The 65,465-nt window shown below is 38.5% G+C and overlaps 9 protein-coding genes, 1 long non-coding RNA gene and 1 pseudogene across 18 annotated transcripts; 7 read left to right on the top strand and 4 right to left on the bottom strand.

Moving 5' to 3' along the window:
* Positions 1 to 4,858: 4,858 nt before the first annotated feature.
* LOC112169128 (triacylglycerol lipase OBL1) lies at positions 4,859 to 9,054 on the top strand. The gene is made up of 5 exons (XM_024306104.2): positions 4,859 to 5,272; positions 5,983 to 6,170; positions 6,267 to 6,300; positions 7,397 to 8,031; positions 8,186 to 9,054. The coding sequence occupies exons 1-5, from the start codon at positions 4,960 to 4,962 to the stop codon at positions 8,447 to 8,449; spliced, it is 1,434 nt and encodes a 477-aa protein (XP_024161872.1). The 5' UTR covers positions 4,859 to 4,959; the 3' UTR covers positions 8,450 to 9,054.
* Positions 9,055 to 10,076: 1,022 nt separating this feature from the next.
* LOC112169132 lies at positions 10,077 to 11,951 on the top strand (annotated as a pseudogene).
* Positions 11,952 to 12,021: 70 nt separating this feature from the next.
* On the bottom strand, positions 12,022 to 15,409 carry LOC112169127. 2 transcript variants are annotated; one of them, XM_024306102.2, is made up of 8 exons: positions 15,131 to 15,409; positions 14,909 to 15,047; positions 14,721 to 14,801; positions 13,962 to 14,639; positions 13,460 to 13,823; positions 13,239 to 13,320; positions 12,675 to 12,932; positions 12,022 to 12,292 (listed from the first exon to the last, which is right to left on the bottom strand). In XM_024306102.2, exons 1-7 carry the CDS (start codon positions 15,296 to 15,298, stop codon positions 12,720 to 12,722), a joined length of 1,725 nt encoding a protein of 574 aa, XP_024161870.1. In that variant the 5' UTR covers positions 15,299 to 15,409; the 3' UTR covers positions 12,022 to 12,292; positions 12,675 to 12,719. The 2 variants fall into 2 exon arrangements, with proteins under 2 accessions (XP_024161870.1, XP_024161871.1); XM_024306103.2 differs by having other exon boundaries at positions 14,721 to 14,792.
* Positions 15,410 to 16,156: 747 nt separating this feature from the next.
* On the bottom strand, positions 16,157 to 21,566 carry LOC112169126 (trimethylguanosine synthase). Of its 4 annotated transcripts, none has more exons than XR_002924569.2 (12): positions 21,468 to 21,566; positions 21,317 to 21,362; positions 21,169 to 21,217; positions 20,932 to 21,017; positions 19,745 to 20,808; positions 19,430 to 19,621; positions 19,187 to 19,365; positions 18,863 to 19,094; positions 18,221 to 18,356; positions 17,802 to 17,896; positions 17,547 to 17,686; positions 16,157 to 17,372 (listed from the first exon to the last, which is right to left on the bottom strand). XR_002924569.2 is itself a non-coding variant. In XM_024306098.2 (12 exons), exons 1-12 carry the CDS (start codon positions 21,545 to 21,547, stop codon positions 17,298 to 17,300), a joined length of 2,358 nt encoding a protein of 785 aa, XP_024161866.1. In that variant the 5' UTR covers positions 21,548 to 21,566; the 3' UTR covers positions 16,160 to 17,297. The 4 variants fall into 4 exon arrangements, 3 of the variants coding, with proteins under 3 accessions (XP_024161869.1, XP_024161866.1, XP_024161867.1); XM_024306098.2 differs by having other exon boundaries at positions 16,160 to 17,372; positions 17,547 to 17,670; XM_024306099.2 differs by having other exon boundaries at positions 16,161 to 17,372; positions 17,547 to 17,670; positions 19,187 to 19,353.
* A 155-nt stretch (positions 21,567 to 21,721) lies between these two features.
* On the top strand, positions 21,722 to 25,508 carry LOC112169125 (THO complex subunit 5A). Its single transcript, XM_024306097.2, has 7 exons — positions 21,722 to 21,970; positions 22,056 to 22,683; positions 22,870 to 23,207; positions 23,351 to 23,610; positions 23,950 to 24,535; positions 24,626 to 24,757; positions 24,930 to 25,508. Exons 1-7 carry the CDS (start codon positions 21,755 to 21,757, stop codon positions 25,194 to 25,196), a joined length of 2,427 nt encoding a protein of 808 aa, XP_024161865.1. The 5' UTR covers positions 21,722 to 21,754; the 3' UTR covers positions 25,197 to 25,508.
* Positions 25,509 to 26,093: 585 nt separating this feature from the next.
* On the bottom strand, positions 26,094 to 29,969 carry LOC112169129 (bZIP transcription factor 46). Of its 5 annotated transcripts, none has more exons than XM_024306106.2 (5): positions 29,830 to 29,969; positions 28,320 to 29,473; positions 27,415 to 27,486; positions 27,278 to 27,307; positions 26,094 to 26,537 (listed from the first exon to the last, which is right to left on the bottom strand). In XM_024306106.2, the coding sequence occupies exons 2-5, from the start codon at positions 29,463 to 29,465 to the stop codon at positions 26,463 to 26,465; spliced, it is 1,323 nt and encodes a 440-aa protein (XP_024161874.1). In that variant the 5' UTR covers positions 29,466 to 29,473; positions 29,830 to 29,969; the 3' UTR covers positions 26,094 to 26,462. The 5 variants fall into 5 exon arrangements, 3 of the variants coding, with proteins under 3 accessions (XP_024161874.1, XP_024161873.1, XP_040364614.1); XM_024306105.2 differs by having other exon boundaries at positions 29,805 to 29,958; XM_040508680.1 differs by having other exon boundaries at positions 28,320 to 29,498; positions 29,830 to 29,952.
* Positions 29,970 to 39,040: 9,071 nt separating this feature from the next.
* On the bottom strand, positions 39,041 to 40,887 carry LOC112174150 (protein DCL, chloroplastic). The gene is made up of 2 exons (XM_024311868.2): positions 40,303 to 40,887; positions 39,041 to 39,462 (listed from the first exon to the last, which is right to left on the bottom strand). The coding sequence occupies exons 1-2, from the start codon at positions 40,756 to 40,758 to the stop codon at positions 39,286 to 39,288; spliced, it is 633 nt and encodes a 210-aa protein (XP_024167636.1). The 5' UTR covers positions 40,759 to 40,887; the 3' UTR covers positions 39,041 to 39,285.
* Positions 40,888 to 42,065: 1,178 nt separating this feature from the next.
* Positions 42,066 to 45,117, top strand: LOC112174396 (glutamate receptor 2.9). The gene is made up of 5 exons (XM_024312163.2): positions 42,066 to 42,234; positions 42,342 to 43,639; positions 43,843 to 44,146; positions 44,224 to 44,621; positions 44,746 to 45,117. The coding sequence occupies exons 1-5, from the start codon at positions 42,081 to 42,083 to the stop codon at positions 45,115 to 45,117; spliced, it is 2,526 nt and encodes an 841-aa protein (XP_024167931.2). The 5' UTR covers positions 42,066 to 42,080.
* Positions 45,118 to 48,962: 3,845 nt separating this feature from the next.
* LOC112174112 (glutamate receptor 2.5) lies at positions 48,963 to 51,252 on the top strand. Its single transcript, XM_040508636.1, has 4 exons — positions 48,963 to 49,218; positions 49,325 to 50,616; positions 50,821 to 51,015; positions 51,202 to 51,252. Exons 1-4 carry the CDS (start codon positions 48,963 to 48,965, stop codon positions 51,250 to 51,252), a joined length of 1,794 nt encoding a protein of 597 aa, XP_040364570.1.
* Positions 51,232 to 52,254, top strand: LOC121048825 (glutamate receptor 3.2-like). Its single transcript, XM_024311814.2, has 2 exons — positions 51,232 to 51,599; positions 51,716 to 52,254. The coding sequence occupies exons 1-2, from the start codon at positions 51,300 to 51,302 to the stop codon at positions 52,139 to 52,141; spliced, it is 726 nt and encodes a 241-aa protein (XP_024167582.2). The 5' UTR covers positions 51,232 to 51,299; the 3' UTR covers positions 52,142 to 52,254.
* A 5,314-nt stretch (positions 52,255 to 57,568) lies between these two features.
* On the top strand, positions 57,569 to 57,890 carry LOC121049730. The gene is made up of 2 exons (XR_005801180.1): positions 57,569 to 57,664; positions 57,747 to 57,890. It is a non-coding gene; the product is annotated as an uncharacterized LOC121049730 (long non-coding RNA).
* The last annotated feature ends 7,575 nt before the right edge of the window (positions 57,891 to 65,465 follow it).

The raw sequence follows: 65,465 nt of genomic DNA, 5'->3' as shown, positions 1-65,465 counted from the left end.
CCCTAAACTCTAATAATTTGAAACTTACGTACTTAATTCTTGGTATATATCAATTAAGAGGGACTGTTTGTGAATTAATTAGCCGTTTAATTACGTTTAACAAAATCACGATCTCCTAAACCCTAACCCCAGCGAAATCAACTTTTAATTAATGATCGATCTGCTTCCCCATTTGATCACACATAACCTTAGCCTCTCTCTACCGACAAACTTTCTTCTCAGTGTAAATTAAGAAAAAGTGTATACAGCGACACAGGCAGCCCTGAGTTTTCGATTGATCCATCGATCACCTTGAAGCTAAGCTAAGCTTGCTTCCTTCACCTTCGGACCAAAAAAGAAGAGAAAAAGCTAGGCTTTCTCCATTATCTTGCACGACTAGCTAGTTGAATAGATACTTCCTTTTTATTTTTTTAGTTATTACGTACTGATCATGAACTCCATCTCAAATAATTCACAAAAGAAAGTATCCGACTCATCTCAATATTAAGTTTTGGTCCCCAGTAGCTAAGCTCTCTGTACCCTCAATTATAACATGATTGATAATGGTTTCATTAATCATTATCAACAGCGTACGCACAGTCCTCCTTCAACCCCTCAATTCAAAACATCTACTATGGATGCACTTGGACAGTGCTAACTCTACATATATATCTTTTCTTTTTTAATTAGCATCATTTTAATTAGGCCTATATACCACAAAAGTTAAGGAGCCAGGGGGATCGATAAGCATGATAGAGGTTAAATTAATATAAGAATATATATATATATATATATATATATATATTAATTTGACCTTTGTGGTGTTTATGGATCCCCTCCTGGATATGTACCCGATAAGTTAAAGTGGAGAATCGATAAGCATGAAAGAGGTTAAATTAAGAGTAGCTAGCTATGTTGCTTCAATTCCGAAAGAGACGGTGCATGCATGCAAATGCTGATGTGTCACGAATAGATCGATCAGGCATAGACAGATGAAAGCCGATATATGTTCCTTTAATCTACAGCATACATCATCCCAACAAAATCCAGTAGTACACAAATCTAGCAGAGAAAAAGATGGGCATGATGAGTACAAATAAAAAATACAAACGGTCAAACAAACAACTACTCAGAAAACCCATGCCATGTGAGAAAATCCGCAGCGAGACATCTGGCCGGCTAAGCCAGACATCTATGATCTATCTATCTATCTGCAACATATATATCTTCAACCTAAACCGGAAGGTCTTCTGCAATCTGCATGCAATGTTGGAGGAAGACGTGTCCCCTTGTCCTCTAAACATGCATGGAGCATGCAATGCAGATACAGACCCTTCCAAAATGCACAGTACTTTCTTTGCATTTGTCTCGATCTTCAAACACTCTCGATAATTACTAATATCATTATCAATCCTGTAGAATATCAATTAATATGAACTCCTCAGTTACATAATTTAATTGATATTCCATGTGATTATGTAACTGCCTTACAAGAGAGAAGTCCTTGATTGAGAATTGTTGTAAACTAGGGTTAGGTTGCGATTGAAGGCGCCCCAGATTGATTTAAAAGAAAAAAGAAAAAAGAAAAAAGAAAAAAAACTTAGTAAGAGGGTTAAGTAAATGAAATTGTCGAGCGTAATAGAGTAGAAAACAATTAATTCCAACTTCAAAAAAAGCAAAGGGTAGAAACCAAAAGTGGGATTGATTACGACATGTTGGTTGGTCGGATTGGATTTTGTAGGAGTAGGGCCTGATCACAATCCAAAATTATTCTTCAATTCATCAATTCCTCATTCTTATGATAGGAGGCATGTATCTGTATTTCTATTCCAACACAGCACAACAACTTCTAAAAAAAAATTGTCCCAATTCGATCCACTACTTCTAGAATCTCGGATAACAGAATCACCCTAACTTGATCATTATTATGTAAAAAAATTGTGCTTTTTTTCCCCCCGAAAAACCAAGGAAAATGTCCAGAACTATGAGAAAAAATTCAGAATTTTTCAAGTCCCGAAAGTAGTTTTCTTTATTTTCCAAAGACCAAAAATTAGTAAAAATGTAAAAGATAACATATTTTTGAGTCCCATCACATGCCCAATGGTGAGATTATAGACTAGGAAAATTTGAATAAAAAGTAGTCATACCATAGATTGACACATTTGAACGTATTGTGGCATGTCAAAAAAACCCTTATCAATACTATTTTTTATTGAAATTCTTCTCTCCATAATCTTACGGTCTTACCATAGGTAAAACATGATTTTATGAGCAAATCCAAGTAACGGATCACAAATTCTTTTCTATTTTTTTTGTTTACACTTTTCTTGATTTTTTAACTTTGAAAAATTGTAAAAAAAAATTTATAAAAATAAAAATAAAATTGAGTTTCTTTAGTTCTAGAATTACTTAAATATCATGACTTATGAATGAAAAGATTTTTGTGAGAAAATAAGAATATGTCTTTTTGGCCAAAACAGGGTGTGCTGTACCCATAGTTTGTTGTGAAAATCTTGGTCTCGGAAATCTTTTTCTTTTTATGGGATAAGGTTCCGGAGGTGATTCTAACGGAATTAGAAAAACATATAACGCACTTTGGTGTGCATAGCCTTATTAGCGTAGGCACTGAAGTGAAATGAAATTTGCTTGACTGAAGTAAATAATTGATTACAAGAGAGAACACAATTTTAAACTACTATAAGCATAGAGATGCCAAACAAGGCGTGGCAGACAAGATTTTTGTCTTTATGTATTTGCTCCTTATTTGTCTTGGCTCGTAGCATAAGGATGGACATTGGCATCCTTATGAGTAGAGTGCAAAATTGCTTTAGTCTGTTTTGGTGGTTTCATATATGGTAGAGTATCTTGTCTAATGGTCTATTGCATTGTTTGTATGTTCGCTAGGATTGCTGGTATGCTGGAATTTTTCTTCAGGTATTTAGTCCTGTATCAGAACTGATATCAGTTTTCAATCCTAAATTAGGATTGTGCTTAGTTTCCAATTTCACACACTTAACAGGCACTGTTAGCATACGTCCAAGCATTACAATTTGGCAAATCTAACAAGACGCTTAACAAAGTGGTGAGTTCCATTCCCAAATATTGGTGGGTACTTTTGGGCTTTTAAATAGATCACTGAAATCAAATTAGTCATATGACTACAGATACAAAAAATTTGAAGATCGACTTTCTACGCATAATGTTCTTATTGTTCGTTTAGAATTAAATTATATGAAATAACTTTTTATTATGGTTTCCCCTGGCTGCTAGATCAACCTGTTATCATATGTAATAGTAAGAAATATAAAAAAAATTCTACATATGTATCATCGAAGAAGCTGCAAGGGTTTTTCCAAGCCTACTCATATGTAATTTTTTTTTTTCAAAGCTAAAATAGAGAAGTTACAACAAGAAACCCTTAAGACAACCTACTCATGTGAGACTAGCTACTCATATGTTACTAATCTAAAGTCTACTCTCTACCTAAAAGTTTGACATGTACGATCTACACCATGTATATTCCTGGATAATCTAATCTAACCACACTACTATTGAACTAAACCCAAAATGACCTTGTCAAACAAAAGAAAACAAAAGAAACTTGACTATAAAATTTAGAAAAACAGCTATTTCTTAGTAAACAACTGAATATATATTGAATTCTGGAAATTATTGTCTTCTCGACTACCTAGGTTGCTTACACGACCTATAATTCCTTAGTTTTGAAATTTCAATCAAGGTTTTTGTTACGCAATGACTAATCATATTTGTATATTGAAGTAAAATAAAGAAGTTTTTTTGTGACATATATTTTACGTATTATCACGATTCATATGGCACAAGTTAATTGATTTAGGTGAGATTCTGAGAAAATGAGGGTACGACTCAATTTGTTGTTCCTATCAAGCCAAGCTTTAGACTAGTATACCAAAAACGTATATTTTACGTATTATCACGATTCATATGGTACAAGTTAATTGATTTAGGATGAGATTCTGAGAAAATGAGGGTACGACTCGATTTGCTATTTAAGATTAATTCAGTCAAACTAATTGAGCTGGAGACTAGTATACCAAAGGACGCTTGACTAATTACTCATTGATCTGCTCTATTCTATTCGAGTTTACTTTTACATTTTTTAATCTATACTTCTATAGACTATAGTACGTCAGCTAGTCCGTGTCATTTGAATTTCTAATCATGGTAAACTAATTCTCTGAAACTTTTGTGTACTAGTAATGATGATAATTAATTAAAACCCTAGTAAATGTGGCGATACTGGTAACAATAGAGTTAATTACTCTTTAACACTCGTTTTCTGGAAGCATCAGCTTTAGCACAACAAAAAGTACCGGAGCTAACTTTTTCGGTCTTGGTATATATAGCCTTCATCATATTTCAGATAAAAGTTCGACTCTTAACCTCTTTTTTTCTTATGATAAAGAAAACCGTGTGTTCATTCGTTTTACAGCGAGTATAGCTAGGCACAGGATCGATGATCAAGAGATGAGGATTCTGACTAAACATACTCTATATTCATATCACAAATGATTATCGACCATATTAGGGGAAGATGTAAGTTTTAAGTCATGAATTGGAGTTGCCATATAATTAGCAATTTGATATGACAACTCAGCTTTACGACGATCAAAACAGCAATTTGACAACTCTAAGTTATATATTGACTTTTTACGCAAAACTCCCAAGACTAGGAATCCTTCATTTCCTATTCGAAAAGCCACCATCGCACCATGTTAAGGAAGACCAACTAGTTAATTATGCAAATAAATTAAGCATCTAGCTAGTTGCACCCTCCAATATTCCTTTCAATATTTGTAAAATATATGTATATATATAATAGAGCACATACAGAATCAATTTCCTACATTTCTATGCTACTTCAATTCTTGTCAGACATTTGACATAGCTTGCTCATCGATCGATCCCCTTGCTTCCAAGCCATTCTAACTCAATATTAACATGGCTTCTAAGGAACATGTATGTGACAATTACGTGTTTTTGAAGCCAGAAGAAGTAACTCTCATCGAGCTTAGTCGCTTTCTGTTTTCCTCTGATTTAGAGAACAGAAGATTCATCAATTCCTCGGAAGAGGAAGGGAAGAAGGGAGGGAATTTAGAACGGAGGTGGATAATCTTCATCTCTGTTGTACTGCAATGGGTTTTCCTCTTTTGCAGTGTTCCTATGGCGAGAATAGGGGATGTGCTCCAGAAATGGCTCAACCTTGTCTCGACCAACGGCGGACCACTCATGCTCTTCTTAAACTGGCTAAGAGGTAAGTAATCAATTATCTAGGTTGGATACTTGGATTTGATTATCTTGAATTACATACATCAAGTCATTTCTAGTTCTCCTAATAACTAAGCAGGATGAAGGATTTCTCATGAGAACTCATGATGCATGCAGCATGTTTGTGTATGCAATCATTCTTTGATTCACGTACTTGTCAAACTAATGTTGTTCACATGTTATTTGAAAAACGGAGGTCAGTTATTAAGATGGGTTTTGATTTTGAAAAATGGAGAGGACTTCGGTTTTGAAAGAATTTTGGTTTTAAATTAAGAGAAAGTTAAGACTCTCTTAACATCATGCTTTTGTTTAGAAACTGAAATTTTGAACCAAGGTTTGCTCAAGAAAAAAAAAATGAATTGTGCATTACAAAACAACTTTAAAGATTAAGCATTTTTGATGCATTAGAATTTGGAATGTTAATTATTAATATTGTGTAATGAATGTGAAAACCATTCAATGCAGTTTTGGACATAAACACTATCAGTATTAAAAAGATAAAAGATACTGAGAGATAATCACGACAAATTCTTATTATTTTCTCCTAATTTTTGAATGAATTACTAACCAAAAGAGCCCAAGTCACCAAGATTTAGGTGATCGATGATTATTCCCTCCTCTGGATGGATGCACGACTCAAATTGAAGTTGAAACAGGGATAAATTAATATAGACCTACGATTAAAATGGTGTGCAGGAAAGGTGGTCAAGCCGGATTCATTATCATCGACATCAGTGTTGGGAAATCTTGACAGGAGAATTGAATTAGACAAGAGCATCAAACCTGAGGATACAATATACAAAGCGGCTCTCTCCATCATGGCTGCTAAGTTGTCATACGAGAACAAAGACCTCGTTCAATCCGTCGTTAATCATCACTGGAAGGTACCACATATAAACCAATATTGTGAACCTCATTGGCCTCTTGTTCCTTACGATGATAATGAGTACTAATTGACTTTCCTTTTTTTCGATATGCAGATGAAATTCGTGGGATTTTACAACTTTCGGAATGGTAAGGAGCAGACCTAGCTAGCATGCAAAGGTCATTGTCATTTTATCTTAGATGCGTGACTTCATTTTTAATATGGTATATTTTTTAGTATATATTTTAGAGCGATTCTATGTACACATCCCATTTTTATTAATACACACCCAATAATTTATTTTTGCCAATTTTTTTCCCATTTTTCCATTCCTACCCTTTCTTTTTCTCCCACATCTCTTTCCCCAACTGCACATGTTGCCTGTAACAACTCTCTCTCTCTCTCTCTCTCTCTCTCTCTCTCTCAATCATATTAATCAAGCATTGAGCACGCGGGGGCGGGGGGATGGTTGGGGGGTTAGAGAGAGAGAGATAGAGAAGCTTGAGACGGATGCTCTGTTTTACTCTAACTCTACTCCACAGTCGAGTTCGTTGCCGTTTACAGGTAAGACGTCTTTCTTATAAAACGATAAGACCTTTTCATCACTCGAAAAATTGCCAAGGCCTTTCCTTTTCCGTTCTTCTATGATGAAAGGTGCGACCTTTGATGTTTAAACTTTAAAGGTTCGACACCAGAGAGAGAGAGAGAGAGAAAGAGTTGTTATTGCTGACAACAAATGCAGTTGGGGAGAGAGACAAGGGAGAAAAAGGAAGGGTAGGAAAGGGAAAATGAGGAAAAAATTGTCATAAAAAATTATGAGGTGTGTAATAATAAAAAAGGGATGTGTATATAGAATTACTCTATATTTTATGTAAAGTAATAGACCAATGATACTCTAGTATACTTTTACTGAGAGTTCTACTATGACTAGATAAGACTGATATAGTAATTAAACATCATGTATATAAAAACTCCAATACACTAAATGACCAATTTGATAAAAATAGATTTGAATATAAATAATGGATCCTCTAACTCTTACATAATAATACGGGTCCAAAGATGTTGTTTCTTATTTATTGTATCTTAAGATTTTAATTACAAAACAAAACAAAAAAAGTATAAAAGGACTCGAAGATAAATCTACAGTAGATATTTACAATTTCTTCTTATTTTCCTTTGAAAAGTAAGTTTTGGGCCCAGTGATGGTCAGAAACCCAAACCTAAATACAGCCCATTTTACAGGTTACCAAGGGCGAGATTCAACACAGGCCTTCCTGTTCAAAGACACATTGTCTGACCCTAACTTGATTGTGGTGGCATTTAGAGGCACTGCTCCATTTGATGCGGATGCATGGAGGACAGATTTCGACATCTCATGGTGCGAGTTCAACAAAGTCGGTAAGACGCACGGCGGCTTCATGAAAGCTCTCGGCCTACAACCAAACAATCGTTGGCCACTTGAACTAGAAACTGATCAACTACAAGGCAGTCACCAACATCCTCAGTTTGCTTACTACACAATCAGACAAATGCTGAAAGATTTACTGCAAGAGGATGAGAATGCCAAGTTTATATTGACGGGGCACAGCTTGGGCGGGGCGTTGGCGATTTTGTTTGCCGGGGTGCTAGCAATGCATGACTGTGAGTATGCCTGGTTGCTGGAGAGGTTGGAGGGGGTTTACACGTTCGGACAGCCGAGGGTTGGAGATGGGAAGTTTGGGGTGTTTATGAAGGAAAAGTTTAGGAAATATGATGTGAGATATATGAGGTATGTTTACAGCTATGACCTGGTGCCTAGAATACCTTATGATGATAAAGCCCTCTTGTTCAAGCACTTTGGGCCAAGTCTTTACTACAACAGCTGCTATAGAGGAAAGGTCAGTCTTTCTCTTATCTCGCTCTCTGAACATGCATGTAGTAGTACTATGACAATTTTCTCTTCCCAGATGTATGACACATATTAATCAAGGGACAGGCATGAGAGAAATCTCGAGTATCACTAACATAAATATGTGCTCTGATTTTGAGCAGGTTTTGAAGGAGGAACCCAACAAGAACTACTTTAGTTTGCTATGGTTCATACCTAAGTGGCTGAATGCAGTGTGGGAGCTGTTAAGGAGCTTCATACTCCCTTTGGTAAGGGGTTCAGACTACAAAGAGGGGTGGTTTATGAGATTTTGGAGGCTGGTGGGATTAGTAATTCCAGGATTGGCAGCCCATGCTCCTCAAGATTACGTCAATCTTACAAGATTGGGAACCCTGCTTATTCCTAAAGAAAGTCCTAAAGTCGAGTAACATGCAAGACTTGGAACAGAATAGCATAACATACAGCATTTTCAAAAACTAATTATTCAATCTAGAGAGTACTAGAGAGTAGCCAAGGGTGGTTTCCCTTGTAATATGAAGACTTAAGCTCAACTAGAAGGATTGTATTTCAATTTGCACAAGAAGAATTCATAGTGGGAAAATGGCCGCTGGTGAGAGGACCCCTAATTCTGGTAGGGTGTCCAAATCTTTTGGGCGGCCCATTTCATGTGAGTGGCCTAAATCAAACAGGCCTGCTGTTCTCAAAGTGGGTGGATGCGATGTTTGGATTTGGACCCAATTGCTTATGAGCCTAGGTCCTTTAGGGTTTCGTATTTGGGACCCCGAAGGATTTTCCATTAACTAGCTTGTCTATTTACCAAACCTCCTAGCCCTTGTGAGAAGGACAAGGAGAAAATTTAAATTGTTTTTTCTGTTTGTGACTTAGCCTATATACTATGCTTCTGTGTAGTTTATAGGCTCACCTGAAATAAGTGAGCATTGATTTGTAATAGTGAGTCGTGCTAACATATCACTCGTCCCACTAGTCCATCTGTGGCAGTGGATGATATGTATTCGTGCCGTTTTGGCCTGAGCTAATGAATTCCTATTTTACTGATTCAAAAAAAAAAAAAATATATATATATATATATATATATAGAGAGAGAGAGAGAGAGAGAGAGAGAGAGAGAGAGAGAGAGAGAGAGAGAGAGAGAGAGAGATTGAATTCCTTGGCTTGTATAGACATTATCTATGCGAGGAATCTGGAATTATTTATTGCCTTCTGGACTAGCTAGGTTGCTTACACGACCTATAATTCCTTAGTTTTGAAATTTCAATCAAGGTACTTGTTACGCAATGACTAATCATATTTATATATTGATTTAGGGTGAGATTCTGAGAAAATGAGGGTACGACTTGATTTGCGGTTTAAGATTCAATCAAACTAATTGAGCTTGACCAAAGCACGCTTGTAATTACTTATTGATCTGCTCTATTCTATTCTATCCGTGTTTATGTTTACATTTTTTAATCTTTAATCAGATTTGAATTTTTAATCATGGTCAACCAATTCTCTCAAAACTTTCGTGTCTGAAATTTTCAATTAAGAATTTCATGACGGCTACTGTACATAAGTAAACCCTAAATATATAACGGTTTGTGGTTCTAACTCCACCAATCTTCTCATTTAAATTTAGAATAAAATGAGGAGGACTTCGGTTTCGAAAGAATTTCGGTTTTAAATTAAGACTCTTAACATCGTTTTTTTTTTAAAAAAAAAATTTTTTTTTTTAACAATTGAAAATTTGAACCAAGTTTTGATCAAGAAAAAAACAATTGAACTGTGCTAATGTCAAAACAACTTTTGAAGATTAAGCTTTTTTTTTTTTTTTTTTGAATAAGAAGATTAGGCATTTTTGATGCGTTGGAATTTGGAATGTTAATTATCAAGATTGTGTAATGAATGTCTAAACCATTCAACTTAGTTTTAAACATTGGTGTGCAGGAGAGGTGGTCGAGCCGGATTCATTATTATCGACATCAGTGTCGGGGAATCTTGACAGGAGATCGAATTGAATTAGACAAGAGCATCAAACCTGAGGATACAAGATACAAAGCGGCTCTCTCCATCATGGCTGCTAAAAGTTGTCATACGAGAACAAAGATCTCGTTCAATCCGTCGTTAATCACCACTGGAAGGTACTACATATAAACCAATACTGTGAAACTCATTGGCCTCTTGTTCCTTACGGTGATAACGATGAACTAATTGACTTTCCTTTTTTTCGATATGCAGATGAAATTCGTGGGATTTTACAACTTTTGGAATGGTAAGGAGCAAACCTAGCTAGCTTGTATGTAACTGACCTACATATCATTCTCATTATTTTATGTTATGCATGATTTCATTTCCGATATATATGGTATCTTTTTTAGTATATTGTATGTAAAAGTAATAGACCTACATTTCATTTCCGATATATATGGTATGTAACTGACAGTGCATGGAATACACTCCCTCTTTTTTAGTATATTGTATGTAAAGTAATAGACTGATGATACTCTAGTATATTTTTACAGAGAATTCTACTACAACTAAATAAGGTTGGTCTAGTAATTAAATGTCTCGTATATAGAAACTCCAATCACGCTAAATATCTTGGATCAACTTTAACTCTTATATATATTTCTCTATAATAAGAGTCCAAAGATGTTGTTTCTTATTTATTGTATCTTAAGATTTTCATTACAAAACAAAACTATTTTTAAATTTTTTTTTTATACGAGACTTGAAAATACAATTATTTACAGTTTTTTCTTATTTTTCTTTGAAAAGTAAGTTTTGGGCCCACTGATGGTCAGAAACCCAAACCTAAATTACAGCCCATTTTTCAGGTTACCAAGGACGAGATTCAACACAGGCCTTCCTGTTCAAAGACACATTGTCTGACCCTAACTTGATTGTGGTGGCATTTAGAGGCACTGCTCCATTTGATGCGGATGCATGGAGGACAGATTTCGACATCTCATGGTGCGAGTTCAACAAAGTCGGTAAGACGCACAGCGGCTTCATGAAAGCTCTCGGCCTACAACCAAACAATCGTTGGCCACTTGAACTAGAAACTGATCAACTACAAGGCAGTCACCAACATCCTCAGTTTGCTTACTACACAATCAGACAAATGCTGAAAGATTTACTGCAAGAGGATGAGAAAGCCAAGTTTATATTGACGGGGCACAGCTTGGGCGGGGCGTTGGCGATTTTGTTTGCCAGGGTGCTGGACTGCTGGCAATGCATGACTGTGAGTATGCCTGGTTGCTGGAGAGGTTGGAGGGGGTTTACACGTTCGGACAGCCCAGGTTGGAGATGGGAAGTTTGGGGTGTTTATGAAGGAAAAGTTTAGGAAATATGATGTGAGATATATGAGGTATGTTTACAGCAATGACCTGGTGCCTAGAATACCTTATGATGATAAAGCCTTCTTGTTCAAGCACTTTGGGCCAAGTCTTTACTACAACAGCTGCTATGGAGTAAAGGTCAGTCTTTCTCTTATCTCGCTCTCTGAACATGCATGTAGTAGTACTATGACAATGTTCTCTTCCCAGATGTATGACACATTAATCAAGGGACAGGCATGAGAGAAATCTCGAGTATCACTAACATAAACATGTGCTCTGATTTTGAGCAGGTTTTGAAGGAGGAACCCAACAAGAACTACCTTAGTTTGCTATGGTTCATACCTAAGAGGCTGAATGCAGTGTGGGAGCTGTTAAGGAGCTTCATACTCCCTTTGGTAAGGGGCTCAGACTACAAAGAGGGGTGGTTATGAAATTTTGGAGGCTGGTGGGATTAGTAATTCCAGGATTGGCAGCCCATGCTCCTCAAGATTACGTCAATCTTACAAGATTGGGAACCCTGCTTATTCCTAAAGAAAGTCCTATAGTCGAGTAACATGCAAGACTTGGAACAGAATAGCATGGCATACAGCATTTTCAAAAATTAATTATTCAATCTAGAGAATAACCAAGGGTGGTTTCCCTTGTAATATGAAAACTTAAGCTCAACCAGATGGATTGTATTTCAATTTGCACAACAAGCATTCATAGTGGGAAAATAAAAGTCTTTGATTTACATACACAGAAGCATTATTAGTCACTGAAATTCCCCAAGAATTACTTACTACCATCCTAGTCATCTAATACTGAACTTGAGGTATCCGAACTTCACGCCACCAGAAAAGTGTTGACAATGATTTGGTGTCAAAATAGTAGCTGCTAACTGATATACACCATCCATTCATGCTCTAATCCTCCATAACTCGTTTACTTGACCTGGAAACAGATGCAAATGACAGTTCATTAGCATCATATATAAGATCGCATCGCATAAGTCAGAAAAAGGTTCGTATCATTCATTAGAACAGACCAAGCGCGCGCGCGCACACACACACACACACATATATATATTAAATTAGACATTTTCAGTTAACTATATAAGCACAGAAAATTGTACTGCACCCAACAATAATATGTATGATACATGTTCCACAGTAGTGTGTAATTTCTAACTCTTTCAAAAACCTCATACGGTATATATTATGTTAATACGTCATCACAAGTTTCACAACCAAATTTGATCATAAAAAACAGCAGATACTAGATATTGAGGAGCGTCAGTTTCTAACAAGTTTACAATTGAGTAGAGACAAGGTACCTTGCTCTATAGCACAAGTGGAACAACAAATGGCTGTCTGAGGCATTAGAAAGCATGACACGTAAAGCAACCACTAAAAGAACCCGTATGACGAGTCCTACGAATTGATAAAGTTTTAATAGTTTTATGTGAGCTCCTTCCATCATGTGCCTGATTGTCTGACACTATGCTTCTCATGTCTTGAGCTTTTTTCTGAGCTGATCTCAACTTGTTCATAATTTTATCCATGGATGATGACCTCTTCTTTTCCAGCTTCATCTGAAACAGATTAAAGATATTGTCGGATTCGAACACAATACGGCATGTCTTATACAATTGGCACATATCTGGAAAGTACGATATAGATCTTGTACTATTATATTTAGTCGCATTTCCTCTATAATTCCATCACTTTAGTAATCACCATAAATCTATTTCCTGACTTGCCTATGAAAATCTGGTTACAAGGTAAAGGTGCCTAGCAGCTCATATACTAACCGAGGATAGAACGTTTGTTCAAGATAGGGCATTTGGGTTGTGACATTGTATAGAAAGTTAGAAACACATTGTGAGAGAGAGACAAACCTCTAGTTTCCGTATTGCTGCCTCAGCTTTTGCCTTCTGCAGATTCTCCCATGCAGCGATTTTAGCTTCCTCTCTTTTAACTCTGATGAAACACGAGAGATTAGCAATTCATATTGGTAGTGTCTGACTTTTTTATTATGGCTACAAATTGTCATTATCTATCTTTAACCAACCCCATAAAATAAATACACAAAATTATAAGATTTCTCTAGAAAACTTACTTTGAAACGTTTTTTGCTGAATCAGAGAGATCCCAAGCACAAGATCGAACATCAGCATCTTTCTTTTTCCATCTATCCACAATATCAGAGCCCTTCCCAGGTATTCGGGCTTTATGTTTCTTGGACCACCTTGTCACAGTGACCCGTTCATCTACCTGCACATCCCTGACTTCCAATTTCAAAGAAGGGGCACTGTGCATTTCCTCAATAGGGAAGAAAGAGGACGTAGAAGCAGAGTAATCATGTCCCTCCTTGGGAGATGAGTGAATGCTGTCATCAGGGCTCATTTGGGTTGCCATGTCCCTTCGTGAAACTGCACGAGATACATTGGTGGCTGCATCCTTAACCCCATCAAGCTTTTCATCTGTATTTACCAATGGACACAGACCAAAGATTAGCCATTCATGAGTATACAACAGTTGTAAATTACCTATAATTATGATACGATTCTGAATTCAACTAGTGAAAAGCACTGTCTGATGTAACCAAATCAAACCAGTACCTTGAGACTCAGGCAGGGATGACTGCTGGTCCACCACCTCAGAGCAACCATGCACGCTAACCGAACGAGCAATGAAAGGCTCAGCCCCATTAGAAAAGGCTCCATTATGAGCACCGGAGGAGTGGAATGCCATTCCATCCGCTGCCATAACCCCAGCTGAAAACGGAGAACCAGCCATGAAATTAGGAACGCTACCTCCATCAAACATCGGCATTGCTGGTGAATACAAAGAATAATATGCAACTCCAGGAGGGCCGAGTGGACCACTCTTCGCCTTGGGCCTCCTCTGGGCCTGCTGATTCGACTGCCTGGTCACACCATCCCCCTGAACCGGACTGAAAATCCACCTCTCTGCATCTTCCCATTTCGACGGCAACGTCCTCCCATTGTTGAATGGCAACATAGCAGCAGCAGTTGTATTCTTCCTGCCCCCCAAATTAGCGTTGGTCGGAACTCGCTCCGAGCTCCAACCCTTGTGCACTCCAAGACTAGTATGCCGGTAAGTAGGTGTTCCGGGACTTGGGAAGGTTCCAGACTTGCGAGACGCCATTGAGCTCTTCTTTAAGGTCCCCAATCTCGGAGACGAGGCGGTGACATTGTTCAAATCCAAAGAAGCGGGTCTCGGCCGGTCTAGCTTCTTGGACAGAGCTTCAGATCTAGATCGACGGTCCTGGCATTCTATAAAAACACAAGGGTCATTTGGTTTTTGGCTCCGAATGGAATGGATTGGATTGTAGTGGACAAAATTGGGGGGCTTACCTTTCAAGGCGAGAGAGAAAGAGCTTCGTGCCGAATCAAGAACCAAGTCGGCGTCGTTGTCTTGCTTTTGAACTGTGCAAGCTCCAAGCCAAAGAGTGAAAGTCAGGGAAAACAGAAAGTCACATCGTTTGGAAAAACCGAAAGGGAAAGGAAGAAAGCGACGTCTTCCAGAAGCTTAGCTGTAGTACCTTTGGCCTTTTCTCCTTTTCTGGATCGACGACCGTGGTGGTGGCTGGTGATGTGTAAAGCGGGCTTCGTCTTCGGATCTGGATCCCGATCCGGACCACTGGAGCTCTCTTCCACCTGGTGACGGTGCGCCGCCGAGTTCTGCATCCAAAATTTCAAATCAGATTGTTCCACATTTGCAACGAGCATGAAATTAAAGCATGCAGAGGGTGGGGGTTGGTCACCGGAGAGATCTCGGAGGCGGTGGAGTCGTGGTCAAGGGCTTCGGAGGCGAAGGAGCAGCGGTCAACGCTGGCGGAAGCGGAAGAGGAGAAGAGGCTGGACTCGAGTGTGTAAATAACCGAGTCCGGGCTGGCGTCTCGGATTCTTAACCCGGATCTCTGCTCCGACATTGTCAATTTTAGTAGGGATCGTTTCACATTAGAGAGAGTTGAACAAGGAGAAGAAGATTCGGTTATTCGTTGGGGGTTTTAGGTAGTGAGAGTGAAATGGCGGGTATTAGAAGGAAGGGGTTTGTTTATGGGGTTAAAATCACTGTCATTATGCTCTGCAAATCACGCTTTCGGTTTATTTTTTTATTTTATTTTTAATTATATTAACAACCGAAAATTATAACAACTAGTGTTGTTTTCTTTGCGCTAAATTCACCCACTAGTTTTGTTTTCTTTGCGTTAAATTCACGATCTTCCAGTTAACACTTATGAATGAGTGAGCTCGTAGTTCTAATATTGGATTAATAAATTCAAAAAGACACTTGGTTACGCAATTTATGCGGCTTTTTCTCTTTTTGATCAAATGGATTATGCTTTAGACTAATCAGGTGGGGATGACCCCGGATCAAAGGGTTTTGCTTCTTTTAATGTTTTTTCACCGGATCAAAGGGTTTTGCTTCTTTTAATGTTGAGGTGGTGATTAGGTAAAATGACAGTAGGACCCACTTGGTCATGTGTCAGCACTCAGCAGTATTTTTGGGTTAGTCTTCGGGTCCGGGTTTGAAGGTGGGCCGGAGTAACATGGACTTCTTTTTCGGATGTCTGGGGTAAATAGACTTCAGGTTAGTACCGTCAAAAGGCAATAATTTTGAATGTCAATGATGAAAGGAAATTCAAATGCACCGATGATGATTGTGCGACTCTGATGCCACCCTACAGTTCCGTTCAAAGGATTTTTGAAATGATAGTAATTCAAAATGCCGAAATTTTCGCTCATCTTAACATTCGAAATCATATATTTTTAGCAATGATTCAGTCAAACAAATGTAATTTACGTGTTTTAATCTCATACATTAATATAATTCTCTCGTCGCTAGTAGACTAGGAAAAGCCTACCAATCAAGACAAATATATCTGCATTTTTGCCGGATTTAATGGTGAAACTGGACAAACTATGCAATTGCATCAAATCCGGTGGTGGTCATCCTGATTGAATTGATGGGAGAGGTTGATTTAAACCAGCAATACAAACAACATGTTCATTCTTTGAGACTTGAGAAAAAAGCCAAAGGCAACCACGGGTTTGAATTTGGGCAATCTTTCTGTCCCTTCAGCAACAAAGCTCCATTGAGTTCACTCAATATTCTTCTCTACATGCCATTTGTCTGATTTCGCCTTCCTTTTTCATTTTGGTACAACATATTGTTGAGTACGTAACTCGCTTTACCCAACCTCACTTCGGTCTAGGATGATTTATTGGTGCGGCGGGTAACTTTAGCTATTGTTATGTTCAACTAATGGCAGCTACATTGCCTCAAATTGTGCCGCTCAAAAAGGGTTAATGAAGCTCCACAGCTCTAAGTATTCGCATAATCTCCACTTGTGTTGTTTAATTTAACCGAAAGTTCTATCTGACTGAAATTAATTATCAATTACAAAGTTCAAGCTCATTCCATTGGATCATACATCCGTTGAATAATAACAATAATGTATTTGGCAGGCATTACTCTCCACCTTCCTCACCAGTCACCCTATATTAGACCTCCCATTAGGACCATCCTTGGTCACCAAACACATTGATTCCGAGTTTATAAAATGGAATATGACTTTGTGCTACTATTCTTTAATCTCTAACAGGCCGCCAAGGACTAATGCTAACAGTAACCCCCTTTTCCCTAACTGCTTGGGGGAGGACATTAATTTTGTAGTTCTAGTCTCCTAGTTTGCAGGACTGTATGTTAACACAGTGCTGAAATCTCTGACTTCGATATCAATAAAAAAGATCAAGTGCAGGAGGAGAGTAAGATAGAAGCAACCGCACGCCTCTTCCAAGGAGGCTGTTTCTTTCTGCTAAGGCGTAGTCTCTCATGGCAGCTCATACACTACTGTTATGTGAAGGCAATACCCTCAATCCCTCATAGCTGTTCATTATCTGGCAAAGTAAGGATAAAACTGAATATCATTCTCTCCTTGCCGTGTCACTGAAGTAAGCAGTTATTCCCTTCAACTTGCCATTTACAAAGTTTTTCTCCACCTGAGAGTACAACAACACTCATTAATTAAGTGTAGAACAACCTATTCAAATTATGTCTTTAGTCTGAAAGATTGCTCCAAAATATATTTACTAGTTTGCCAGTGACAGAAGGAAGAGGAGAGGGGAGAGAAGAAAATTAAAGGCATGAACGTTAAAGAGAGATAAAGAAAATACCTCTAGCGACCATGGTGGAGTCCCTGAAAGAGACAACTCTGCTAATTGGTTGACATCAACATTTCTTGGGAGAAACATGACAATCTTGGAAGCAACTTGCTTAGCAGTGTTGAAGAGAAAATATCTGCACAAGTACATCACTGAGCTACAATGAAGTAATGAAAGAGGGGAAGGAGCAGAAAATTGATATGATTCCCCAAGCCACCGAGCTTGGAAACTTAAGAGTAAAGATTTAAAAAGTGAAGGAGAACATACCCATCATGTGGCTTAAGCATTGTCATAATGTCATATGTCTCTTCTCTTGCATAACCAGGTCCTCCCCATGGTGGTGACAAAAAGACTGTATCTGCCTGCAGTAAGAGGAATATTGATAATTGAAGAAATTAAAAGAATGACTTCAAATATATTTACATGGGGTGTTAGGATCTGTTGCATAATCTAGGAGAAATATGTCTAAAGTTCATTCAACAAAACCAGGATTATGTCAACAAAAATTAGAAATGCCAAATATATCTGTAGAACGTATTGTCATGGTACTCAGCAAATAGTCAAATAGAGGTGAAGCATAAGAAATCAAACTAGCACAAGGTCTGCCAAAGCATCACTGAAAGCATTTTGCAAACCCCATCTATACCAATCACAACATTGGAAAACACAGGAGTCAACTATAGTACCTTCAACCTTGATGCCAAATGGAAAAAGTCCCCCTTTATGAAATCTATCCTTTCGTCTACTCCGTAGATAGCAGCATTATGTTGAGCATAATCAATCTTTGTTGGATCAATATCAATGGCAGTTACATGTTTGCTTCTGCAATATAAGTGTATATAACAAGAAAAGTCAAGTCAGAGTACTATTCATCAAAGGAAAAAAAAGAAACTGTCCCAAGTATCCACTAAAAGCATAATGCCAAAAGTATGCAAGTGCCCTATCAAAGATGTTTGAAATAACAATATCAGTGAGAAACGATCAACTCTGTTAGACCTAAACCGATTAAGGGTAAACCACCATCTAGTTTAATCATTATTTGAGGGTGCATTGTTAACTTCAACTTCAGAAGCTTGGGTGAATGCTTGATCAGGTCAGAAGTTTACTACCATATGTACGCATGGACACAATGCATGCAAGCAAATACATACAGTTGTAGTTGCATGTGTGCATGTATTTACCTACCTGACCGTCGTTGGTAACTGAACTTCCATATTCGAAGTTATCAACCAAAATAAAGTATGCTTAGGTTGCCAAGATCAGATCCACAGTCTATGATACCAGGAGGAACTAGCAGAAAACTAAAAATCATAAAAACAATTACTTACATCTGAGCAAATTGGATGGCATTACCACCAACTCCAGTAAAACAGTCAATTATAATGCCACTACCACAACGTTGGGCATGATGCATAGCTAAAGCTTCTGGAGTAACTGAAAACCATCCTTCCTCATCCATTTTTATACCATCATCATATCTGGAGAATAATAGATATCTCTGAGACCAATATTTACCGATATCAGTGGAACACTTCTTCAGCAATCCTTCAAATAGAACTTCTGCAATATGAGAATGTTTATTGGAAAACAAAGTTACTGAAGAAAGAACTTGCAAATGCACTAAAAAGGCAGCAGCAAAATTAAGTTCATACCTTCATTCTCGTTGAAGAATTTTCTGTGACTTCGAATTCTTCTCACTTTCTTTTTCCGTTTTACTAAAGCAGGGTCAGATTTCATTTCCAACTCATTTGTTGCAGGAACTCCAGTTTCAGAATGCATATTCCAATCCTCAACTTCTTCAGTGCATGAATTGGACATGCTGGACAAAAGACTATAGAAACTTTATAGATATCAGATAAACAAGCAACAAACAAGAACAATATTCTAACTCCTACCTGCTTGTATCTAATGTTTGAATCGCCTCATCATGTTCACCATATTTAGGAATTTCCTCACAAAAGTAAACTTCATTAGGTTTATCATAGAGATCAGAAATATCTGGTTCAGCACTTTTTCCTGCAAAAATTGGTTGCAAATCACTGTTGCAGACCTCATCAGCAACCTGCTCCATGGTTTGGTTTCTGCAACTGCAAGCACAATGCCACAATCCAATGAAAAGAAAAGTCTCAATCTCATATACTCATATTACACCATAAATCAGAATAGTGAGTTCCAAGAGACAAAAACACATCGATTGAACATAGAAATACCTAGCAATGTGGTCCTGGACATTTGATGACAAGCATGATGCATTTCCATCATTGCACCTGTTATTGCTCTGATTAAGTTCATCTGGAAGCTCAGGACATATGCTTACACTGACAGTTGAAGTGGATGTATCCAATAAAGTATTGGCAGCAGTAATTTCAACATCCCTTGAAACCTCTTCATATCGTTGATATTGTAAAACATCAACATTGATTGGTTCTTCAAATGAGTCAAACTTACTCAAAACACATAAATCTGTTGCCTTTAAGTCTGTGGTAACATCCATCTGAGTTACTCCAGCAACACCTTCATTTGACTTATATGTGCTATCAACATTTTCTAAATGTTCCATGCCCACGGGTGGGTACCATGTTGAAGTATGTGTTCTAATATTATAGAAGTAATTTCTCATGTAGTAAGAATCCCAATATACCATCCAGTCTCCAAAATCACCACTTTGTTGGCTGTCAATTGCATCATTCTCAAGACCTTCTGGATATATGGAACATGAGACTGATTCAGAAACACATGGCTGCTCAGGGACATGCTCCTCACAACTTTCGGTTATTTCTGCTTCACTGGTAGCCATTATTGCACACTCTATGTGGTCATGCTCCATAAGTCTTTCACCTGGCTCTGTCTTATCATGGCCATTAGCAGCATCTGCAGAGCAGCTGCCTGGGTAAAGTACAGCATCTAACCCAGTTGAACTAGCTAAAATTGTTGTTGCATCAGTGAGCATGGCACCATTGTGTAAGGAATCACAATCCTGGCCTTCATTAGAAAAAATGCCGACTATTCCATCACGCGAATCACCAGTAATCTTAGCTGAACTTGCTGGATTATTGGCATCAGCTGCAACATCAGAGGAAGATGATTCACTTTGGCCCATCATTGACATACAACACAAAGAACTGCTTGGGTTATCATCAAATATAATAGGAGATACAATCTCCTCCACACTCACTTTGGAAGAGTCCAAGGCTCCGCCCACAACTTCTTGAGATTCGTTCGAATGCTTCTGGCGCATTCCTTTTCTTTTTCCTTGAGTTGTTCTCTTCTGCTTCTGCAAATCAGTCTCAGTCTCAGCATAACAAAACATCATTAATATTACTTGTGCTTGTAGTGCTAAATATGAAATCTGAAGAAGCACTACCTAATACTTCAATTGAATCTAAGCTTAATTTACCTCCTTATTTGTGCGAAATGAGACCGGAAGCCCCAACTCATTCATCTGTCTAGTAAGTTCCATATCCTCCGGCAAAGTTCCACATTCTGAAACCCAGAAATTCCAACTAAAACTTACTACTAGATACCTTAGTAGACAAAATTATACGATGAAAAAACTAAACACACGGCAAGCTCCTAGAAATTCAAAACAGACAGTTAAAAATAACAAAGAAAGCATGAAAGTGAATCCACTAGCCTGAGGAAAGAGCGTTTGAGCCATCGTCTCCTTCATCCTGAGCTGGTTTCTGTAATCATAGGCGAAATTCATAGCATTCATTCAGTAATAAGTCTCATGCTTTCAGCAGGAAAAATTGAAATTGAGCTCAAAGAAAGCAAACACTTACAGTCTGTCCCAGGGAAAACGACCTGTCGTTTCTTGTGCCATCGTCCCTGTCAAGCACACAAAAACTCGGTAAAACCGAACAATCAAAGAGCCTACTGCCTCATAAAACCCTAGTATCTTGGTGGAATAGAAACAGAGACGAAGAAGCGCACCAGAGAAAGACTTGGGTGAGCTTCAACAGAGATCCGAGAGCTCTCACAGCAGGCCCCTCGTCTTCAGCTTCAACAACCATCTCAGATTCTCAGGCTTGGAATTATTCGGCGTCCTCGTTTTATAGCTCCGCCGTAAAAGCCAAACGACGCCGTCCACTCTAGGAGGGAAACAAATAAAAGAAAAACTCAAAACGGTGCGTTTTGGTGGAAAGACCTTTATATTCTTTAAGAAAAGGAAGAGCGAAGACGCAGAAGAGAGAGAGAGAGAGTAAAATTGAGGGAGAAAAATGGAAGACGAGGAAATAGAGGAGGGGATGCTGGTGGAGGAAGAAGCTGCTCCGCCGCAGCCGGAGAAGTCGCCGTACGAAGTTTTGCGAGAGAGCAAATCGTCGGTGGAAAACGTGGTGGCCAAAATGCTCTCGATTAAAAAAGAAGCCAAACCTAAATCGGAGCTCCGTGAGCTCGTCACTCAGATGTTCCTGAACTTCGTCACCCTCCGCCAGGTTCGTATTCGAAATTAGGGCTTTTGTGAAGCTTTTGATCAGAATTAGGGCTTTTTGATCAGATTTGGTGGATTGCACTTTGCAGGCGAACCGTTCGATCTTGCTTGAGGAGGACCGCGTGAAATCGGAGACGGAGAGCGCAAAGACTCCGGTGGACTTGACGACGTTGCAGCTTCACAATTTGATGTACGAGAAGAGTCACTACGTGAAGGCCATCAAAGCTTGCAAAGACTTCAAGTCCAAGTACCCGGACATTGACCTTGTGCCGGAAGAAGAGTTCTTCCGAGATGCTCCTGCTAATATCAAAGAGCCTACATTGTCGAACGACGCTGCGCAGGACCTGATGCTCAAGAGGCTCAATTTCGAACTGTTTCAGCGCAAAGAGCTGTGTAAGCTTAATGAGAAGCTGGAGATACATAAGAAGGGTTTGCAGGAGACTATTGCGAATCGAAAGAAGTTCTTGAACAGTCTTCCCTCGCACCTCAAGTCTCTGAAGAAGGCGTCACTGCCGGTGCAGAACCAGTTTGGGAATATGCATACCAAGAAGCTCAAGCAGCACCACTCAGCCGAGTTGCTGCCACCGCCTCTGTATGTGGTTTACTCGCAGTTCTCGGCGCAGAAGGAAGCATTTGAAGAAAAGATTGATTTGGAGATAGTAGGAAGTGTGAAGGATGCTCAAGCTTTTGCCCGCCAACAAGCAAATAGAGACACAGGTAACTAATGCTGAACTCATGCTATGTAGCTGGTTTAGCATACAATGTAGTTGATTACTGCTGGGTATGGATTATTGAGTGCTTTGTTATAAGTTTTAGTTTTTGGGCTTCGATCCTGCTTATTAGTCTGAAACTAGAGGAAGAAGAAGAAATAAACTAGTTTTCTAATATTGTGTAATGGACCAGGTGTTTCTACAAAAGGAGAGACTAGTAGGTTAGAGGATGATGCACCAGATGAGGAAGATGATGGGCAGAGAAGGAGAAAGAGGCCCAAGAGAGCCCCAACCAAGCAGAACCCTGATCAATCAGGAGTATATCAAGTGCACCCATTGAAAGTTATCCTTAATGTTTATGACGATGAAGCTTCTGATCCCAAGTCTGCAAAACTTATAACCCTCAAGTTTGAGTATTTGTTGAAGATGAATGTTGTATGTGTTGGAGTTGAAGGATCTCATGAGGCAGCGGAGAATAACATCTTATGCAACCTATTCCCAGATGACACTGGCCTTGAGCTTCCCCATCAGGTCAGAATGCTTTCTATATTTGTTGCTGGTGGTCTTTGGTTATCCATTGTTGCTTCTCCTTCCCTCCCCACCATTCTTTCTCTCTCTTGTCTCTTATCTGCATTCGTATAACACTGATCGCTACCTTGCATTCATTGATACAGTCAGCCAAGCTCATTGTTGATGAGACTCCTGCATTTGATGAAAAGAGAACGTCCCGTCCATATAAGTGGGCCCAGCATTTGGCTGGAATTGATTTATTGCCTGAGGTGTCACCTTTGCTTGCTGTCCATGATGCTCCAACTAGTGACATAACTAAAACTGAGGCTATCATGTCTGGTCTGTCACTTTATCGCCAGCAAAGTCGAGTACAGACAGTTGTGCAAAGAATTCGCTCTCGGAAGAAAGCTCAGATGGCTCTCGTGTGAGTCATTCCTCTGTAATTTAGAGTCTTGCAAGGACAGTCTAGAAAATTTGTAGGATAAGGATACTGCATTGTTGATCAATTATGAATTTTAGCGTTAACATTTTTGTTTACTTGGTTGTTACTTGTATTGGCATCTTTTTCTGATATAAAGTAGCTAGTTTTGTGTTTTTTGTTCCCTGCTGCTTTCTTTGGAAACTTAATCTGCTTTATCTATCTATAACCTCTATACCTATATCAGGGCTTTCCTTTCTTTTGGAAGTCTCTTGATGTTTTGTGTGTGAGTGTGGTATGGTCTCCTCTATGTTGAGAAATTCCCATTCTTTGATTGGCTTACAGGGAACAGCTTGAATCACTCATGAAGCTTAAATGGCCGGCTTTGTCTTGGGAAAGTGTTCCATGGGCTTTGCATGCTCCTTTGTGCAGATTGCATGGTTGTTCACCTGTAGGACCTCCCCCTAATCTGGCATCATCTTTGCCGGTCATAGATAAGGAGCAGGTTCAGGAACCTATAGATGCTGATTCGGTTGGGCAATCTGGTTCTTCAAAAGAAGAGTTGGAGAGTATGAGGGAAGATGGGGAACTTCCATCTTTGGTTCAAGTTGCATCGGTCAGTGATGATAAACTTGTTCAGCACAAAGGAGACTCCAGGAGGGGGATATCATTACTTTCAAAAAGACCTCCTGTCAGTAAGGCAAAGCCACTAAGTTATAAAAGACATAATGAAGAATTAGATTTTTTGCTGGATACTGAGAGTGATGTGGATGAACCTGCACATATTGTGCCAGAAGAAGAAAGTGGGGTGCCTATTCAATGTTTTGAGGTAGCTGGAAAGTCATGGGTGGATTTTGGGGCAAGGGAATTTCGTCTTGTTTTAACCAGGAGTATAGACTTAGAGAAGAGGAATGTGAAATTAGAAGCCAAGGTAGCTAGTAATTCATTTTTGTCATATTTTTGTCTTGCTTCTGCATTATATTTTACTTCTGGCATTTTATTATCATTTCTATTCTGGCAGATTAAGATCAGCATGGAGTATCCTTTGAGGCCTCCCTTTTTTACATTGAGTATTTGCACTATGTCTGGAGAAAACCTTTACGAAAGTGATGATTCTGAGTTGTACAATGAACTTCGTGCAATGGAAGCAGAGGTAAATAATTCATGCACTTTCGTAGACAATCTCATCTGTGTCTTAATTTATGAGACCTGCATCGGTGTAGCATTTCATCTTTACCTTGTTTGTGGTGCAATTTAGGACTGATTTTACATTTCCCCTCCTGAATGGGTGCTGTAGCTTCACAATTTCCTGTTGCTTCTTGTAGGTCAATCTTCACATAGTGAAGATGTTACCTCAAAATGAAGATGTTAACATCTTAGGTCATCAAGTTTGTTGTCTAGCAATGTTGTTTGACTATTACATGGATGAGGCATCCCCATCTTCTGAGAAGAGACAGAGTACTTCGGTGGTTGATGTTGGATTGTGTAAGCCTGTTAGTGGTCAGCTTATTGCCAGATCATTTAGAGGAAGGGATCGCAGGAAGATGATATCCTGGAAGGACATGGAATGCACTCCTGGCTATCCATACTAAATGTATAGCTTCGGTAACTATAATCTGAATATGGCAAAACTGTTACCGCGGACTGCTGTGGCATTAAAGCAAGTGACAGAAGAAATCAGAGGATGATATTTATTCTATCTATTCCAATTGATTTTCTTGCTCCTTCAAAACATTATTTTGGTTCGTGTTCTACTGTAGTACTGTTGAACGTTATTATTATTTCCCAACTCACCATCCAAGATTGTGCGGAACATAAAATGACCATGGTTACACAGATCCTTGAAATGTATCACATTAGATTTGGATATTAATTCATGAAAATGGTCATAGTTTCAGCTTTCAGGGATCCTTGACACGACTGATTGACTCATTTTAGGTCTGGATATAAATAAATCAAATTGTCGAAGATTTGAGTTTGTGAAAGGGGCATCATGAAAACCCTTGGCTCTGTTTGCACAGCATCTTCAAAAGAGAATTAAGCAAGCTTGGTTTAAACTTACCTGTCTGCTTTCTCAATTTCATTTCTGTTCAGCAGTCCATCACTCCATCATTGAAAATTATCAAGTAACGAACATTTCAGTAAATAAACGTAAAACTTGAAGAACACGGCGTAACCCCTCGATCCAAAAAAATACACAAAGCAATGGCATAACCCCAGATCACCATTGCAACACTGACTACTCCCAGAAATGGGGAAAGCAAACACCTTATATGCTTGTGTATCATACTATCATGCATGCTCTGCCTCCAAAAAGAAAATATATAAAATAAAAATAATAATAATAATAATAATAATAATAATAAAAACACATCTTAACATAAAGAATTGCCACTCTTTACTCGAAGCTTTTATTATTGTTTCATTTTTATTCTCTCTTTTGGGTCTGAAGCTTAAGCTTGGGGAGTATAATATACAGCATCCAGTAGTGGTAATACATGCTCCATGACAATGATCTCTATTGTTCAAGAAATTGAAATAACAATATGAAAAAGGATAACAAAAGAAAGATACTGCAAAGGGTCCGAGGTAGAAGCTGCTAAAATACATGTCTCGACTAATTTGTAGGAAACTGGACATATTATATAATATGTATCAAAGATATCTCCCTGGTCATATTTTGCTTCCCCTCACCTACCTACTCATACTGTTCAAAAGAGAAGCATATGTAGAAAATAGATGTAAGTTCAACCTACAGCACGCTAAATCTCTCAAAAAATCTACGGCACAAAACACATGATCCTTATGTACAGCCACCACCTACCCCACAATGCATTTCCCATCCCAATCCCTGCACTTTACCACGGACCGGTCTGCGTTCGTCTCAAGCAACGCCTCTTGCCTCCTCTTTGAAGATTTTGAATCTCCATATCCTGCGAAATTATCAAATTCCAGACGGATCAATTATAGAGCACCTCAGTCGTGATAAAAAAAAAAAAAAAAAAGCTAAGCAGCAATTTAATCTGAGAATTCATCTGTCTGTGTGCATTGATCAAACAGTAACATGGCAACTGGTTACAAATAGATTGCAGACAAGTTCAAATGTTTTTTCTGATACTAGGAATAATAAAATCGAGCAAAAACATGCTATGCATTACTATTATTATCTACAAATCTTTAAAACCGTTACAGAGGCAGAGACAAATTTGAATGAAAATGAGGAAACGAAAATTGGAACTAATATTTTCACACTAGATCATGAATGGTTTATGTACTACTAGTGCAGTACATATCAAAACAAATTCCAAAGGAAAGGATTGGTTTCATAAACTACTTCAAAAGAGTAATGAAAAATAGCACAAATAACAGAAAGAGGTACCACATGTTAGTTGTTCTAAGAAAACTGTATATCAGTAGTTAAGGGGCTGTAAGTACTTGGCTAGAAAACGAATGAAGATGATGAGTTATAGAGCAGATCCCAGGAAAGCTGAAGGTCAAGATCGAGTTCTTGAGGACAAGTAACTGAGAAAGAATGTATATACTCTATAGCAGATTCTTATTATGGAGAGATAGAGTTATTTCTCATCAGCAGTAGATTTTGTTAATAATAAGAGATCACCCTCCCCACCCCCCATTTCCCAACTAGAAAAAGAAAACAGAAAAACCAAAGTACCTGATTCTTCTGCAGTTCCATCATTTCATCCTGTGGCAACCAATAGACAGTGAAAGAGAGTCAACCACATGAACTTAAGTTTATCATAGTCATTAATTGGTATATGCATCAACCATGTCAACAATAACTAAACGAACCTGTTTTTTCTTCAAGTTTTCGTTCTCCTCTTTTAGCTTTGCAACTTCTGCTTCCAACTCCATTGTGTAAGCCTGGAAAAAGCACAAGATACAAAACATATGAGAAAGAAGAAGGAAGTATGAGATGATGGTGTATTGAAGTACCGTACTCATCCGTTTTTCCCATGAGGTTCAATTTCAAAACAGAACCGAGGTCAAAGGTATGGAACTTATTCAAAGCTTTTAATGATTTTGGGACTATACTCCCGACTTATGTTATGTTCCTTAAACAAATGTTCCATTACCTTGTAACAACCTGGATCCTTAAAACTTCCCATGACCGTAACTTCCCAAAATCTCATCTCTTGTCATGTCGGATCGCTATCACATTACCCTTCTGCGGCTATCTTTCATGAAGTTTTGGGATGCAAAAAGTCAATAGATGATAAAAGCAGAAGGTCAATGTCTAGCAAAAGTGAAAATCGACAAGAAGATGAATTTGTTTAACTTTCTCCAGAATAAGTAACATAAAAAAGTTTTTGGATTAATACTGAAAAAAGATAATAGTATATTTAGGTTCTGTTTCCCCTTCATGTGCTGAAAGTGCATGACTCGATATTCCCCACACTCTTGGAACTCTGGTAATCTATTACAGTGGCAATATAAAAGGTGAATTTGATCCACCATAAGTTCTCTCCTAGAGTTTAAAGTTTTTGACTTTATTTCTAGACCCTAACACTCTCCACTCCACTACTAATGACCCAAAAACTTATGGAATTCACTTATAATGACAAGTTGCAATTATATGAACCCCCAATACTAAATTAATGAGCTCGTATTTTTCACTTGATAAGGTCAACAATATCCTAACTGTCACTTCAGAATTTTGCTTAAAAAAGCAGTAAAACAAAGAAAGACATATTCACCTGTTTGCGAGCTCTTGATCTGGCAGCTGACTCTCTATTCTTGATCATCCTCCTCTGTCTCCTCTCAACAACTTTCTCCACAGGCCCGCCTTTCCTTCCCCTAAAACCATTGTTAAACACATATGGCATTGGTGACACCGAGGACGTATCGGTACCATTACTCTTCCCAATCCCATCCGATGACAGCTGATTCGCGGGAGACACTGCAGCCACTCGACCATTCCCACCTCCTAATCCAACCATTCCCATCCCTCCTCCTTGCAGTACTGGACTCTGAACCAGAGCATTACTCATACCCTGCTCACCAATCCCCAAAATCCCACCCCTCATTCCAGGACTACCAAGCTGCGAATTCGGGCCCATACCCATCTGTGAAGTGCTGTAAGTCACAGGTTGCTGCTTGGGAAATATTTGGATCTGCTGCTGTTGCTGACTTCTAACCCCATTAGCATTCAGTGGCAGATTGGAACTCTGATTCGGAACCTGATTACCATTCTCCGAAATCCTACCAGTCCCCATAACCCCCACACTACGATCCGGCTGCTGAAACCCGAATCCTAAACCACCACCAGTACTGTTCCCAAACCGAGCCAACTCTCCGAAAAAGCCACTCCCATTATTGCCCGGCTTCGAACCATTGGGACCATCTTCTCTCACAACCCCAGCTCGGACCAAGAACTCCTCCAACGTCATTTCCCCCAAAGTCTGCTGCCTCTGCACCACATTCGACCCACCGGGGCCACCATTTCCTTCCTTGGACGACAAATTCCTCCACACCTCATCCACCGTCTTCTGGCTCAGCGTCCGAGGCAGCGTCAACGACCCCTGTCTCTGCAGAGGCAGAGGCAGGCCCTGATTAAACCCATCTTGACCGGTCACCACACCACCAGTAGGGAGGAGCACAGTCTGAGTCTCCTCCGCCGTCCAGATACTCTTCAAGAGCTCATCCATGTTCATGGACCCAAAGTCCTTACCTGGGCCTCCCATGGTGTTCTGTAACTCGTCAAACGTGAGGGAATAGATCGACGACTGCCGCGCCAGGGCGTTGTTGTTGCTGTTGCTGTTGCTGTTGTTTACCGGTGGCCGACCTCCGCCGTCGCCTTGTAGATCGGTCATGAACCCCTTGAAATTCATATTGGCACCCATGTGTCTCACTGAAACAAAGCTTCTTATTCAAACCTGGAAAATACTTTGATATATTCTCATTTAAGCTCACAGAAATTGACCATTTTCATGTTTCAGCCAATCAAAATGTTCACACACACACACGCTTCAGCTCATTAAACCCTAATCACTGATTTACTCCAAATCTTCACTTGCCAAAAGCTCAGTTTTCTCATGCAAAAACAAGAACAAGAACAAACAACAAAACCAAAACCAAAACCAAAACCTACAAGTTTCCCAGCTCACAACTTCCAGCAAATACAGATTAACACACCTATAAACCCTCAAGATGAAGAAGAAATAAATTATCCAAACAAATACCTAATATAGGGTCCGTTCTTTTTAACTGGTTACTATTTTTGGGAATTTTTGAACTTTGGCGTGCGTGTGTGTGTGGCTGCTGAAAATTGGTGCTTGCGTTTAGGGCTGTGCTGCTAGCGCCAAGTGTCTGCACCTCTTTCGCCAGTCCCCCTTTGGCTTTTAAGCCATCGAAGCGTGGGGGCGTACAATTATTATAAACTATTTACCATTTTTATAATGGGAGACGTGGACCAATGGGGATGGGGGTACAGGGTCTCTGAATTTGACGTTCAGCCAATGGGATGGCGCAATCTGGGGGAACGCTGGCCGTACACGTTTTGGTGCAGTCAAGGGTTGGATGGGAGTTGTTTGGATTTTAGTGGGGTTGGATAAGGACCAGCGACGCAAGCATGGGCTGTGCTCCGCTCACACGGAAAAAGCATGGTCCGACTTTTGTTAGGTGCGGTTGGATTGGACGTCAAGGGTAGTTTCGTCCGTTTCATTCCCTTTTTAGTTTTTACTGTATATGAAAAGCCATGAACCGACGGTTTTAAGGGCCGACTTATTTGTCTGCTTGTAGTACCAAAATACCCTTGTCAATTGTTAAAGTCTTAAAGAGGATATTCGTCCAAAGGGCTCATCAAGTGTGTACCTAACATTTTTATGGTTTATCTTGTCGGAAAAAAAAAAAATTTAAAATAATCATTTATGATTTATTAGGAGTTTTGATTTTATTCAAATTTGACAAAATCTTATCGTGAAAATAGCATGTTTGGATTACCATTGTTTGACACAAACTTGATTAAAACGTGACTCGTTAGACATGAGTAGCAGACAGAATATAGAGTTGGAGCGTTGTCACTTTAGCTTTTTTTACTCGCTATCTTTTGATGTTTTTATTAAAATATGTTCATAATCGCACATGTAAGAGTTTACGCAAGTCGAACAAAGGCGTTGCATCATATGTAAAAGTTTATACTTTATAATGTCTAAGAACATGCATATGATTTTTGATGTAAATTATACGCATAGAAACCGAGTTTGATCAACCGATAATATAGCGACCTAGTAAAACTAGGTCGAATGAGCTAGTCGAGAGGAACTTGAAAGCATGTTGCCCGGCCAAGGTACCATATACTCCATCTTTCTTATTTAATTATGTTTAAGAATAATAGAATTGAGAGAGATTGAAGAGAGAATTATATATCATTATTGAGAATAGGAGCCCTATATATAGGGATTACAAACTACATGTTCTAATGTTACAATGAATACTATTCCGAATAGGACTAGGAATTCTAGAACATTTTCTCATATTACAACCATGAAACTAATCATAGTTTGATTAGGCACACAAAGTAGATTTTCCTTCAACACTCCCCCTTGTGCCGCTCAAACTTGGTGGTGACGCTTCATCCATTGCCTCGTTAAAAACCTTGCTTGAGTGAAAAACCCTGTGGGACAAAAACAAGCTCGAGGAGGAGAAAAAGAGTACAACACGTCCTTCACTCTTCGAGAACGAACATGTAGACATCATAACTCCCCCTGATGTCGATATCTCCCCATGATTGCTACAATCGTGGGAATTCGGATAACTTTCTCAATCCGATGCTCTTCACATGTTTCTCAAAGGTGGATTTAGGTAACAACTTAGTGAATAAGTCCGCTGCATTATCCTCTGATCGGATTTGATTCACTTAAATCTTTAGAAATGATTGTTGTTGCTGATTATAAAAGAACTTAGGCGATATATGCTTGGTGTTGTCGCCCTTGATGAAACCTAACTTCATTTGCTCAATACAAGCTGTATTATTCTCATAAATGCATGTAGGTTCATCCGTGGTAGACTTCAAACCACAACTTCCTTGAACATGTCTAACTACAGACCTTAGCCATATACATTCACGCACAGCTTCATGTAGAGCAATAATCTCTGCATGATTTGAGGAAGTAGCAACAAAGGTCTGTTTTGTAGACCTCCAAGATATCGCAGTGCTTCCCATGGTAAAGACATAACTCATTTGGGAGCGACCTTTGTGAGGGTCAGAGAGGTATCCTGCATCAGCAAAACCCATCAAAACATCATTGTCATTTTGATGGAGTGGTGGAGGGTGAGGCCGGCCACCCTTGGTGGTAGCGACAGCAATGTTGCTGGCCATGGCATTTTGGATGATGGCTCTTGAGCCAATTTGGTCCGATCTCATCCTTCCGTCATTCCTTTTCTCTTTGTAGGGATAGAATATGTCCATATCAATCGTACCTCTTAGGTATCGAAAGATTGTTTTTACACCAATCTAATGGCGGCGTGTTGGAGCAGAGCTATGTCGAGTTAACAAGTTCACTGCTAAGGAGATGTCTGGTCTTGTGTATTGAGCTAAGTACAATAATGTGCCTATTGCACTTAAATAGGGCACTTCGGCCTCTAATGATTCTTCGTCCTCATCCTTTGGACGAAACGGATCTTTTTTCAGGCTCAAGTACGGCTGATCATGGGAGTACTCACAGGCTTTACTTTATCTTAATAAAAGCGCCTTAGAATTTTCTGAGTATATGCAGACTGATGGATCAAAATGTCATCACTACAGTGCTCGAATTCTAAACCGAGACAAAATTGTGTTTTCCCAAGATCTTTAATCTCAAATTCGGATTTCAAATATTTAGCAGTTTCCTTTAACTCATCTAGAGTTCCAATTAGGTTCATGTCATCAACATAAATTGCTACGATTGCAAATCCGGAACTTGTTCTTTTAATGAACACGCATGGGCATATTTCAGAGCCACTTGCCTTGGGTAATTGAAGTCCATCTAGAACTTTCATATATATATATATATATATATATATATATATATATATATATATCTGAATCTAGATCCCATAGAGATATGCTGTAACCACATCCATAAGCTGCATGTCAAGTTTTTCAGAAACTACCAAACTGACAAGATAGCGGAACGTTATAACGTCCATTAGGGAAGAATACGTCTCCTCGTAGTCGATTCTAAGGCATTGTGAGAAACCTTAGGCCACGAGGCGGGCTTTATATCTAACCACCTCATTTTCTCATTACGCTTTCTAACAAAGACCCATTTATGGCCAACAGGTTTTACATCTGGGGGTGTCTGCGTTATAGGCCTAAATACCTATCTCTTTGCTAGTGAATCCAATTCAGCCTGGATCGCATCTTTCCATTTAGGCCAATCTGCTCTTCGTTGACATTCTTCGACAGAGCGAGGTTCGATATCATCATATTCTATAATTCCTTCTGCAACATGATATGCAAGTGCATCATCAATATCTATAAAATTTCTATCCATCATCTGATGTACAATAGTGTAATTTATGGAGATCTCTCTATTCTTTGGAATTGGTTCTGCCATTGGAGCATCCCCCAATGATGTCCCTTGGACATAACCATAATCCGGAATATCCTCATGAGATGGATTATTTACATTGATGATTAATGGATTATTTTGTGTCAAACTCGCTTTCTTTCTTGGGCGAGAATCCATCGAACCTATAGGCCTCCCGCGCTTCCAGGCAGGAGTCGTGGGCCTAGCCACAACGTCACCATCCCTGTGAGAGGGGATGTTGGCGCCATACTCAGTTGCCCTTGAGATGGCGTCATGTCCTCTAATTTTAGGGACATCAATCCTTGCAAGCACGTTTGCACCAGGTATATGTGATCTCGTCACTTTAACGATATCAGAAAACGCATCAGGCATCGATTATGCTACGTTTTGAAGATCGAGAATTCTTCGCACTTCAATTTCGGACTGTGCGGTTCGGGGATCAAGATGAGACAGAGTGGAGACAGACCACGACAATTCCTGTCGTTCCTGTTAAACATTTATGTTCTTATCTCCCCCTAATGATGGGAAGACTGTCTCATCAAAGTGACAATCCGCAAATCTAGCGGTAAAGAGATTGCATGTCAAGGGTTCTAAGTAGCGGACAATCGCTGGAGAATCATATCCAACATAAATGCCTAATAGTCATTGAGGACCCATCTTGGTGAACTGTGGTGGCGCAATTGACACATAAACTGCACACCCAAATATGCGTAAGTGTGAGACATCAGGCTCATACTCAGTCACCATCTGGGACGCGGAAAAAGGTTGTTAGAGCAAAAAATGTTTTGTAATTGGCATTTCCTAGCTCATTATCTAAAGAGACTCTTGTATCTAGTTTTAGCCTTTGTCGCTTTGATCTTCAGAAGAATGTTATGCTTCAAGTTCTATGGATCTTTCCTCCTCAACATCATCAGGTATAAATTGCATTCATATTGCTTGCTATTTTTAGGATTGAAGGTCCATATCTATCCTAAAGTAGGATGAGACCTGCATTTCAATCTTGTGTGTCTGAGCTGAGCTGGCAACTTGTTTTAAGCTTGTTTTATTTAATGTGTCTGATCTTAATCAAGTGAGTTATCCTTATTACACATGTCCAGTCAACCCTAGCTAGGGTCTTTCCATATAAATAGATTCTCACACTCAGCTAGCCAGAGACTTGCATCTAGAGAGCACTGTTCCTTATCGGTTTCTCTCATCCTCAGATCTCTCTCTAGAAATGCACTGAGCCAAAATCTTCTCTGATAGTGTCTTGGTAAGCTATTCCATGTCTAGCTTCCAAAGGATTGTCAAACCCAGAAAACCATACCTTTAAAACACCATCTGTGTATGTCTTCTTGTGTGTTGCATACATGTCTTTGTGCCTTGAGATGATTGACGACATTATGGAAGTTGTGCCATCTAAAGATTGACAAAGGAGTTACAAGTTCGGCTGGTGAAGTCAGTAGCAAAGCAAAGACAGAGCTGCCTTCTAGATTGGGTCTAGGTAGATTGAGCGTCTGTAAGTTCTTTATGTACTGATTTCTTTAGTGGATTTGTTACCGGCATAGTGCCCGCAGTTGTTTCCCTTCTCTAAGGGTTTTACTACGTCAACAGATTTGGTGTTTGTGTGTGATGCTTTTAGCTTCTGTTGATGGTTTGGTAAATTGAGAAAGTCATAATCTTGTTGCGATTTGATTAGTGGTTTCGATTAGGATCGAAGTTATTCTGCAATCCAATTTAGGACTGAAACCACTCTGGAATCATAAACCATAAGTTAAAGTTGTTGGCCAGATTTCTTATCACTTTAAATAGCGGTGTAAGTACCCATTCTGTAATTACAATTGGTATCAGAGCGGGTCACTGGAAGTTTCAGTGAGCTCCGTTGGGACTATCAGAATGGGTAGCATAACTGATCGTGCAGCTGGTTCAACAAGTCATCCTCCTTATCTTGATGAAAAAGTCAACTATGCAACATGGAAGGCCAAGATGAAGGCATTCTTGTGGGCAGTGGATGTTAATGTATGGGCTATTGTTGAGAGTGGTTGGGAATATCCAACAAAAGCAGACAAAGTAGCGAAATCTAGTGAGGATGCCTCAACTACTGGTGGTAGAGTGCAGAAGCCTATGAGTGAATGGACTTCAGATGAAAACATTAAGAGTACAAATAATCAGAGGGCTATAAATGCATTTTACACTGCTTTGTCCCCTGAAAAATTTCAGTTGATATCTCATTGTACCTCAGCGAAGCAAATTTGGGAGGTTCTTAAAGTCACTAATGAAGGAACCTCAACAGTTAGAGAGTCCAAACTCCATTAGTTTATGCAACAATTTGAAAACATGAAGATGGGAGATGATGAGAAGTTTGACGATTTTAACTATCGGTTAAATATCGTTGTAAATGGATGTTTCAATCTTGGTGATCCTATTCCCCAACATAGGATAGTCAAGAAGATTCTAAGGTCTCTTCCCATGAGATTTCACTCTAATAAGACTGCCATTGAGGAATCAAAAGATCTAAATACTAACAAGCTTCAAGAGTTGATTGGTAATTTGAACACATACGAAATGGAGATTCCTGGTGAGAAGAAAATGAAGTGCATGGCTCTTAAAGCTGTGAAAAACGTTGAATATGATGTCTTGAATGATGAGGATGATGCAGATGAAACAACCCTTTTGACAAGACAATTCAGAAAATTCCTTAAGAACAAGAAAGCTAGAGGAAATGACTACAAGAGTGATTCTAGTTCCAGGTTCACAAAGAATCAAGATTTTTCAGGTGATAAATCGGCAAAGTTTCAAAGATCAGTTGAGAAAAGGATGAAAAATGGTTCGAAGTGTTTTGCCTGTGATGGAAATGGTCAAATAGCTTATGAGTATGCAAATACTCTTAAAAAGGTGAAGACAGGTCAAAACAAGGCCATGAATGCTTCTTGGAGTGATAGTGATTCAGAAGACGACATTACAGTTGACAACGAAACTGGAGCTATTGCACTTATTGGCTTGGTGAATACAATAGATGAGTCAGATGATGAACCAGATATAGAAGAAGTATTGCATCAATATATTGTACTATCTGAGGCCTCAAAAGAATTGAAGCAAAGGAATCATTCTCTGGCAGAGCAATTAGAAGGGTTGAAGCTGGAAATGAGTAGGACTGAAACTGATTTTCAATCCCAACTTGAGGCTGGTGACGAAATCCGAAAATCTGTTGTTGAACAGGTTCAATCTCTCCAACTAAGCTGTCAAGAAAAATCTGATAAAATTGTTGAACTCCAAGATGATAAAGATCGTCTGACTCTCTCAGTTCAAACCTTTCCTAGACATCACAATTACTCTTGAGTACGCCTAGTGAGAAAGAGTTATAATCACTGTCTTTGTTGATAGTTTCCAAATTTTTTGAATTTTTGATCTCAAGGTTAGGGCTCGTGCTGATAACGTGTTTAAGAATAATAGAATTGAGAGAGATTGAAGAGAGAATTGTATATCATTATTGAGAATATGAGCCCTATATATAGGGATTACAAATTACATGTTCTAATGTTACAAGGAATACTATTCCGAATAGGATTAGGAATTCTAGAACATTCTCTCCCATTACAACCATGAAACTCATCCTAGTTTGATTAGGCACACAAAGTAGATTTTCCTTCAACAAATTAGTAATTAATCACGTTTTTGAAGGGAATTAGCAGCTAATCACTCCGTAATACACTTTCCATGACTAGTCTACGGGATATCAACCAATGACCAGGAATCCCCAACCGTTACGGAATAGCGTTATACACTATATTGTTGAAAATATCTGTATAGGAGGGCAACCCGGTCTTCCCCAAAAAACAATTATATAAATGTGATCCTTATCCTGTAGCATACGCAATATAGAAATTTGTATGGCCATAATTGGTTAGTTGAGATACCCTTGAAGAAAGTAAGAAGCTGTGATCTTGACCTTCAGGTCTCACTGTCTCCTTGATCATACAAATCCATAAACTATTACATGGCCGGTGTTTCTGGTTTCCCTAGCTAGTATGACTTTCATAAACTCCCGCCATTTGTTTAATCCGATAGGCATCATAGCTCGTCTCTTTCATATCAGAAGGTCGAAAGCTTAGATTTAGATGTGGATGTGCGGCGTTTGATTCTGAAGTAACGCCATGTAAGACAAAGCTATATCTTTCCCTGCATTCAAAGCATGCACTACGAATTTTCTTCCTTTTCTTCTTTCGGGGTATAAAGAAAAAGCCGGACCATAATTGACGATGTTTAAGAGGGGCACATGGAGCTAGGGCATGACTCGACTGAAAAGTCCAAAGCTATGTGATGCGATCCTTGTTTATTTAGGATAATTTATCCACTAACATCAAGGTTGCTGGCATTCTGGGATTGGAAGCAAAGCAAAATGGACCAAATTAAAGTTGTCTGGCAATCTGGCATGTTCCCTCTTCTAGACTTTAGGATTAAATATTGCCTAGATGGGTTCATTTTTGTATACTTTAATTACCTCTTTGGGGTTTGGGTTTTTGTTTTTCTTTTGTTTACGATGAAATTGACAAGAGACTGGTTAACTATAGAATCTTTACCCAATCATGGCAAGTTTGAACATCAGTCATGTATCTGGCTACGGGTGGCTATCATAGTCACAGGAATTCTCTAGACTAATCCTGGTTAGTTTAATCAAAACCCTTAATTATTTGGTAGTAGTTGTACTTTTTAACACTTTTTAAGAAATAGTCGGATTCAATCAATCGAAACATTAAAAGATAGATAAAGATATATAATTGTATACACTGAGAAGAATCAGGAGAGAACTGAAATTACGTATTCGAAAGAGGAAAAGGGTAGACTTTGTGATCTTTGTCCATTACACGGTGCCACGTTCCACTGTTCCAGTAAACAAATCCACAGTTTATGATAGCATTGTCCGGTGCTAGTGCTTTGAGTGGGTGATAATGCAACGTGTTTGAACCCTATCAAGCACCACCAAAATGGATATCGACGAAGAATACAGTAGTGACTAGCAAGCAGGAGAGCTGAAGCCTCCATCTCCCAATCAATTGTTCCCCAAAAAACAAAAAATCACAATCAATCGGCAACGTGGCAAAAAAATTATCATATATTCATTGATTGAGTGATGTTCCCACATGAAAAGGGTTTTGGTTGTGGTTGCTTTTAAGTGCAGATAGGCTTTCTGGGTCCTCCAATGGCATGCTTGATCCTCTTGTCACTGGATTGGGGGCAGACGAAAATGATGCAGATGACAGTTGGTGTTCCCAACATGTCCGGGACACGTATGTACATGACTCGATGAAAATTGAGAGCTCGAGAGTTGGGGCTGACGATTTATGAGGCAATTTTATTCCCGGGGTGATGGAGAAGTTACAGAGAGTGCTTTAAATTGTTTCTTTTCTGAGTCATTGCGTCGAACATGTTTCCCTAACGTTAAATACATCAACAGAATCGTTTAAAACAACTTCATGCATAGAAAGAAAGAAAAGTCGGGTGCAGGTGACCACTCACTCATCAACAGATAAGTTAATCCGAAGGACGTTAGGCCGTCGTCTCGTTAGAATGGCATGATGGAACCATGTAAAGGTGGAAGTCTAAAAGCTTTCATAGTGGGGTCTTTTAAAGCATGACCAGGTCTACAGTGCTGTATTTGTCCCAAAATTACTCGACGGGTTTAGTACGACCAGGTCCAAAAGAAGACTGCTTCAAACACAACAAAGACGCTCACAGAAAGATCATGTACAGGGCATCCATAACCTATTAGTGAAAGCAGATATGATTAAAGGGATTAACTTTCCTCTCTGGAGAGTGGAAACTCAATTGAGAATCCAGAAGAACCAATAATCACAAAAAAGCGAGTAGGGAGTAGGGACCGGATGATGATGATCAATGAAAACTTTTGAAAATCCAAGTTACTGGAGTTAAAAACGAAGACCAAATACAATTTTATTTCACAGCATTCTTTACCACATTTTTACTACACAAATTGCATGTACTCTGAAAGAATTCTCAATATCTACTATTACTTTCTGACATCTCACTCTTAACACGTAAAAATGACATAATATTAGGATCAAAAATTGACATATAACAAGCATTACAGAATCGATGAAATTTTTCCTTAACATACAGGTTATACAAAGTCAGATGAATGATGATTCTGGCTTCATACACCGCGTCTACGCTTTCGAAAATGTCTTAGAATGAAGCTGTCAGCATATAAGGGATAGTTCTTCCTAATCAGCCCCTTTATGCATTTCCAATATGAAAAGTCGACCAATGTGCCATCTTTTTGAACGATGAACAAACATCTTGAGCTTTCAAAATCTGGATGATAACCAACCTGTCAACCCATAAAGAGCAAAATGCATCATATTGGAATCCACTTCACTTAGAATACAAATATTATGTACTTGAAAATACCACCAAATCACTCATCTATGACAACGTATTCAGTGCAGAAGAAGATTTCACATTTGGGTCAATGGGCAGGCACTGAAGTCAGCCGCCATCATTTCACAAAACGCACATTTTCAATGAAGTAGTATCATTTCAGGAAATTATAAGTGTTACCCTAAAGAATGCAAGCATTATCATATCAGAAACACATATACCCCCATATCTAAAGGGAAGCAGTAATCACACCCCCAAATCCCCTCTTGCACAGTGTACAGCAATAAAGCCCCGACACCATCCGAAATCGGGTGACAAAGAGTGCAAAGTGCAGCTGTTTAGAAGACTAAGCACTCCTCAAAGGGGGAGTGTGAATAGTTCCTCCTATCTAAAATCATATAAATGGTAGAGTAACAGATATGTAGAAGTGTCACCCTACACCTTATTATCATGGCACCAACTAAATGGAGCACTATCAGCACTCACTCAAAGCCCTCCTGCCCTAAAGTATACACCAATGGAGCTCTTCGGAACTGGAATGCAGCTGTGTAAAAAGCTCAGCACTCTTCAAAGCAGGAGCGTAAAATAGTTCTCCTAGTTTAATGATGGAGTGCCAACATTACATGCATGCCTATAATAACTAAACCATTTTCGCTCTTTCAATTACAATCCAAATTGTACACTCGAAGCTCCATTAAAAATGACATCCATGGAGTCCAACTAAGCTGAACGGATCAAAATTCCACATGTATAAACAAGAATGAAACCAGGGAAGGGAAGAGAATTATACCGTGACGTAATCAATTCCGGAACCGATCTTCTTTGCAGCTTCAGGATGAAACGGAAGCAGCCTCTCAAGAACAGTCTTCTCATGCTCGGGACTCAACCTATCTCCGCTCTCATATTTCCCAGAATGAAGAATCATCCTCACAAACCCAACCAGCGGAACCGTGTCTTCCAGAATCTTATCTTCCCAATCAACCCATTTCCCATCCTCACCTTCATCTTCCTCCGAAATCCCATCCACGTCCACGTCCTTCACCACCGGCTTCCGCAGCAGCTCCGGCCCGTCCGCCTCCTGCCGCCCGGTTCTACTTCCACCGTCGGCCCCGGTCTTCAGCGCGCAGAGGCGGGTGCGGAGCGACGTCGTTTTGGCGATGGGGAAGGAGAGAGTTGCGGGACCAATCAGAGCGAGGGAGCTTAGGTGGTTGTGGACGAGCAGCGGTGGTTTGGAGAGAGAGGCCATGGCAGCTTTTGCCTTTTGGGTAGTGGGGAGTAGAGCTCAATTAGTTGTTGTCATGGTTCTTCAAGTAAAGAAGACCCATCATCATCATCAATCAGAGTCGATTGTTTTTCTTGAAGAGTGTTTGTAGATAAACAACTGAAACGATGCGCGCTCGGCTCTCCAGTCTCCACCTCTGCTTCTCACTTTCGGGCCTGCCTGGGTCTCTGCTGCCACCAAAGCCCAAGGCCCAAAATAAACTTCATCTAAAGAGTAAAGATCAAAATCTACAACGGATAACAGAGGTAGTTCTTGAATCAAACCCGAGACTAAAAAGAGTAAAACTTTTATCAGAGAATTAATTTCAACTTTGTGCATGAAGTTCAAAATCTTTCAACATAAGACCTGATGTTTGTCGATTGCTTCAATCACAAGCACTATCTCACTTTAAGCGTCGAGTAAAAAGGTTAAGTATTACTCGATACTTGAGATTTAATCCAAGTAGATGTTGTGAACAACTCTGATACGTTAAGACTATCCATCTCTTTCATAACGTAACTGACAATGTGTGTTTTCATTATCATTTTTTTGAGTTATTTCAATTGATAAATACTTTTTTAACATGGCATGAATCACATCATATTGTTACGTATTTCATAACTTTTACATCACTGTTAAAGTGACGAAGATCAAATCTTCAAATGATTTCCAAGAAACTGAGTTTGACATTGAAAAGTTTTAAAGACTCGGTGTACTAAATTAAATTTATCACTATGGTTAGAATATTCTTTCTAACAATCACTTGACTATGTTTTTCCTTGGTCACTCTCTCTCAAGATGACATAGTCAATCCCTTTTCGGAAAAAAAGAAAAAAGAAAAAGGAAAAAAAAAGGATGACATTTGCGGCAGAGCCTAATACAAACCAAGTTCCCAACTTGATCACAATTGCAAGTTTTCAACTGAAGAAAAACTGGTTCTTTGAGTATTGACTTGATATAAAACAATGCACCCAACCAAAATAGTGATCTACGCAGAAGAAAACTAAACCCAGCGTTGATGACTAGCCCGGTGAACTTCATTGCATGAAGCGTCCTAAAAACAAGGCCAATCATAGCATTTTCAAACTTTGAATCTTTCTTTGCATCCATTAAATCACTCGAGGTCAACAAAATTAAAACCTTTTATTCTATTCTCATATGATTCTCAGAAGGAATATCAAGCTAAGAAAATAAGCAAAAGTAGTATGTCTTGGGGTATCTTGGTTTTGCTGCTGCTGGTGAATTCAGCCCTGGCCAATGGAAGAGGGGACAGATGTCAAAAAACCCAACAACAGAGAGTTGCAAGAATGGGAGCTGTAGTTGATTTCACCTCTCGTGTGGGAAAAGAACAGAGAATAGCTATGGATTTGGCTATCCAAGACCTTCTTCACTCGAACTGCCTTACAGTAAATTTAGACCTCAGAGATTCACAGGGAAGTACAGCTAAATCAACTGCTGCTGGTAATTTATAGTACTTCCTTTCCAAGCTTTAGTACGAAAACCATAGAAACAGTACTAGCTAGCTAGTTTTCTTATACTTGGCTATCTATGTTTGTTTTCTTTTGCAGCAATCAATCTTCTGAATGGCAAACAAGTTGAAGCCATCATTGGAACACTGACAATGCAAGAAGCAGCTCTTGTCTCTGAGATTGAAAATCAAACCGCAAACTTCACCATTTTATCACTTGCTTCACCTGCCATAAACCCACCATCAGCCTCACTTCAAATGCCAAATTTTCTCCAAGTTGCAAATGACATTGTTATCCATATGCAATGCTTGGCAGCCTTAGTCGGTCATTTTCAATGGAGAAAGGTGACTGCAATTTATGAACAAAAGAGTGATTTTTCCTACAATTCTGGAATGATAACCCTCCTCTCCGATTCACTTAAATTAGTCAACTCAGAGATTGAGCACCACCAAGCTTTCCCAACCCTCTCTTCTCTCTCTGATCCAGATTCCTTTTTCGATGAAGAGCTGAAGAAGTTGAGGAACAAAAGCAACAGGGTTTTCATACTTACCCAGTTCTCTTTAAATTCAGCTATTTTTCTCTTTGGAAAGGCAAAGGAAACGGGGATGATGGGCAAAGGCTATGTATGGATTGTCACAGATGAGATTGCAAGTCTTCTTGACTCTGTTGATTCTTCTATCAAGTACAATATGCAAGGTGTTATTGGTATTAAAACCAACTTCATAGAAATAAATACAACCAACAATTTCGCGAAATTCAAAACAAGATTTCGCAGACTATATGGACTGCAATACCCTGAAGAAGAAGAAAACTCTAGCCCTAGCATCTTTGCTCTTCGAACGTATGACGCAATGCAGGCCATGGCCCTAGCCATGAAATATGCTACCTCAAAACATTTGTCTCAAGAAATTGTGTCCACCAAATTCCAAGGTCTAAGTGGCATGATGGAGTTCAAGAATGGCATGCTATCACAACAACCAACCTTTCAAATCATTAATGTGTTTGGCAGAAGCTACAGCGAGATTGCATTCTGGTCACCAAGCTTCGGTTTCTCAGACGACATGAACAAACACCTTGATATGAAGGAGAGGACTAATCACAATTATGTTCAAGTTTTGGGTCCAATCAACTGGCCAGGTGGTATACAAGCAGCTCCAAAGGGGTGGAGTACTCTTGTCGATGGAGAGAGACCGTTGAAGATAGGGATTCCGGCAAGGGGTGCCTTCAATCAATTTGTGAAAGTAACGTATGACCAGGACAAGAATCAGACACACATCTCAGGGTTTTCAATTGATATGTTTGAAGCAGCTGTGAAAAACCTGCCTTATCAGTTGCCTTATGTGTTTGTTCCCTTCAATGGCTCATATGATGAATTGGTGGAACAGGTCTACTACAAGGTACACATTATTTTTCTTCTAGACTAATCCCAGGTCCAAAAGACACAGGTTTGGAGACCCGTTGTTGTGTAACATGGTGTCAAAACTTTACAAATGCAACATTGAATTGTCTTTGACACAATCACACATATCAAAACTGTATGGCTGTGTAGGGCTCTGCTCTATAGACACTGATCTATGACCATTTTATTAATGTAAAACAGGGCTTGGATGCAGCTGTTGGTGATATAGAAGTCATAGCTGACCGGTATCATTATGTTGAGTTCTCACAACCATACATAAGCTCTGGACTTCAGATGGTAGTCACTGTAAAGCCAGATAAGCTGAAGGAAAAATGGATGTTCATGAATGCCTTCAGCAAAAGCATGTGGTTGCTCATGATCACTACACACCTTTCTGTATGCTTTGTTGTCTGGTTTATTGAATGTGAACATGGGCAAAACTTTGAATTAGAGGGTATTGGGGCCATCCTGTGGTTCTCTGTCACCGTCTTATTCTTCGTGCAAAGTAAGTCTTTGTAAGTATCTGAAGTTTTTAGAGTCAAGTGATTGTCTTAACTCTTAACGTACAACTACACTATGCAGGAGAACGAGTTCAGAGTAATTGGGCTCGGCTGGTGCTGGCTCCATGGTTAGTAGTGATTCTAGTAGTAACAGCCACTTTCACAGCGAGCCTCACTTCCATGATGACCATCTCTCGAGTCCAGCCATCTGTGCTCAATGTGGAAACACTTAAGAAAGAAAATGGAACTGTTGGATGTAATGGCAACTCTTTTATTATTAGGTACCTGATCAATGTTCTAGCGTTCAGACCAGAAAACATCAAGAGAATTTCCTCCATAAGTGACTACCCAAAGGCCTTCCAGAATGGAGATATTCAAGCAGCTTTCTTTGTCGCCCCCCATGCTAAAGTCTTCCTGGCATGTTACTGCAAGGGCTATATGAAGACAGGTCCTATATACAAGCCTAGCGGCTTTGCATTTGTGCGTATCTCTACCTTCTTATCATTTTCTTTAGACATTTTATCGAACACATTGTTTGCGAGTCTTTAGAAAACTAACGTACTAGTAAATGATTATTGGGGCACTTTTCAATTGTCTGCTTCAGGCTTTTCCAAAGGGGTCTCCTCTGGCCATTGAAATGTCAAAGGCAATCCTGCATGTAAATGAGAAGAAGCAAGTAGAGCTATTAGAAAAACAAATGCTCTCCTCCTTTAACTGCTCCCCTGCACTGAACTTGAAAGATGGTCCAATTGGTTATGAGCCCTTTTCCGGCCTATTTCTAATTTCAGGTTTGGTTTGTGCATTTGCCCTATTGGTCACGAGTGGGCGTATGGCCGGTAGACATCTGCAGAATATGTGCAGCATACGAGCAATACTGACGAAAACAGGAATTCTGAGATGGGCTTTTATGTACTTAATTCAGAGCTGCAGAAAATCTCAAAAGCATTGCTCCACAACCTCCATCCTGGAAACTTGATCTACAAGGAACATGAGCAGTAGTGGTGATATAGTGATTATCACACACCACTAAGATTAGTTTACAGAGTTTTATTGTAAGCTCTCAAGATGTAATACTTATCTGACAAATTGTAAAAACGTAGATGTAAATTTTTACATGTTATAGAGTGAATGAAATGTATAGTTGACGAAATTCCACTTGAGGTTCAGTGAAAATAATTTGTAAGCATTGTTAGTGAAGTCCCTTGTACCAAGTCCTTATTGATTATATGTTCTACATTTTATAGAAACAAAAGAGGTTTTGTGTCACAAAGTATAATAAGATGAAACAGAAGAAGCTATTACATTAATTAGGAATGTTGGCACAACAAACGTTGCTTGGTCATCTTCACAAGGGGCATTTCCTAGTTGAGGTGGGAATAGATGAAACTAAATAGAAATGTTGGAAGCATACAGAACTGCTATTACATTAGTAATTTAGCACCATATTCACTAGGACATTTTCCTGTTAAGCTAGGATTACTAATTAAATTGAAATGGACAACACTTGACCCATCGAGATTGCTAGTTTTCTCTAAGAGTGAAGATTACTTGTTCAAATCTTACTGATTTAGAGATGAATGGGGTGGGTATTACCAAAAAGAAAAAAAAAAATCTAAACCTACACTTCAATAACAAATTTGAAATCCAAACTTTTTTTTCATTAATTTTTTTTTTTTATCTTTACTGATCTTCAAATTGACCAGTTTCCTACTAACTTTTATAGTGAAAAAACACAAATATTGAGATAATATCTAAAATTGAGTTTGGTATTGAAAGACTATGTACTACATTGAAATTAACCAGTGTCAGTGAACCACAAAATAATGCTCATATTAGATTTTGGCTTGGTCGCGGACAATTTACATGACTACAATAATAATCTTTATTTATTGAGAAAATTAGCTTTAAACCCAATTTTAAATGATTTATTAAGTTAAACCCAATCACTTTTTCTTTTCAATCTACACCCAATCCACATCATAAAACATTCCTTACTGAGTAGATTATTCAATTAATACAATCTTCATCCACTTTTGTGATCCCATTGTACCCTTTAGTAGTTTGTAGAAAGTCATATGGAAAGAGTTAATCATATGGCTTAATTCGTGCATGCTTTGATTTTTCAAATTTTTTTTTCAAAACTTTTATATACAGCACCATGATTTCAAACTATAATCGTTCCTTAAGACTAGAAGAAAGAAGTAAGAAAAAATTTCAAATTATTGTTGAGAACTTGTGTATCACCTATGCATTCGTGATCATATTCTCTTTCTAATTTTTTATTTTATTTTATTTTATTTTAAGAATAAGGGATTAGGCGATATTAGTTCCTCGGAGGCAGACGATGTAGGGAACTTGTCCCTAATTTTTGGCTTTCAAAAGTGTGGTATCTACTAATAAGGTATGTTATTCATTAGATTTAGTTTTTTCAAATCTTTTCTTTTTTCATCATTCTGCCCTAAATCTTGTGGTAAAGTATCTTGTTCTAAGTTTGAACTTTTCCTTTTGTATATTGTCATATTAATTTGATAGTTGTTCATTCACAATTGTTACATAATAGATAGGTGTATGCATATAGGAATAAGTCAGAGATTCAACTTAAGAAATATGGTCAAATCGCAATGATATATAGAATACCTAAGAAAGAGGTTGATGTGAAAAATGAATCATAGGTTGATATGAAACTTCCTATAAGTGAGGTTAGTTAAACATACGTGTCTAATCTTTAGGTTGTAATTAGGAAAAAAAAAATCTATTAGCTATGTTAAAAACTTAAGCCTCTACCTTTAAGTAAGTTGCAAGTAAATGTATGGATGAAAAACATAAATCTAGAGTTGTGTTGCAAAACACAATAGATAAGAACAACTAATACTAATTAGTTGAGTTTCAGAACACAAAATCTATCTTTAAAATAGAAACTTTAAATTTCCAAAAAGTAAATTCTAAATTCATTTAAATCTATAAAACATTTGAATTAAAAAATGTGCAAAGAAAAACTCCATAATTCTAGCCATAATGATGAGTAGAAGGAAAATTGCTGGAATAATGGGACTAATAAAAAAAAATCTACAATTAAGGTATTTAAAAAGAACGTTAATCTTGCTAGTTGACTTATATTTATCAGATTTAAATAGTGGCAATATGTGTAATTTTCAGAAAAGAAAAAAAATGTAATATTTTATCCTAGTTGGCATAATTGGTATAGATTGAAAAAAAATAATTGATGGGTTTTTTCCACTAAATTTTATAGGAATTGGGTCTATAATGAATTTCCCCTTATTTATTTCGTGGACGAGCAGCAGTAGTTTGGAGAGAGATGCCATGGCGGTTTTGGCTTTGGGTGGTAGCGAGTAAAGCTCAATTAGCTGTTGTCATGGTTCTTCAAGTATAGAATTTTCCATCATCATCATCAATCAAAGTCGATTGTTTCTTAGAGAGTCTGTAGATAAAGAACTGAACGATGCGCGTTCGGCTCTCTAGTCTCCAGCTCTGCTTCTCACTTTCGGGCCTGCCTGGGTTTCTGCTGCCACCAAAGCCCAAGGCGCAACACAAACTTCACAGAAATATTGAAAATCAAAATTACTAAGTTGGACTTCCTACTATTTATTATACGACAAACAACCAATCTTTATCGAGTCAAACTCGAAATTCAAAACGTAAAACTTATTTTACAATTGTTACGTTCTAGAGAATTAATTTTAACCATGTGCATGAAGTTCAAAATCTTTCAATATAAGACCCGATGTTTGTCAATTGCTTTGGTCACAAGCACTATCTCGCTTTAAGCGTCAGGTAAAAGGGTTATGTATTACTCGATTTGAGATTTAATCCACGCAGATGTTGTGAACAATTTTTGGTACATTAAGACTATCTATCTCCTTTAGGATGTAACTAACAATGTGCGTTTTCATAATCATTTTTTTAAGTTGATTTCAAACGATAAATACTTTTTTAACATGAGATGAATCTCATCATATTGTCACGTATGTTCAGGACTTTTACATAACTATTAAAGTGACGGAGATCAAAGCATTGAAAAGATTTCCAAGAAATTGAGTTTGACATTAAAAGGTTCTAAAGACTCGGTGCACTAAATTAAAATTCACACTACAGTTACAGTGTACTTTGTACAATCAGTTGAATAAATTTTTACTTCCTCTCTCTCTCTCTCTCATTGACTATGTCATCTTGGAGATATATATTTCCTGTATAGTCCACCACTCCACCATTTCTCACATGCCAAGAGATTTTCTTTACATTTTTACAGTTAACATACCCCCATCACATAAAACAAGGACTCATCATCTACATGCTATTTCTGAGAGGCAATGCAGGAAGTTTTCTGATGCAGCTAGGGCCCCCATTTGCGTCTAGAATTTTCAGTTGAAGAGTGAAGACCTCAAACAATAGTGGAACTATGTCTATAAATGTATATCGCAAGTTGCGGGGAAGGCATGTCTGATATTAGCCAGGGCCTAATACAAAACCATTGTTTAGTGCCCAACTTGATCAATTGCAAGTTTTCAACTGAAGAAAAACTGGTTCTGTTGAGTATTGACTTCTCATAAAATAATGCACCCAACCAAAACATGAATATTTCTAAGCAGAAGAAAACTAAACCCGGCGTTGATTATTAGCCCGGTGACAGTTACATAACCTTCACCGCAAGTGTCCCCGAAACAATGCCAATAATAGCATTTTCAAACTATGAAACTTTCTTTGGTTCCTTTCTCAAGTCACTCAAGGTCAATAATTAAAACCCAGGATTCGATTCTCATATGATTCTCAGAAGAATATCAAGCTAAGAAAATAAGCAAAAGAATGTCTTGGGGTCTCTTGGTTTTTCTGTTGCTGGTGAATTCAGCCCTGCCCAATGGAAGAGGGGACAGATGTCAAAAAACCCAACAACACAGAGTTGCAAGAATAGGAGCTGTATTTGATTTCACTTCTCGTGTGGGCAAAGAACAGAGAATAGCCATCGATTTGGCTATCCAAGACCTTCTTCACTCAAGCTGCCTTACAGTAAACTTAGACCTCAGAGATTCACAAGGCAATTCAGCTAAATCAACTGCTGCTGGTAATCTATAGTCACTTTATTTCCAAGCTTTTAGTATCGGAAACCATAGAAACATTACTAGCTAGTTTGGTTATATTTGGCTATCTATGGTTGTTTTCTTTTGCAGTAATCAATCTTCTTAATGTCAAACAAGTTGAAGCCATCATCGGAACACTGACAAAGCAAGAAGCTGCTCTGGTCTCCGAGCTTGACAATCGCAGCCAGAATTTCACCATCATATCGCTTCCTTCCACTGCCATAAATCCACCATCAGCCTCACTTCAACTGCCAAATTTTCTCCAAGCAGCAAATGACATTGTTATCCATATGCAATGCTTGGCAGCCTTAGTTGGTCATTTCCAATGGAGAAAGGTGACTGCAATTTATGAACAAAACATTGACTTTTCCTCCAATTCTGGAATGATAACCCTCCTCTCTGATTCACTTAAATTAGTCAACTCAGAGATTGAACACCACCAAGCTTTCCCAACCCTCTCTTCTCTGTGTGATCCGGATGCCTTTTTTGATGAAGAGCTGAAGAAGTTGAGGTGCAAGAGCAACAGGGTTTTCATAGTTACCCAGTTCTCTTTAAATACAGCTGTTTTTCTCTTTGAAAAGGCAAAGGAAATGGGGATGATGGGCAAAGGCTATGTGTGGATTGTCACAGATGAAATTGCAAGCCTTCTTGACTCTGTTGACTCTTCTATCAAGTACGACATGCAAGGTGTGATTGGTATCAAAACCAACTTCATAGAAACAACCCACACTTTCACCAAGTTCAAAACCAGGTTTCGCAGACTGTATGGACTGCAATACCCTGAAGAAGAAGAAAACTCTAGTCCAAGCATCTTTGCTCTTCGAACATATGACGCAATGCACGCCATTGCTCTAGCCATGAAAAATGCTACCTCAAAACATTTGTCTCAAGAAATTGTGTCCACCGAATTCCAAGGTCTAAGTGGCATGATGGAGTTCAAGAATGGCATGCTATCACAACAACCAACCTTTCAAATCATTAATGTGTTTGGCAGAAGCTACAGCGAGATTGCATTCTGGTCACCAAGCTTCGGTTTCTCAGACGACATGAACAAACACCTCGATATGAAGGAGAGGACTAATCACAATTATGTTCAAGTTTTGGGTCCAATCAACTGGCCAGGTGGCTTACAAGCAGCTCCAAAGGGGTGGAGTACTCTTGTCGATGGAGAGAGACCGTTGAAGATAGGGATTCCGGCGAGGGGTGCCTTCAATCAATTTGTGAAAGTAACGTATGACCAGGACAAGAATCAGACACACATCTCAGGGTTTTCAATTGATATGTTCGAAGCAGCTGTGAAAAACCTGCCTTATCAGTTGCCTTATGTGTTTGTTCCCTTCAATGGCTCATATGATGAATTGGTGGAACAGGTCTACTACAAGGTACACACATTATTTTTCTTCTAGACTAATCCCAGGTCCAAAAGACACAGGTTTGGAGTCCCGTTGTTATCTAACGCATGGTATCAAAACTTAACAAATGCAACATTGAAGTGTCTTTGACACAATGACACGCATCGAACATGTATGGCTGTGTGTAGGGCTCTATAGAGACTGATCTATGACCATTTTACTAATGTAAAACAGGGCTTGGATGCAGCTGTTGGTGATATAGAAGTCATAGCTGACCGGTATCATTATGTTGAGTTCTCACAACCATATATAAGCTCTGGACTTCAGATGGTAGTCACTGTAAAGCCAGATAAGCTGAAGGAAAAATGGATGTTCATGAATGCCTTCAGCAAAAGCATGTGGTTGCTCATGATCACTACACACCTTTCTGTATGCTTTGTTGTCTGGTTTATTGAATGTGAACATGGGCAAAACTTTGAATTAGAGGGTATTGGGGCCATCCTGTGGTTCTCTGTCACCGTCTTATTCTTCGTGCAAAGTAAGTCTTTGTAAGTATCTGAAGTTTTTAGAGTCAAGTGATTGTCTTAACTCTTAACGTACAACTACACTATGCAGGAGAACGAGTTCAGAGTAATTGGGCAAGGCTGGTGCTGGCTCCATGGTTAGTAGTGATTCTAGTAGTAACAGCCACTTTCACAGCAAGCCTCACTTCCATGATGACCATCTCTCGTGTCCAGCCATCTGTGCTCAATGTGGAAACACTTAAGAGAGAAAATGGGACTGTTGGATGTAATGGAAACTCTTTTATAGTAAAGTACTTGATCGATGTTCTAGAGTTCAGACCAGAAAACATCAAGAGAATTTCCTCCATAAGTGACTACCCAAAGGCCTTCCAGAATGGAGATATTCAAGTGGCTTTCTTCGTCGCCCCCCATGCTAAAGTCTTTCTCGCATGTTACTGCAAGGGCTATATGAAAGCAGGTCCTATATACAAGCCTAGCGGCTTTGCATTTGTGCGTAACTCTCCCTCCTTATCTTTTCCTTTTGAGACATTTTATCGATGTGATCGAGTTTTTAGAAAATGAACTAGTAACTGATCATTGGGGCATTTTTCAATTGTTTGCTTCAGGTTTTTCCAAAGGGATCTCCCCTGGCCATTGACCTGTCAAAGGCAATCCTAGATGTAAACGAGAAGAAGCAAGTGGAGCTATTAGAAAAACAAATGCTCTCCTCCTTTAACTGCTCCCCTTCACTCAACTTGAACGATGGTCCAATAGGTTATGAGCCCTTTTCCGGCCTATTTCTAATTTCAGGTTTGGTTTGTGCATTTGCTCTATTGGTTACGAGTGGGCGTATCGCCGGTAGACATCTGCAGAATATGAGCTGCATACGAGCAATACTAATGAAAACAGGAATTCTAAGATGGGCTTTTATGTACTTGATTCAGAGCCGCAGAAAATCTCAAAAGCATTGCTCCACAACCTCCATCCTGGAAACTTGCTCTACAAGGAACATGAGCAGTGGTGGTGATATAGTGATTATCACGCACCAGTAAGATTAGTTTACAGAGTTTTATCGTAAAAACGGAGATGTAACTTTTTACATGTTATAGATTGAATGAAATGTATAGTTGACGAAATTCCACTTGAGGTTCAGTGGAAATTTGTAAGCACTGTTAGTGAAGTCCCTTGTACTAAGTCCTTATTGATTATAAGGTTTTGTGTCACAAAGTATAATAAGATGAAACAGAAGAAGCTATTACATAAATTAGGAATGTCGGCACATCAAACGTTGCTTGGTCATCTTCACAAGGGCATTTCCTAGTTGAGATAGGAATAGACGAAACTAAATGGAAATGTTGGAAATGTACAGAATTGCTATTACATTAGCCTCATATTCACTCGGACATTTTCCAGTTAAGCTAGGATTACTAAATATAAATGGACATCACTTGACCTATCGAGATTGCTAGTTTTCTCCAAGAGTGTGACTATTAATGTGCACGTTGAAGATTACGGGTTTAAATCTTACTGATTTTAGAGATGAGTGGCGTGGGAACCTAGAAAATTAGTTATGCGGGGGCGAATTTAAACCATAACAGCTAACGAAAATTGAAATCCTTATCCACCCATTTCCAAAAAACAATTTATGCATAAAACATATGAAAATAAGGAGAAATTTTTATGATATTAAATTAAACATGCATGAAATCATCAAAATCATGACACTTGTGGGGGCAAAAGCTGCATAATACACTTTCAAATGCATAAAATTGGCAAGAGCTTCTATATATATCAGTGTGTATATGATGATGCAGTGTGGGCGGCAGCCCCCACTAGCCCTATGCTAGGTTCGCCAGTGTCAATAACAGATTTGTAGGTTTCTTTTAATCCAAACTTTTTTTCATTATTCTTTTTTTTTTATCTTTACCAATCTTCAAATTGATTAGTTTATGACTAACTTTTATAGTGAAAAGGCACAAATATCAAGATAATATCTAAAATTGAGTTTGATATTGAAAGACTAGGTACTAAATTGAAATTAAATAGTGTTAGTGAAACCATCCCATTGGTCCGATAACTTATTGGTTTGACCGAGTTACTTCCTCTGTTATGGGCAGAGAATTGATCCGCTTCATTACAACATGTTAAATTTCACTAGAAAGCCTGTTAGAACAAAATTTATGGGTATGGATCATGAGAGCGCTTATACTTTTAAGGCACATTGCAGCAATACTTTCCTTAAGACATTATTTACCCCACTATCAAGTGTGCAAAGGGGATGATCAAATACACCTCTAGGGTACAATGAAGCCCGGCACAATGTTGTTGTTGGTCTTTATTTCGCACTCACGAAAACCAACCTAAATCTCAAAAGAATGTGTACAAGATGACTCAATGTTACTAGGAACTAATTGTGCACTGTTAATTTCTAGTAGTTTTATGTGTAAGAAAACATGACAATGGTGAATATTGGGGGCTTAGATCTTCTTAGGATTCTCTTGGATTGTGTCATTCTATAGAGAATGATTCATTTATATAGAAGTATATGTACCGTTTCAAATGGTAAGGTACCTTTTCATTTGTATGTGCACTGTTAATTTCTAGTAGTTTTATGTGTAAGAAAACATGACAATGGTGAATATTGGGGGCTTAGATCTTCTTAGGATTCTCTTGGATTGTGTCATTCTATAGAGAATGATTCATTTATATAGAAGTATATGTACCGTTTCAAATGGTAAGGTACCTTTTCATTTGTATCATTTGAATTTTGGTCATGTTACTTCACTTAGACATATCCAAAAGGTGTAAACATAAATAACATCTTTTCATTTCTTTAATAAAAATTTTATTTTGAAAATTTCTCCAACAATCCTCCACCATTTTCAAAATATAAAGATATATATAATGAAAATATAATTTTAATTTTTTTTTGAAAATTCTTGAGCATAATCTTGGAAAGCTTAGTGCATAAACTAAGGTGTCTTCTGGACTTGAATTTTAGCTTAGTGAGAACACATCAAAATTAAGTCAGAATGGCGAAATGGCCTTAGCTTTGAACTTGCGATTCTATGCCACTTAACCGGACACATTTCGCACACTATCTTTCTACTCCATTTAAAGTGTTTTTACAGGAATTGGTCTTGTGTCTATATCCTATTTCATGAGTGCTCTAGAGACTAGTCCAAGTCGCATAAAATGTGGCACCTCCTTTACACTCATATAGGTAAGCATGTAGTACCCCTGTAATTATAGTACTTTCCATCATGCTTATTAAGAGTTTTATAAACTCAACATCCACCATACATTATAGGTACCAAGCACTACTTTATATTTGGATGGATATAATATATGATATGATATATATGCAGAAATTTATATTCATTCACTTATTTTAGTGCTTGAAATCACTACATATGATGTACTTAGCTCAATGAACTCAAGCCTTGATGTTTCAAGTGTTGAGTTGAGTTTCCATCATTAGTGATCAAAATTTTGGACTTTCCCATCCCATTTGATGTATCACCCATCAAATCATTATAAATTTAAAGATTTACAAGTACTTTTGTTAATTGGTTACTCAAGTTTCAATCATGATCTTAGAATTAACGGCTCACACCGTCACTTATAATTTATATTACATAGCTATGTCTCAATGAACCGGTAATCATCATTGTCATTATTTACTTGGCAAATGCCCCTCGATAGTGAAGACTATCAATGAATTTCTTATCCATAAATTTAGGATCCATCTAACATTTTAATTTGGATTTCTATTGACATTTGAACTAGTATTATGCCAAACATTTTGATTCGGATTTCTGTTGACATTTGAACTAGTATTATGCCTAACATTTTAATTCAGATTTCTATTGACATTTTAACTAGTATTGTGTCAAACTCATAGTTATATTAGATGATATACTCATTCTTAATACTTGAGTATTCACCATCCATAATCAAGCTATAGACACTTTCAAGCTTAATGCTTGTTATTACATTTCGATGAATATCATGCAATGAAACTTAAATCACAAAAGGCTTTTAATAAGCTTGCATTTCCGATATTCATAGAATCAACTAGTTACTATCCAAATGGGATCCAACTAGCGTATACATCAGCAATTTCCTAGAATCTTCTTGAGCACCCTATAGCCTTTAAACATTTAACAATGAACGAAAAAGTCTTACATCATGTTTAGAACAACAAATGCTTGTATACTTTCTTTTCTCCACTCTTGAAATATGTAGTCTCCACCAGTTTTCAAACTTGAGCATAAATTCTCTGGAATATAAATTGGGGAGTGAAATTTGCACTCCCCAATTACATTCTACACTCCCTCTCCTACTTTAAACCATAGAAATGTCAAAACTGCCCCCTACTTTATATTATCACATTCGAACACCAGTACACCACCACCACTCTGTTCTCCATTCATTTGGCAACTAAACTCTATATAACAACAATATATCAGCTCTTTTCATCTAGAAGCCATCGTTATCTGCCATACCAAATCTAGAGATATATAACTAAACTTAATTAGGTCCATCTCTCTCCGCAAAACTCAACACACATATAGAAACTCCATCAAATCTTTAGCTTTTTTTCCTCTTCATTCTCCAAAATGATTGCCCGATTAGACTCATATGTTGCCCTTGAAGAAAACCCAGATCAATAATCATTGAATCAACAAGATGATGATCCATATGAAGCAGAGGAGACACTCTCTTTGTGATCTTCCTACACATAGCAACTCAACTCATTGGGATGACTTCTCCAAAGAGTACCAGAGCACTTCATTTGATAGAGATGAAGAAAACTTCTTTGAGTTCTTCAGTGAAGAGTTCATGGCCTCAACATACGCATCTGAGAATAAAGACATCTACTGTGGGAAGAAGCTGATTTTGAGAAGATAAAGTAGTGGGCATTTTTGACATTTCCACCATAAAAAATGAGAAAGGGAGTGTGGAGTGTAATTTGGGGAGTGTAAATTTCACTCCCCTATAAATTTTCCATTGGCTAAAATAATGTCTTAAAATTGTTAGAACAAAATTTGTGGGTATAGATCATGTTTATACTTCTAAGGCACATTCTAGCAACGCTTTTCTTAGTGTGAGCCCCTGAAAATTTTAGTTAATTTCCGAAAGTAATTTTTCGCCAATAAGATTTTTCCGCAAGATAATTTAAGTAAAGGAATTTATTTTGGAAATTATTTTGGTATCGAGACCACCTATTGGGCTGACAATTTAAGTTTGGGCCGAGATTCTTCCATTTGGGCCTAGAAGGTTATCGAAGTTTAGTGAGGCGACTGTTTGTTAAAGTTTCCGACGAAAGACGAATAAAAGAAACGTCACGAGCCCAAAACCGAAAGCAATCAGCTAGGAGAATTGTGTAATTCGTCGAAGGGGCAAATTTGACATTTCTCGTACGTGAGTATAAATAGAATACTTGGACACCCTAACACCCTAAAAACCATTTCTCCCTCACTCTCGGCCGTACACTCTCTCTCTCCCCGACCTCACTCTCTCGTCCTCTCCCTCTGCCATCGCCGGAACCACATCGTCCGGCCACCGCATCACATCACCGCTACCACCAATCGAAGCACCACTTCAATCCGACCTAAACCCATAAGAGATCGAAGCCATGCATCGACCCGGCCTCTCTCTTCCGCTATCCTTCTCTCTGCCACCATCGGAGACTCCATCTCCGGCTACCATCTCCCCACACCGTCTTCACCAATCGACGCAGCATCCAAAACCAACCCAAGCCCGAGCCTTAACGTCGAAATACATCGCCGACAACCTCTACCCGTGACCACCCAAGGCTGCGACGCTGCTGCCTCTCAACCTCCACCAATTTCCGGCCGCCTTTTTAATACACCGTTGCCTCCAGTGAGCTCAGGGAGCGCCGACCATCAAGCCCCCGACATCCCATTGCCAGGAGACGTCGAACACACATCGCCGGAAACCGAGCTCTGCATGCCTTCGATCTCTAATCTCCAACGCGAATCATGCTAAACACCTCCATGGTTGGAATCAGCGTCTCACGTTTTCCAAAAGTCCAAACACCCGACCTCCGATTCCGACCAGAGCCGCCACACGAGCCGCCGGCGCCTGCGCGTGAGAAACCTTGATGCCGGCATAGTCCTCTTGTTCTGGTAAGCCGTTTTCGAAGCCCCCTTTCGTTATTTGGTTGAGTTTCAGTTCCAAAGTAGTGGATTGCTGATGTTCAAATCTTTTGGTTGATGTTCTTGAATTCGGGACTTGGAGGATGGGAATTGATATGAGAGGGGAACTTCTGGTCTTGGTATCGATTTCAGTTTTGGTGGGATGGTGAAGAATACAGAAGGACTGCAAGAAGCAGTACATTATGGAGTTTGTGGTTTCGGCAGAACTGAAAATGGGTAAGGAATGCAGGCTTATGAATTTAAGAGTTTGATTGTTGTTTGGACTTTGAGACTAATTAAATAAGTTGTTGTTCTGTTGTGGAGATGGGGACTTGAGGTTCTTGGATTCCTGCAATTTGGAGTATCGGAGAAGATGAGCTACAGGGGTAGCTTTGGTTGAAATCGAATAAGGTAAGAACTAAGGACCTCAAACTCTATTCTGGATGTGAAATTGGTTGAGTGTTGAATATTGATAGTATTGTTTTTCTGCTAGAGGTCCGAATGGGTTGATAGTGATGGACTGCAGCAACTAGAAATAGCCTCTGGCTGGGGAAAAGAAGAATGGTAAGGGACTGTGTATTTTGGAAACTATTTGGCCGTGTACTGTTTGTACTTATCAAAGTTATGGTTTTATTGAGTATGCGTGATATAAATTTGGTCATGGTAATTGAGTGATTGGTCATGTTGGAAATGTCATGGTTATAAGGTGAATGACTAAATCAGTGAGCTCTTTAAAGAAGTTGTAAATTGCAAGTTAAATCGTTGTTGTGAAAGAAAATGTTGAGCATGAGTAACTATCAGTGTTAAGTGGAGGTGGGTAATGAAAATGGTGGATTTTATTTGATTGAGCTAAATTAGGATATTGGATTTACGTTCATGAAATAAGGTTAAAATCGGAGTTTCTAGTGTTGCCATATCCCGAAGTTATCGTAAGAATGTAATAATTCGGGAATGGTAATTACTATTTATTTGTTAGTATTTAATGATTAAGTAAAATGAGGTCAAACCGGTTGACCGGAATTTTAACATGGAAAGAAGTGTGATCACCATCTATCGAATGAGCTCACTACGTTAAGTGAATTGTTCGGTAATGGAATTTGTCATTTATTTTCTTAAAGTAAAAAGGGTAAAGAAATAAAGACCAAAGTGCTAAGCATGATCACCATATCCCAAATGGTTCAAATGCAATATCATTTGGATTATTTGGGAATGGATAGTATATTTTTATGTTAAAGGTTAATTCAATGGACTTCAAGGAAATTAAGTGAATGCCTTAGGTGCTCGATTGAGTAAGTTAATGACGTCAAGTTACTTATTGGTTTACTTTTATTATAAAGGACTCGAGCGTGTGCACGTGAAGTTGGAAGAAGTATCGAAAGTTCGAAACGCAGCTAATTGTGTACGAGCACTCCAATTCCAGGTAGGGTGAGCTGTCCCTTCCTTGTTAGAGGCTTTTCAGTATATGTAGAATGCTATACTAAGATAGTATGTTGCCTGCAAGAACCTTTTTGGTTGTTCATTAGTCGATGCCTCGTGATACATGTGTTTCAAGAACTGATAATTGCTAATTGCGAAAACCGAGGCTAGACTTGCATGTTGAGATACTGTACCCTTGTATGTTTATACTTGTGACCTGAAAGTGAATGGGACCTAGACGCTTAGATTCCTAGGGATCCCACGGTGTCGATAACCGTGAACCTCCGGAGGGGGCCGTGCTCTTATGTTTGTCGAGGAAAGATAAGTATAGACAGTGAACCAGTCATAGGAGACTCAGGGCCAGGAAATGGACACTTTCGCTACTTGTAGTCAGAAGTACTACAGAGTAGTTGGCCGGTTCTCGAATTCAGGATGAACCAGGTCGGTCACCGATTTGTTTTATTTTAGCCGGCCGGTAAGTATCTCGGAGCTCCAAGTTGTGTGAAACATACTGCATATGTTTTATAAAAGCGATAAATGTTTGTGGTTGCCTCTTTATAAAGTATTTTTGATAAACGTGCACAATATTATGTAGTAAATATTTTCACGTATATTATTATTTTCAAACCTAGCATGGTTGGGTCGGCCCCTATTGGGCATGCGAGGACGAAAACTCACCCCTACAACAGTGTGCAGGTTTTGAGCATGTGGTCGGGAAGCGTATAGTAAAAAAGTTTTCCACTTATGAATCAAGATCACAGAATGCTGCTTTCTTAAATCTAGAAACAATTATATGTTTATAATTCTAAGTATGCATCCAAAGAACACAAACACATAAAAGATCATTTGAAGCACAAAATCAACAATCATTCAAGAATATAAGATGAAATCGAAAACTTATAATGAAAAGCCTAAAACGTCATACATGTTTAGGGTATGAAAATCAATATTTAACATTTAAACTATAATCTCACAAAATTTCAAAACCAAAATACAAAACAAAAACATGTTCTGAATTACAAGAGAAGAAAACTGTAAGCATGGAGAAGGTGGTCATGGTTACACTTTTGAAGTCTTCAAGAACGCAAGAGAAGCTTCAAGAGGCTGTCCACGAGATGATGACTATGGCAATGGAGGAGGATGATGCACGACTTCTTGAATTGAAGGATGGAGGCCGAAACCTTGAGAGTAAAGGGAGAGGGTTGCGTTTTCTGATTCAGGGTTTGAGAGATGATTTTTAACGTCAAACATATAGGAGAACGTCTAGCCTTGATGCCTTGTTGATGTAGATGTCCAAGCTAGCCTCAAGGGCACACTCAGGATTCCACTTCTATCATTTTCGTAATTTCTCCAAGCTTGATTCCTAGTTGACTCAACATTCCTATTTCAACTGGGATTCCTTTGTAGGATTGAAAATATTTCATTTCTTCATTCAAAAGAACAGATCCACTAAAGTCACTACTCCGGCTGATGATTCAGTTGGATGAGTGAGTTTGGTTTTCAGATTATTATGGTAGCTCTAACTCTAGCTTACCATAATTTGTTCTCAATATCCTTCACTTTACCAGCTTCAATTTTTTTAAAAAATTCACAGCTACCAGGAGCTCTTACTAACTCATTGTCAAAATAAACATGCAACCACCCAACACAAACCACATCCGGCCTCTAATACTGAACTATTGTAAGATGTAAAGGATTGCAGAAACCAATAAGATCACATTTTCTTCAAGATATTCAGACTTTTGTATTGCCTTTGGATTTAATGTTTCATTAATTAAGTGATTTTTATTCAATGCAGGGATGAATATGAGCAATCATTATAGCATCTGTTCAACCAGTTCATATTGGAAAAAGTGCTCTTCATTTACCATTTTTGGTTAATGATGAATGAAAAAGAATTGGGGACTGAGTTGCAAAATTGCCAGACAAATCAGATCACATTTCCTTCAAGATATTCAGACTTTTGTATTGCCTTTGGATTTTAATGTTTCATTAATTAAGTGATTTTTATTCAATGCAGGGATGAATATGAGCAATCATTATAGCATCCGTTCAACCAGTTCATATTGGAAAAAGTGCTCTTCATTTACCATTTCTGGTTAATGATGAATGAAAAAAGAATTGGGGACTGAGTTGCAAAATTGTCAGACCAATCAAATCACATTTCCTTCAAGATATTCAGACTTTTGTATTGCCTTTGGATTTAATGTTTCATTAATTAAGTGATTTTTATTCAATGCAGGGATGAATATGAGCAATCATTATAGCATCCGTTCAACCAGTTCAGATTGGAAAAAGTGCTTTCATTTACCATTTATGGTTAATGATGAATGAAAAAAGAATTGGAGACTGAATTGCAAAATTGCCAGACCAATCAGATCACATTTCCTTCAAGATATTCAAACTTTTTTATTACCTTTGGATTTAATGTTTCATTAATTAAATTATTTTTATTCAATGCAGGGATGAATATGAGCAATCATTATAGCATCCGTTCAACCAGTTTAGATTGGAAAAAGTGCTCTTGATTTACTATTTCTAGTTAATGATGAATGAAAAAAGAATTGGAAATTGAATTGCAAAATTACTAGAGCAAGTGAAAGCAGCGCAAAGGATATTTGATACAAGAGAGATACAAGACTGCTATGAGTTTGTTGGGAAGGGTTTTGAGAAGTCAGAGGGACCTAATTGTCTTCAACCTTCAAGCAGAAGGTATAACTATATAATCTCTGTGTATTTAGTTATATACCTCCATCTCAGTTCTGTAATTTGTGTGATGGTGGTAACTCTCAATTCCTCATTTAGGTCAAAAACCTCCGTAATGCATGAATTTTCAAGAGTATAGCTATGCATCGAGTCACTACGTTCACCATAGAAATCCACTATATATTTATACTTCTTTACTTGTTTTGTAGATCCTAAAAAAGGAAAATGAGGGGGGGGTGGAACTTCTGCAAGGCTGAGATGGATAATTAAGAGTACAGATCGAACATTAACTAAATGGATTAATTTATACTTTATGGTCTTCTTGTTGAAGACTAGGATTAAGAGACTTATTTTGTTTTGCAATTAGAAAAACAAGCGCAGTTTACTGATCATGAAAAGAAAAAAGAGTTTGTTCATTCATCTTCAACCATATGTGTTTATCAATATCAGGAAGATTCATCTGTGAAGTCCACGGAAAACCTCGAGCGATTTTTTTTTTTCATTGGAAGGGAAATCAAATTTTAATACCAAATTACCCTAGTTTTTTTTTTCAACAATCCATACCGGACTAATTAATACAGGAGCTTCTTATCATGCTAATACATATGACATATGATCGGAGTCAAAACTTTTTCATGATTAAAATTGGATTGCTATATTGATTATTATCATATGATGAATTTCGTTAATGTATGTTCTGAATTCTATGTATGATTCTTACTTATCACTATTGTACAAGCTAAATAAGTCAACTACAAGTCGCTTTTGAATTCATTCCCTACTTTTATTGTATGCTCTCAAGATTGATTCTTACTTAACAATTGACAAACTGTAAAAATGAAGAAAGTAACTTGTACATTTGTAGATGGAAAGAAATGTATAGTGCCGAATTAAGGTTCAGTTTAGTGTTTCCAAGAATTTATTATTACTAAAGTATTGTGATCGTATTTAGGAGAATGTTGCCTCTGAAAATCACCTCGGCCTATATGGCCGAGGGATCAAGGAACAAATGTCCTTCTCGATGAATAGATTGTGGAGCGTGCCAGCACACGGCCAGAAGGCCAAGTGTGCAATTGTAGGTGTAGTAGATGTAGATTTGACTTATCAAGCAATTGTTAGCCGAGGAAGGAACTTATTCTCGGCCGATAATTCGCTGCCTTTGGATCAAGGACTTGATGGCTGAAGGTCGGGTAAATTAGGTGTGGTTGTGAGAGTGTGAGTGAATACGAATTGTCTGGTCACAGGGCTTGGGTTAATTGGATCCAAGTAATAATAAGTAACAGTAAAAATGAACTTGTAACGAATGAAATCTTCAAGATTAATAGCTACTATGCGACTACGAACAGTAAATAACATGAACAAACAAATAAAGCATAAAAACAATAAGGAGCAAATAAAATATAATAACAACGAAACTGAAATCTGGAATGGCTGAAAATTATTAACTATTGTTTGAATGAAACAAAGAAAACAATTGAAAATCAATACTAGGCTACAAGGAAAGTAAAGCAACTGAAATTGTAACTAGCAGAGCAAACTAACTAATGGACAAACGGAAATTCTACCTAAGCAAAAGGTAAGACGAAAGCAAGAAAAGCTTGATGGCTTGAGTTTCTGGAGCTGTGTGTGTGATGTCTTTTGTCGACGCTTCTATTTATATTGGCTGCTCTGTGACTTAAACTGATCTCTTGACTATTTGAAGTTGAGTGGAATTCGGGCTCCTCGTGGCTTAATGACTCTATCTTGATTTGGCTCTGATGCTTATCTTCGGATAACTTAATGCTGGACTCCGTCTTGATCGGCTTTGATGATCGTCACAACGGTTGAAACTAATCTTGAAGCAAACTAACTTGGGTTGAACTCTCCTTATCGGCTGACGTGAACTTCAAGTCGATACTAACTTGATCAAATTTCATCTTTATCACTTATCAACCTTCTTTGTCTGTTGGCTATTGTCTTCCCAGTTGCTGAGTCCAAGTTGGAAACTGACTATTTGAACAACCAGCCGATAGGCTTTTAGACAATAAACTTTTTTTTCAATTGATGACTACCGACCGGCTGATAACCAACGGCTTAACTTTCGAAACCCTCCATCGGCCTAGTTTTTATCCAATTTGTCTTGGACCAAATGAACTGTCCAATTATTCATTGGCCTCGTTTTTGGTCATCGGCCCATTTGTTCATTTGAGCGTCTTATTGTAAAGCAACTGAGATGTCTGAGTGGACATGCAAATGTGGGTACAAACATTGCCCCCCCCCCCCCCCTCCCCAAAGTTTCTTAAGCATCGGTGAATGTTGCCGAGTGGTTGAGAAATTTGAGTCAACTTGCCCGCCTGATTAACTTTTGAAAACTCATGTAAATATGTCCCTCATTACCTCCCTGATGGCTAGAATATATTTTCTTGGTCGAACAAGGTTTCGGGAAAGCAACTTGAGTGTGAAGCCCTCATTCATTAAATTAGCGAACCAAATGTAATGGACGAATTCCAAATTTATAAGTTGATAAGTTGGCTTCCATATTCACACTTAGTAAGTAAGTAACTGGACAACTTAACCAAACGACATTCGAGTAGGCAAGTGAGTTGTTCCTGAGTAAGCCAATCTGAGTAGGAAAACACATGAATATATCTTATGGTGGCCAACAATTGTCACTAGATACAAGGAAGCAAACGAATATTAATGTCCAAATAGGCCAACAGAAGAATGAATAAGCAAATCGGCTAACGAAGGCCAACAAATAACTTACTCGAGTTTAGCCGATTGATAGGACTAGAGTTGGCCAACAAATGAGTAGTGGCTCATGGAAGCCAATGAGTGAACAACACCAAGAGTTAGCCAACAAATGAAAAAATATCACAAGAAAGCCAATTTATAGCTCTTGGTGGCTAACACGTGAAAAATCTCAAGTAAGCCAACAAAGCTATTTTGGGTAAGCCAACACATGAAAAGTCTTAAGTTGGCCAATTAGCTCAAGTGAGGGAGAGTAAGCCAACAAGGGAGTTCAAATTTTAAGTTGGCCAATGCATGAAAAATCTCAAGGAATCCAACAAAGCTATTTTGGGTTAGCCAACACATGAAAAAGCTCAAGTTGGCCAATTAGCTCAAGTGAGGGAGAGTAAGCCAATAAGGGAGTTCAAATTTTAAGTTGGCCAATGCATGAAAAATCTCAAGGAAGCCAACAAAGCTATTTTGGGTAAGCCAACACATGAAAAGTCTTAAGTTGGCCAATGAGCTCAAGTGAGGGAGAGTAAGCCGGCCAACAAGTGAGTTCAAATTTTAAGTTGGCCAATGCATGAAAAATCTCAAGGAAGCCAACAAAGCTATTTTGGGTAAGCCAACACATGAAAAAGCTCAAGTTGGCCAATTGGTAGAAAAGTCTAAGTTGGCCAAGTAAGAGAAAGTAAGCCATAAAAGGAGACAATTTTCATTCAGGCTGGCTAGGTATCAAGTATTGTTCAGAACTGGCCCTCTTTCAAAATATTTTATTTTATCACTTTTTTTTTTGAAGATAAAGATTTTTGTTGGCTTGAATGCATATATAATGTCATTGCCCCCCCCCCCCCCCTCTCCCCCCAAGTTGGCTTTCGGCGCTTGTCGCCGAATAAGCCAGAAACTTGTATATTGGTAAGCTTGTCACTAGCCTAACCAATGAAGTTGGTTCAAGAGAAATACATGAGTTATTGACCAATGATGCTATATGTCATGCAAGATTTGATGGACGAAAGCAATGGAAAACTCAAGCCAAGAAGTGAAATAGCACTTGAGTATGCCAATAAGTAAAAGAAACTCATGGAAGCCAATAAGGAGATGGAACATGAGCAGGCTGATAAGTGAATGCTCAAGTAAGCCAACAAATGATATTACTCAAGCTGATAAGGAAACAATCTAATAGATGAGCCAACCCAAGCCAATAAGTGAACAAACTCGTGTAAGCTGATAACTGAAGCTCAGAGTTGTTATCGGCTGATGAATTTATTGAATTGAATGCTAATTTTTATTTGAACCTCATTGGCTTGTACTATTGATGACCTATATTTATGCTTGTTGGACCACACATTCAAATGGTAACCCAATTCAAGAGTATGTTCTC

This window comes from Rosa chinensis, chromosome 6, assembly GCF_002994745.2.
Source record: "Rosa chinensis cultivar Old Blush chromosome 6, RchiOBHm-V2, whole genome shotgun sequence".
Taxonomy (NCBI): Eukaryota; Viridiplantae; Streptophyta; class Magnoliopsida; order Rosales; family Rosaceae; genus Rosa; species Rosa chinensis.
This window is presented reverse-complemented; position numbering and strand designations above follow the sequence as displayed.

Excerpts from the sequence above, each read along its gene's own strand:
- LOC112169129 (XM_024306106.2), bottom strand. The coding sequence starts at position 29,465 with ATGGGTGCCAATATGAATTTCAAGGGGTTCATGACCGATCTACAAGGC. Across the intron at positions 27,487-28,319 it reads GATCAAGAGCTCGCAAACAG|GCTTACACAATGGAGTTGGA; the intron begins GTGAATATGTCT and ends TGCTTTTTCCAG. Across the intron at positions 27,308-27,414 it reads AAAACTTGAAGAAAAAACAG|GATGAAATGATGGAACTGCA; the intron begins GTTCGTTTAGTT and ends TGGTTGCCACAG.
- LOC112174112 (XM_040508636.1), top strand. The coding sequence starts at position 48,963 with ATGTCTTGGGGTCTCTTGGTTTTTCTGTTGCTGGTGAATTCAGCCCTG. Across the intron at positions 49,219-49,324 it reads AGCTAAATCAACTGCTGCTG|TAATCAATCTTCTTAATGTC; the intron begins GTAATCTATAGT and ends TTTCTTTTGCAG. Across the intron at positions 51,016-51,201 it reads TGATCACTACACACCTTTCT|GAGAACGAGTTCAGAGTAAT; the intron begins GTATGCTTTGTT and ends TACACTATGCAG.
- LOC112169125 (XM_024306097.2), top strand. The coding sequence starts at position 21,755 with ATGGAAGACGAGGAAATAGAGGAGGGGATGCTGGTGGAGGAAGAAGCT. Across the intron at positions 22,684-22,869 it reads ACAAGCAAATAGAGACACAG|GTGTTTCTACAAAAGGAGAG; the intron begins GTAACTAATGCT and ends GTAATGGACCAG. Across the intron at positions 23,208-23,350 it reads GCCTTGAGCTTCCCCATCAG|TCAGCCAAGCTCATTGTTGA; the intron begins GTCAGAATGCTT and ends TCATTGATACAG.
- LOC112169128 (XM_024306104.2), top strand. The coding sequence starts at position 4,960 with ATGGCTTCTAAGGAACATGTATGTGACAATTACGTGTTTTTGAAGCCA. Across the intron at positions 5,273-5,982 it reads CTTCTTAAACTGGCTAAGAG|GAAAGGTGGTCAAGCCGGAT; the intron begins GTAAGTAATCAA and ends AATGGTGTGCAG. Across the intron at positions 6,301-7,396 it reads ATTTTACAACTTTCGGAATG|GTTACCAAGGGCGAGATTCA; the intron begins GTAAGGAGCAGA and ends CCCATTTTACAG.
- LOC112169127 (XM_024306102.2), bottom strand. The coding sequence starts at position 15,298 with ATGTCGGAGCAGAGATCCGGGTTAAGAATCCGAGACGCCAGCCCGGAC. Across the intron at positions 14,802-14,908 it reads AAAAGGAGAAAAGGCCAAAG|CTTGCACAGTTCAAAAGCAA; the intron begins GTACTACAGCTA and ends TTTGGCTTGGAG. Across the intron at positions 13,824-13,961 it reads ATCCCTGCCTGAGTCTCAAG|ATGAAAAGCTTGATGGGGTT; the intron begins GTACTGGTTTGA and ends TGGTAAATACAG.
- LOC112174396 (XM_024312163.2), top strand. The coding sequence starts at position 42,081 with ATGGGAGCTGTAGTTGATTTCACCTCTCGTGTGGGAAAAGAACAGAGA. Across the intron at positions 44,147-44,223 it reads CGTCTTATTCTTCGTGCAAA|GAGAACGAGTTCAGAGTAAT; the intron begins GTAAGTCTTTGT and ends TACACTATGCAG. Across the intron at positions 44,622-44,745 it reads AGCCTAGCGGCTTTGCATTT|GCTTTTCCAAAGGGGTCTCC; the intron begins GTGCGTATCTCT and ends TGTCTGCTTCAG.
- LOC112174150 (XM_024311868.2), bottom strand. The coding sequence starts at position 40,758 with ATGGCCTCTCTCTCCAAACCACCGCTGCTCGTCCACAACCACCTAAGC. Across the intron at positions 39,463-40,302 it reads CCGGAATTGATTACGTCACG|GTTGGTTATCATCCAGATTT; the intron begins GTATAATTCTCT and ends ATGGGTTGACAG.
- LOC112169126 (XM_024306098.2), bottom strand. The coding sequence starts at position 21,547 with ATGGTTGTTGAAGCTGAAGACGAGGGGCCTGCTGTGAGAGCTCTCGGA. Across the intron at positions 20,809-20,931 it reads CATTTCGCACAAATAAGGAG|AAGCAGAAGAGAACAACTCA; the intron begins GTAAATTAAGCT and ends ACTGATTTGCAG. Across the intron at positions 19,622-19,744 it reads GTCCAGGACCACATTGCTAG|TTGCAGAAACCAAACCATGG; the intron begins GTATTTCTATGT and ends TTGTGCTTGCAG.
- LOC121048825 (XM_024311814.2), top strand. The coding sequence starts at position 51,300 with ATGATGACCATCTCTCGTGTCCAGCCATCTGTGCTCAATGTGGAAACA. Across the intron at positions 51,600-51,715 it reads AGCCTAGCGGCTTTGCATTT|GTTTTTCCAAAGGGATCTCC; the intron begins GTGCGTAACTCT and ends TGTTTGCTTCAG.